Raw genomic sequence first — 72,089 nt, forward strand, 5'->3', positions numbered from 1 at the left:
TTTCTAGGTTCTCTGTCCTGTTTCACTGACCTATGTGTCTATTTGTGTGCTTGTACTATACTGTTCTGATTATTATAGCTTTGTAGTTTATCTTTAAGTCTGAAACTATGATACCTCCAACTTTGCTCTTTCTCAAGATTGCTTTGGCTATTCAGAAGTAATGTTGAACAAGAAAATCATTGGAGACATCACAATCCTGGACTTTAGCCTGTATTACAAAGCTGTAATCATCAAGACAGTATGGTATTGGCACAACAACAGGCACGTTGATCAATGGAATGGAATACAGAACCCAGTAATGGACCCACAAATAGATGGCCAACTAATCTTTGACAAAGCAAGAGAGAGTATACAATGGGAAAAACACAGTCTCTTTAGCAAACGGTGCTGGGAGAACTGGACAGCGACATGCAGAAGAATGAACCTGGACCACTTTCTTACACCATACAGAAAAATAAAGTGGATGAAGGACCCAAACATAAGACAGGAAGCCGTCAAAATCCTAGAGGAGAAAACAGGCAGCAACCTCTTTGACCTTGGCTCCAGCAACTTCTTACTTGACACATCTCTGAAGGCAAGGGAAATAAAAACAAAAATGAACCATTGAGACCTCATCAAGATAAAAAGCTTCTGCACAGCAGAAGAAACAATCAGACAGAATGGGAGAAGATATTTGCAAATGACATATCTGATAAAGGGTTAGTATCCAAAATCTATAAAGAACTTGCCAAACTCAACACCTGAAAAACAAATGATCCAGTGAAGAAATGAGCAGAAGACATGAATAGACACTTTTCCAAAGAAGACATCCAGATGGCAGATGGACACATGAAGAGATGCTCAACATAGCTCATCAGGGAAATAAAAATCAAAACCAAATGGAGATACCACCTCACACCTGTCAGAGTGGCTAAAATTAACAACCCAGGAAACAAAAGCTGTTAGTGAGGATGTGGAGAAAGGGGAAACCTCTTGCTCTGTTGGTGAGAATGCAAACTGGTGCAGCCACTCTGGAGAACAGTGTGGAGGTTCCTCAAAAAATGAAAAATAGAGCTACCCTATGACCCAGGAATAACACTACTAGGAATTTATCCAAAGGATACAGGAGTGCTGATTCAAAGGGATACATGCACCCCAATGTCTACAGCAGCGATATCCACAATAGTCATAGTATGGAAAGAGCCATCAACTGGTGAATGGATTAAGAAGATGTTGGGGCGCCTGGGTGGCGCAGTCGGTTAAGCGTCCGACTTCAGCCAGGTCACGATCTCGCGGTCCGGGAGTTCGAGCCCCGCGTCGGGCTCTGGGCTGATGGCTCAGAGCCTGGGAGCCTGTTTCCGATTCTGTGTCTCCCTCTCTCTCTGCCCCTCCCCAGTTCATGCTCTGTCTCTCTCTGTCCCAAAATAAATAAACGTTGAAAAAAAAAATTAAAAAAAAAAAAAAAAAGAAGATGTAATATACGTATACAATGGAATACTATTTGGTGATGAAAAAGAATGAAATCTTGCCATTTGCAACAATGTGGATGGAACTGGAGGGTAATATGCTAAACATTAAAAGTTTAGTCAGAGACAGATATCATATGATTTCACTCCTATGTGGAATTTGAGAAACTTAACAGATAATCATAGGGGAAAGGTAGGAAAAACAAGATAAAAACAGAGAGGGAGGCAAACCATAAGATTCTTTGAAATACAAGAACACCCTGAGGGTTGATGGGCGTGGGGAAAATGGATGATGGGCATTAAGGAGGGCACTTGTTAGGATGAGCACTGGGTGTTACATGTAAGTGATGAATCACTGGAATCTACTCCTGAAGCCAAGACTACACTGTATGTTAGCTAACTTGAAAAAAAAAAAAAGAAAAAGAAATGATTGCTTTGGCTATTTGGGATCTTTTGTGGTTCCATACAAATTTTAATATTTGTTCTAGTTCAGGGAAAAATACTATTGGTATTTTAATAGAGATTGCACTGAATCTGTAGATTGCTTTGGGTAGTATGGACATCTTAATGATATTATTCTTCCAATCCAGGAGCATGAGCATGATATGCCTTTCCATGTGTTTATGTTGTCTTCAATTTCTTTCATAAATGTCTTAAATTTCTCAGAGTATAGGTCTTTCAATTTCTTGGTTAATATTACTCCTAGGTGTTTATCCTTTTTGGTATAATTGTAAGTGTGGTCATTTTCTTAATTTCTCTTTTTGCTACTTCACTATTAGTGTTTGGAAACACAACAGATTTCTGGATGTTAATTTTGTATCCTGTGACAACTGAATTCAGTTATCAGTTCCAGTGTTTTCTTTGGTGGAGTCTTTAGGGTTTTCTGTATATAGTATCATATCATCTGGAAATAGTGACAGTTTTACCTCTTCTTTAGCAGAGGACTTTTATTTCTTTTTCTTATCTTATCGCTGTGGCTAGGACTTTCAGTAGTATGTTGAATAAAGTGGTGAGGGTGGATATCCTCGTCGTGTTCCTGATCTTAGAGGAAAAGCTCTCAGTTTTTCACCATTGAGTATGCTGTATGCTGTGAGTTTTTCATAAATGGTGTTTATTATGTGGAAGTATGTTCCCTCTAATCCCAGTTTTTTTCAGAATTTTTATCATAAATGAATGTTGTAGTTTGTCAAATGCTTTTTCTGCATCTGCTGAGATGATTATATGGTTTTTATCTTCCCTCTTGTTAATGTGATGTTCATGTTGATTGATTTGCACATATTGAATTACCTTTGCATCCCTGGGATAAATCCTACTTGATTGTGGTAAATGACTTTGTAAATGTATTATTGAATTCAGTTTGCTAATATTTTGTTGAGGATTTTTATGCCTGTGTTCATCAGAGATAGTGTCCTGTAGTTTTCTTGTAGTGTCTTTGTCTGATTATAGTATCAGGTAAATGCTGGTTTTGGTATGAGGCCAGGTAATGCTGGCCTCAGAATGAATTTGGAAGCTTTCTTCCTCTTCTATTTTTTGGAATAGTTTAAGAATAGGTATTAATTCTAATTTAACTTTATTTTTTATTTTTTAAAATTTACATCCAATTTAGTTAATATATAGTGAAGCAATGATTTCAGTAGATTCCTTAATGCCCCTTTACCCATTTAGCCCATACCCCCTCCCACAACCCCTCCAACAACTCTCAGTTTGTTCTCCATATTTATGAGTTTCTTTTGTTTTGTCCCCCTCCCTGTTTTTATATTATTTTTGTTTCCCCTTCCCTTATGTTCATCTGTTTTGTCTCTTAAAGTCCTCACATGAGTGAAGTCATATGATTTTTGTCCTTCTCTGACTAATTTCACTTAGCATAATACCCTCCAGTTCCATCCACGTAGTTGCAAATGGCAAGATTTCATTCTTTTTGATTGCCGAGTAATACTCCATTTGTGTGTGTGTGTGTGTGTGTGTGTGTGTGTGTGTGTGTGTGTGTGTATACCACATTTTCTTTATCCATTCATCCATCGATGGACATTTTGGCTCTTTCCATACTTTGGCTATTGTTGATAGTGCTGCTATAAACATGAGAGTGCATGTGTCCTTTTGAAACAGCACACCTTTACCCCTTGGACAAATGCCTAGTAGTGCAATTGCTGGGTCGTAGGGTAGTTCTATTTTTAACTTGTTGAGGAACCTCTATACTGTTTTCCAGAGTGGCTGCACCAGCTTGCATTCCCACCAGCAGTGCAAAAGAGATCCTTTTTCTCCACATTCTCACCAACATCTGTTGTTGCCTGACTTGTTAACGTTAGCCATTGGGACAGGTGTAAGGTGGTATCTCATTGTGGCTTTGATTTGTATTTCCCTGATAATGAGTGATGTTGAGCATTTTTTCATGTGTTGGTTGGCCATCTGGATGTCTTCTTTGGAGAAGTGTCTATTCATGTCTTTTGCCCATTTCTTCACTGGATTATTTGTTTTTTGGGTGTTGAGTTTGATAAGTTCTTTATAGATTTTGGATCCTAGCCCTTTATCTGATATGTCATTTGCAAATATCTTCTCCCATTCTGTTGGTTTTGCTGATTGTTTCTTTCGCTGTGCAGAAGCTTTTTATTTTGATGAGGTCCCAGTAGTTCACTTCTGCTTTTGAGACATGTTGAGTAAGAAATTGCTGTGGGCAAGATCAAAGAGGTTTTTGCCTGCTTTCTTCTCGAGGATTTTGATGGCTTCCTGTCTTACATTGAGGTCTTTCATCCACTTTGAGTTGATTTCAAGAATAGGTATTAATTCTTTTAAATGTTTGGTGTAATTCACTTGTAAAGCCATCTGGTCTTAAAATTTTTATTTCAATACTGAATCCATATCATTGTTAGTCATCAGTCTGTTCCAATATTTTATTTCTCCCTGATTTCACTTTTGGGAGATTGTATGTTTCTAGTAATTTAACCATCTTTTGTAGGTTGCTCAATTCATTGGCATATAGTTTTTCATAATAGTCTATAATTCTGGATATATCTGTGGCATCAATTGTTATTTCTCCCCTTCCATTTCTGATTTTAGTTATTTGAGTGCTCTCTTTTTCATGATGAATCTGACTAAAGTTTTATCAATTTGGTTATCTTCTCAGGAACCAGCTCTGCTTTCATTGATCTTTTCTATTGTTTTCTTAGTGTATATTTCATTTCTTTCCACTCTAATCTTTATTATTTCTTCCTTCTACTGGTTTTGAGCTTTGTTCTTTTTTTTCTGGTTTCTTTAGGTGTAGAGTTTGGTTGTTTGAGTTTTTTGCTTCTTGATATAGGCTTGTATTGCTATAAACTTCCCTCCTAGAGCTGCTTTTGCTGCAGCCCTAAGGTTTTGGACTGTGATGTTTTTATTTTAATTTGTCTACATGTATTTAAAACATTTTCTATTCGGTTTCTTTAGCCCATTGGTTGATTAGTAGCATATTGTTAAGCTTCCACGTGTTTGTGTTTTTTTTTTTTTTCTATGTTTTCCCTTGTAATTCTAGTTTCATACTGTTGTGGTAAAAAGATACTTAATATGACTTCAAACTTCTTAAAGTTATTGAGACTTGTTTTATGGCTAAAATGTGATTTATCTTGGACACTATTCCCTGTGCACTTGAAAAGAATATGTATTCTGCTATTTTGGGGTGGACTGTTCTATATATGCCTGTTAGGTCCATCAGGTCTAATGTATCATTCAAAGCCACTGTTTCCTTGTTGATTTTCTGTCTGGATGATTTATGGATTATATAAGTGGTGGTTTAAAGTCGTCCCCTACTATTATTGTGTTACTGTCAAGTTCTCCCTTTACATCTGTTAAAACTTGCTTTCTGTATTTAGGTGCTCTTATGTTGGATGCATAGATATTTACAGTTGTCATATCGTCTACTGGATTGATCCCTTATCAGTTTGTAATGCCCTTTTTTGTGTCTTGGTACAGTCTTTGTTTTAAAATCTCTTTTGTCCGGGACATCTGAGTAGCTCAGTCAGTTGAGTGCCCAACTCTTGATTTCAGCTCAGGTCATGATCTCAGGGTGGTGGAATTGAGCCCTGCTTCAGGCTCTGTGCCTGGAGCCTGTTAGGATTCTGTCTCTCTGCCCCTCTCCCCGACTCACACACACACGCACACACACACACACACACACACACACCCTCTCAAAATAAATAAAGTAATTAATGAATTAAAATAAAGTCTCTCTTGTCAGATACAAGTGCTGCTACCCTGGCTTTTTTTCCCCTCACTTCTGTTTGCATGGTATATCTTTTTTTTTTTTTTAATTTTTTTTTTCAACGTTTATTTATTTTTGGGACAGAGAGAGACAGAGCATGAACGGGGGAGGGGTAGAGAGAGAGGGAGACACAGAATCGGAAACAGGCTCCAGGCTCCGAGCCATCAGCCCAGAGCCTGACGCGGGGCTCGAACTCACGGATCGCGAGATAGTGACCTGGCTGAAGTCGGACGCTTAACCGACTGCGCCACCCAGGCGCCCCGCATGGTATATCTTTTTTGAAACCTTCACTTTCAGTCTGTATACATGTGTCTAGGTCTGAAGTGAGTCTTTTGTAGGCAGAATATAGATGGATCTCTTCTGTTTATTCGTTCAGTCACTCTGTGTCTTTTGATGAGAAGAGTTAGGCCATTTCATTTAAAGTAATTATTGATAGATGTGTACTTATTGCCATTTTGTTAATTTCTGGTTGCTTTTGTAGTTCTTCTCTGTTCCAGAATCTTGCCTTATCACTGACTTCTTTTCTGTCCTATTTCTGCTTCTCATCTTTTTCTTCCTCATAAACTATTAGAATGGTTACGCTTTTCATCAGTCTAAAACACTTAAATTTTCCTGACCCTGCATACCCCTCACCCAATCTATTAACATGTCAGAACTTGTTTCCATTCTCCATTCTCATTCATCGTAATCTGTTGCATTTGGCTTCTAGAAGCAACACCTGACTAAAACCACTCTCATAACGGTATTCAAAGGCTTGGTATTTCCAAAGTCAAATGCACATTTCAAGTCTCAGCTTACTAGATCACCCCATTGCATTTTCCATTTTTTTCTATTTAAATTGTACGTATTTCTTCCACTCTAGCCTTCATCTTGCTAAACCCTTAAGTGATAGCTCCTGTTTATTAAGTACTCCTTGTTTGAGCTAGTTGCTCACCCCATATTCTTTATAATTCTGAAAGGTAGGCATTATTAGCCTCATTTTACATAGAAAGCCGAGGCTTAGGAAGGTTAAGTGACTCGCTCAGAGTACCGGGAGTACCTGGAAGAGCCAGGTTTTGTACCATGGTGTGAACCCTTCCAAAGTCCACTTCCTTCTCTGCTCATGGAGCATAACTCAGGAACGAATTCTTCGAAAACGACCGCTCCCTGGGTCAGATGCCCCACTTTATGCCCCTATTATCTCCTACATGTGGTCTCCATCACTTCACAGAACGCCTTATATTCTAACTGAGCCATTGTGTCATCCTCTCTAACTGGAGGTTCCTTCATGTCTCATCCTTAATCTGGCTCAGTGCTGGCGTGTATGTATTCTAAATGATCCTTGATGACAGACAGCATATCTGTGTTTCACAATCCCGCAAATGTGAATAGGGTCCTATCCATGCTCGCATCGTTCATTCAGTTATTTGATACGGTATTTCTTGTTAAAAACTCAAAGGTGTTACAGTGACAGGTACTTTTCCAGTACCCATTAATAATTGAAGGCTATTCTGGCTGAATCTCCTTTCCTTGATCTCTCTGCTAGATATGACAGAATGTATTATATATCTGGCCAAGGATGGCGTATAGAATGACCGCTGGGGCACTGTTTTAGGGCAGACCACCACCAGGAAAGATGGTTCTTTAGAGAAATGGCACTGTTTCTCTACCCTCTTTTCTTGTTTTCCCTCCAAAGCATTCCCTTATGTATGTCTCTGAAGGATAAATTCCGGACTTGCGGCATATCAAGGATTTTCCACCGCTTGAGGAAATAGTCTACTTTCCTTTTTCATCCCCATTAAGCAGGAGTTAGAGCATCAAGGATTTAGGGTGGCCCTGTGGATTTTTGCCAAACTCTGTGATCTCTAAAAGCCTATGACCTCCCTCGTCTGGGACTCTAATGCTGTGAAGTGTTTTGGGAACCTGTAGGATGCAGCCCCTCACAGCAGGCAAGGTCAGATGGGTTGCATGAATGATTAGTTAATTCTTGTCCTTTCCTCTGTAGACACAGTCTTTTTGTTTTAGCATCTTCACTTCTGAGTAAGGATCCTGTGGGCTGGGACCTGAACAGAAGTGGCCAAATGGCCATCTCCATAAGCTTCTGGTCCAAACTGTGGGCAGTAATTCTTTCTTGGATTGGGATTGAAAATTTCAACGTTTTCTCTTCGCTGGCAGGGCATTTTTCCTCCATTCCAAACATTTATAAATGTGGTGCTGAATGTCCTATTTATTTTGGGACAGAGGCCAAAGTGGATCGTTTCTCCATCCATTATGCTAAGCATTGTATAATGGGGCAAATTGATAAAATAGCCATGGCCGGTGATGGGATTCCATTTTCAGAACACGACATACTCCTTGGACCAAAGGACTGTCTTCTTTGGAAGCCGGGCATACAGACAAGCCGTCACGAGTTTAGAAGCCTGGCCCCCTTTAGACCGCTCACAGGCTTTGTTGTGGTAACATTGCCAGACATATCAAGGTGCTGGATAGCAGAGAGCTTGCTCTCGAGCTAGCAGAGTCCTCTCAGACAACCCCTGCTCTTACCCCCTGGGTCACACTGTGTGGACCCGCTCGGAACAATTAGAGCTGCTCGTGTTGGCCTAGCCGCAAGCACATTTTCACGGAGTGCAAATGAAACAGACAGAATGCTTTCCTCGCAAATCCACCCACTGTTCATCAGGAGAAAAACACAGGGGAAGACTGGGAAATGCGGGCCAACTTCCTGTAAGTAGAACACACAGAATTACCACTGTGATGTTTGGGGAAATGGAGCAGAAGATGGGTCAGGGCCCTGCCTGGAGCCAGAAAGCCAGCTACGTGGTAGCAGAGAGCGTTCCAAGTTGTCTGAACGGCCCGGGACTGGGGGGACACAGTTTTTAAAGAAAGGTTTTTTTTTTTTTGTTTTTTTTTTTAAATTAAATTAAATTTCACTTTCTTTTTTTTTTAATTTTCTTTTTTCAACGTTTATTTATTTTTGGGACAGAGAGAGACAGAGCATGAACGGGGGAGGGGCAGAGAGAGAGGGAGACACAGAATCGGAAACAGGCTCCAGGCTCCGAGCCATCAGCCCAGAGCCCGACGCGGGGCTCGAACTCCCGGACCGAGAGATCGTGACCTGGCTGAAGTCGGACGCTTAACCGACTGCGCCACCCAGGCGCCCCATAAATTTCACTTTTTTAAGAGCACTTACGAGTTTATAGCCAGATTGAGTGGAAAGGGCAGAGATTTCTCATACACTCTCTGCCTCCACGCCTGCATAGCCTCCCCTATTTCCAGCAACCCCTACCAGTACATTTGTTACTGTGGATGAGCCTACATTGATTCCTCATAATCACCCTGCTTCTTTCTCATGAACTCTTTCAACAATTCTTTGGTGCCTTGGATTGTATGTATGTATGTATGTATGTATGTATGTATGTATGTATAGATTTGGAGAGGGAAAGTTAGGACCAGTCTTTCCCTCCTGTTTTAGTCTTGATGGATTTTTCTGTTGTTTTTATTCACAACTTAGCCTTCGGTAAAGTATCCTTGGCGGCCCAGTCTGTCCGCCTGAACGTCCGGATAACTTAAAGGCCCTGCTGATTCACTGAGCGTATCTAGAAGGCTTTGCTGCTATTTTCCGCACATTAGTCTTTGCTTCTCAAATAGATGGTGAGTTCTCCGAGGACAAGAACCATTTCTCAGTGTTGAGCTCACGTGCTCTCAGTAGAATACCTGTTGCTGTGCAGAAGTTTGTTTATTTGGGAAGACAAATGCCGGAGGCATCCTAACCTCAGGATGGTTCTAAAAGAATCTTATTGTTATGGTCATCCATTTTGTAATTACGCTGCTAAAATGACGGAGGGGCAGTCTGCTTTAGGGCACGACGATAGTGTAGTGTTCCAGGCTGTGCAATAGGGTGGAGGTAATGTCCCAGCGGTCCATCTGTGATCCAGATGGTGTGGAGGTGTTTGCAATAGACCTATGAAAAATGACCCTGTCAGATGTTGTTCGATGTTATGGAAATCTTATGAATCACACAGAACCAAGGTCATTCACTCCGGAGCAAGAGATATTCCAGGTGTATGGTCAAACAGAATTTGTAAAGGAAGATACAGCTAGGGTAAGCAGAAGACGTTGGTGGATCTTTTCAAAGATCACTCCTGATGGTGATTTTTGCCACACCTGCTCACAGGTCAAACAAGATTTCCAGAAATACAATTTCCAGGCATGTTTTACAGTTTTCTTTACCTTTTAAAATAATTTTAATTTTTTATGCAAAAATGATGTTAAAATGTATTCATTACAGTATTAAATATTTGGAATACCCCATGATTTTTGTTTATTTGCAGTATAGCCCTTTATTTTAATCGATATGAATTGATTATACTCAATACTTTCTTTAATTGATTTGTACTAAACAAAAGACTTTGCAAATTTTAATTCCAATTATACTTTTATCTCTTTCTCTCTCTCTCTCTTTTTTTTTTTTGCGCGCCATTGGCTTATGGGCTAAAGAGTCTTTCTGATTAGATGATGAGGCAATTGGTTACCTTAAGCGCGTTGTAGTTACTCCCGCCGTTTACCTGCGCTTCATCGAATTTCTTCGCTTTGACATTCAGAGCACTGGGCAGAAATCAGATCACGTCAAACACACGCCATAAAGAGTCTTTCTAAAGTGGTATGTTATTTTCATGTTAAGAAATCTAAACTTCAGAAATACCATTAACCTGGAAGCAGGCAGTTTCCTGACATGATGAGCAAATGCTCCACTATATTTTTATGTTTATCAGTAGATTTCAAAGTCCTCTTAAAAATCGTGGTGACTTGAGTTACCCTGTCTCTGTTATGTTTTACACTCTCAAGTTAATTAGGTAAATTTAAACCAGACAGGACGTGTTCTTGACACATTCTTCTCAGCCCTATGTCTAATTGCTGAGTTCTGCCAATGTGAATTCCTAAATAGCTCTCCTGTTTTCCCACCTCTCTTCTTTTCCATGGACCCAGGCTCAAACAAGTCCCTGGATGTTTTCCAGGGGCACTAACTGCAGCCTCTAACCTCCACATGAGTGAGCATTGGATTTACTTGCTACTTTGTTCTTTTGTTGTGTTTTTTATTTAAATTCAAGTTAGTTAACGTACCTGGTAGTCTTGGCTTCAGGAATAGAACCCAGTGACTCAGCTCTTACATAGGACATCCCGTGCTCATCCCAACAAGTGCCCTCCTTAATGCCAGTCACCCATTTAACCCATCCCCTCTCCCACCTCCCCTCCAGCAACCCTGTTTGTTCTCTGTATTTAAGAGTCTGTTACGGTTTTCTTCCCTCTCTGTTTTTATCTTATTTTTCCTTCCTGTCCCCTATATTCATCTGTTGGGTGTCTCAAATTCTACATATGAGTAAAATCATATGATATTTGTCTTCCTCTGACTCACTTATTTCGCTTAGCTTGAAACCCTCTAGTTCCCCCACCTTGCAAATGGCACAACTTTGTTCTTAATCGCTAGGAGAGTGCTGGCACTAGATGTTGAATGAAAATTTGAATGAATAAACGTATGGCACCTCTATGCGATTGGAATGATCAGAAGTTCTGAGTTAGTAAATTCTGGCGTGTGTGGTTCATTTAAACATGACAAACAATTTACACTAGGCAGTACCTGTCTACAGCCTAAGCAGTTCTCTAGGGATCATTTTATGTGCCTGAATCACCTACTTGATAGATTCACAGTACAACTCTCTTTGGTTATGATTATTGGGGGTTGTGTCTTCTGAAGCAAATTAAAGTATTGGCTTGAAATCACTACAGTGTCAAGGTTGTGGGTGTGTGATACTTTCTCCAAGAAGGGGAGAACGGTAATCGGTTATCTACTTTGAAAACCAGACAGTGAAGTAATGACATAAGAGCTGTATTATCTTTAATCCAGGAGAGAAGGTAATAATAAATCCAACATGGGTGTGCCAGGGTCATGAAAATAAATATATCCCGTAGGTCAGGTCAAGCGAAAGACGGAATCGAAGAGGTCTGTAGGGGTCATGAAATTTTGAGATCTCATTTGCCTCCTGCCCTTCTCAATCCTATCAAGTTAGCTTGAAGAGAATTTTCAAATGCAAAGAGCAGGCATCCTTCTCTCCTAGTGACAAATAAGTTTTTCTACTGTGTGTGTTCGTGATCCAAAGGAAGCCCCAGAGATGTTAGAAATAATGTGTCACTGTCACTGGTATTTTTAATGATCACTCTTTAAATAGCTTCCTATAAATTTTATCCTTTTTTTTCCTGTAGGTTTTTTTCCCTCGGGTTCCCTCACTGAAAGGAAATTTGAGACTGTGAAATGACACTTTGTTCTCATGGTTCTTCATAGGTGGAGCCCTGTTTAGTAGCACTTCCTGTGTCATTGCATATATGTTCCTTATCCTCATTGTATGGTCACTTAACGTTTTTCAGTGAGAAATGCATTTAAGGTTTTATTTCTCTTCTAATTAAATAAATCCTGGACCTCAGAGCCTACATTCATGGTGAGAATTTCTGTGCAGCATGAAGCTTGGGTCCAACCTCTCTGGGTCACTGTGGGTGAGTAGCACCTGTTAACCTTAATGAGAGCCAAGCATGTGTTGCAGGGGCCGATTGTCTTCACATTCAGTGTTCCAGGCTGACGGCAAGCAAGAGGGTCCCTGGAATCCTACTTCTGATGTGGAAATTGCCCAGACCTGGAAGTTTTAGAGTCTAGAATTGAAAACAGAGAAAAAAATAAATATGGTATTTGAGGGAAAGAAGGGATCTCTGTTCAGAAAAGTTTCATGGGAGGGGTGTCTGGGTGGTTCAGTTGGTTAAGCATCTGACTTCAGCTCAGGTCATGATCTTGTGGTCCGTGAATTTGAGACTTGCGTTGGGCTCTGTGCTGACAGCTCAGAGCCTGGAGTCTGCTTTAGATTCTGCATCTCCTTCTCTCTCTGCCTCTCTCGCATTTGCACTCTCTCTTTCTCTCTCTCTCTCTCTCAAAAGTAAGCAAACATTAATCCTTTTTTTAAAGAGAAAAGTTTCATAGGGTTGAAAGTCTTGGATCTTTTAAGAGAGGTTTGAGAAGCTAGGTTGAGTAAAAAGTATTTTCACAGTTTTGTCTACATAAGGAAGACTGAGAAAACTACTCATTTCAAAATAATAAACCATTTTTATTACTAAATAATATATTTCCGAAAGGATCATTCATGAATATCAAAACATATGCAAATATGCATTGTTTATAAGTCCCTTGATTTATAAGGGATTTCTGACTCCAACAACAAAGTCAGACTGAGGCCCCTAAGCAGAAAAAATATTTTTATACCCAACCCCAATACATATAAATTGAGATGAAATAAATGACAAAATAAGTGTAGGGAAGTCGATGAAGTTCTGACTTTCTTTTTTTTAACATTTACTTATTTTTGAGACAGAGAGAGACAGAGCATGAACGGGGAAGGGGCAGAGAGAGAGGGAGACACAGAATCGGAAGCAGGCTCCAGGCTCTGAGCCAACAGCCCAGAGCCCGACGCGGGGCTCGAACTCACGGACCGCGAGATCGTGACCTGGCTGAAGTCGGAAGCTTAACCGACTGAGCCACCCAGGTGCCCCAGTTCTGACTTTCTTAAAGTCAGAGAGAGCATGAGCATGAGTGGGAGAGGGACAGAGAGAGAGAGAGAGAGAGAGAGGGAGAGAGAGAATCCCAAGCAGGCTTCTCACGGTCAGCACCGAGTCTGGTGTGAGGCTCGAACCCACAAACCTGATCATGACTTGAGCTGAAATCAAGAGTCTGGATGCTCAACAGACTGAGCCACCCAGGTGTCCCTAAAGGGTTCTTATTTATTTATTTATTTATTTATTTATTTATTTATTTATTATTTTTTAATGTTTATTTTTGAGAGACAGAGCGTGAGTGGGGGAGGGGCAGAGAAAGAGAGGGAGACAGAGAATCTGAAACAGACTCCAGGCTCTGAGCTGTCAGCACAGAGCCCGATGCGGGGCTCCAACTCCGGACGGTGGGATCATGACCTGCACCAAAGTCAGAAGCTTAACTGACTGAGCTACTGAAGCACCCTAGGGTGTTCTTTTTGAATTGGAGAGATCAAATGAAATAGGAGGTCTGGAGGGCTATTGTACTACTTTGCCCCAAGCTTATAGACAGTCTGCGTGTTGGATAAATCTGTGCTAAGCAGAGTACCTGTAGGAGAAAGATACTTGTTTTCACAACAGGCACATGGGTGGAGTTTCTTGGTGGCAAAATGTCCTTGAGGGCTACGTCAAGATGAAGTACAGTGCTGCCACCTGGTGACCACATTCTGAAATTACATTAATATCTTCTAAGGCTCCTGCCATTCTGCTTCCTGCACCTTCTTCCTCATGTTAGGTGACATCATAGAAGTTTAGAGCTAGAGCAACGTCAGAACAAATCACATGCAGCTTCTCCAGCGTACAGACGGGAAACTGAAAGTTTAAGAAGTTAAAGTGACCCAGCTAGAAGGTGGCACTGTGTGTATGCTTAGTTGATGGTGACTTTTTTTTTTAAGTAGCCTTAAAGCCCAGCCCCGAGCCCAGCATGGGGCTTGAACTCAGGAACCTGAAGAGATGTTTCACTGACTGATCTGCCCATGCGCCCCACTCGATGGTGCATTTAGTGGTAAAAGTGAGCCCTGGAAGCCAGCCGAGCTGGCTTTAAATGGCAGTTCCGCAATTTTCTGGTTGTGAGGTTTTGGGAAAACTGTCAATCCTTGCTGAACCTCGGATTCCTCACATGTAAAATGAAAATTCTGTTAGAATATACTTCATGGGGTGATTGGAAAATGGAATGCATAATATATGTAATTTACCTGCTACATTATATGTATAATTTGCCAATATGATGGAGACATGACAAGCAGAGGACAGAATGCTGTCAGAATAAGTGTGATAATGGACTCAAGAGCGCCTTGAGAGCCTACAGAACTGTACAAATATAGGATGGTATGATTCACGGTCAGTTGAAATCGAATGATGTAGAATAGAACAATGACCATGTTTCCCCGTTTCCTTCTTTCCCTTTGGGAAGATACCAAGTTGCTCTTGATTCATTTCATGGCTTTATTCTACTCTCTCTCTTCTAGTTTCTCTAGAGCTGTGCTTTGCCGATTTTCTTGCAGAGTTTCAACCCTTTAGGGTAACTAGGGTGCTTTTCACTGTTGTCTAAACTGCAGTCCCTGAGTGTTTTGAATCCTGGAGTGCCAAGACAGAGTTAACTTGGTGATGTTGACCAAGCATAGCCTGACAACCTGCGTTAAGCTTCCTTTGCATTTTGTGAGCTTTAGCAAACATAGCCTGGAGAGGGAGAGGTCAAATATGATGGCAAGTCTAATCTAACAATCTGAGCTTGACATGTAATGAGTTTTCCCTTTGTTTGTTTGTGGGTTTTTTGTTTTTTTTGTTTTTTGTTTTTTGTCTCACTGTTCAAAGACTGGCCAGGCAAGTGATCAAGTACCTAATGTATTTGATCCCTTTTCTCCTTGTCAGGGCACCATGGAATATATCAGAATTGTTCGTTTTTTTTTTTTTTTTTTTTTTTTTTAAGTACAAAAAACTCTTGCGTTCCTTTTTGTGGTTACTTATAATGCCAGGAAATGAAAGCTGTTTCACTCTATAATGAATATCTGTAAAATTTGTAGAGGAATGCAGTGCGCATGCCTGATTGTATCCAATGATGTTTGTTGAGCAGTGGTTACATGTTAGACACAGGCTAGGTGTATTATATATTCTACCTGGGGTGGATATGGCCGGTGATGTGGCTGGTAACGGCTATACTGAGTCTGCTTGAAATGGAAAGAGTGTCTTAGTTTGTGTTTCCACAGAAGCAGACCCTGAGATAAGGTTTTGATTGCAGATCATTTATTTGGGATGTGATCTCAGGAAACAGCATAGGGAGAGTAGATAATTTAGATAGGAGAAGGAAGCTGATAAAGGGTGTATAAACAATTACATTTCTACTGTGGGCAAAGAGAGCTTAATTCTGCTGGGGAACTCTGGGAAACAGAACGTGTGCCTTAGAATGGTCTCACCACCCATCAGTCCCAGTTCCATACTGGCTACTCATGGAACCAAGGCCTGCTGATTTTTTTTTTTTTTTTTTTTTTGCTCTCAGGCAGAGACTGCAGGAATTGGGAACTTGAAGTTGGAGCAGCACGCATGGAAATGGTAAGTGCCTAGGGGATACGATCGGGGTTGCAAAAACGGGCTACAAAGAGAGAGAATACCAGAGCCATATCCTTTGGGAAGGATTCTCCGACCTTCTCCATCTAGAAATCCAAGTTTGGTGGGAGCAGGGTAAATAATTCAATACAAAGATTCTGGCAAATAATGAAATAGAAGCCAATATTTCTTTATTTGGCATCTTTACCCGAGTCTCGTAAGCAGCTCTGATATGTCACCTGGATGATGTCCTTGTGCAGATCAGTGTTAGAGGTGAAGAGGTTCTGATAGCCTGGAACCTAGGAGCTCTGAAGCTTGAGCCACCGCTCCTGGAGGAAGATGGGCAAAGGGAATGTTTAGGCAACGTTCATGTTTCGTATATGAAGCTTTTGCCCCCCCCCCCCCCCCCCCCATAACCTCTCCTGATGGTACAGGAAGGACCACGTGGAGAGGAAGACATACAGATGAGAGACTAACCCATGGTTGTCACTGAAACCAAGCCATGAGCCTTCAAGACCCTCTCCCTAATACCAAATCATGGATTTTATACCTCTGACAGTGAGGAAGAATGGCTGAGGCGAACAAGTGAGGCAAGTACCTCATACCCAATGCCTAGGGCTAAGCCAAGGTAACAGAGACTAACTGATTCAGACTCTGGAGACAGTCTTGTTCTAATCCTGGCTCAGCACTAATTATCATTGCAATATTGAACTCTTGGTGACTTGGTTTCCTCATCATGTACCTGCCTCATGGGCTGAGGATTAGAGGAGGTAGATATTTTTAGTCAAGCCTCTAAGCTTGTAATGGAAGCCATTATTATGTCAGCTGTCCATACTCAACGGGCCCCAGAGCGATCTTACTCTATCTAAATAAGGGAAAGAGAAAGCAATTTAAAGAGGGATATCTAGAGTTAGAGGAAATTTCTAGGTCCATGATTTATCAGTCTTCTTGATCCTACACATTCTCTGGGGACACTGAGAGAGGAAAGGAGGCGGAGGGAGGGAAAGGGAAAAGGAAGGGGAAGAGAGAGGTTTGAATCCCAGCTATAAGTTGGAATATACCAAGAAAAATCCCATTCTAATTTTTTAGGGGGCAGCGTTAAGCGCGCATGTATGTGGCATTGTAGAGGAGTTTTAAAAATTTTAAAATTTTCAACCCCACCTTTTAAACTGTGAGCATCCTTTGGTATATACCGAGATCAAATTTCAATCTCTATTAGATAAACACAGAAAACTGAGACATTAGGTATCTTCACATGGTTCAGTGTATGTATGTATTTGTACACATATGCTTGGTCCTACCTAATTCTCATCCTCCACCCCACCTTCGTAGGTAACCACTTTTAAGAATCTCTTATATATACTTCCAGAGTTTCTTTATGCAAATGAGAACAAGTATGCATATATTTAAAATTTTTTTCTCTGAAGAGACATTCAAAATGGATAATGATAATCATGATAAGTAACATCTTATTATGTTTTAATTAGATATTAAGTATCTTTCCTATATGCATCAGACCCATTTCACAGGTAAAGAAATTGAGTACAGAGAATTAAATAACTCTCCCAAGGTCATAGAACACATAAATTAGGGAGACAAAATTAAAAAAAAACTTTTTTTTTAACATTTATTTATTTTTGAGACAGAGAGAGACAGAGCATGAACGGGGGAGGGTCAGAGAGAGAGGGAGACACAGAATCCGAAACAGGCTCCAGGCTCTGAGCTGTCAGCCCAGAGCCCGACGCGGGGCTTGAACTCACGGACCGTGAGATCATGACCTGAGCCGAAGTCGGACTGAGCCACCCAGGCGCCCCTAGGGAGACAAAATTTGATCCTGGTTAGTGCCCAGAATCTGGACCCCAGCCGTTATATGATACCACCTCTTAGAAAGTAATTAAAATTCACAGAAGGGCAAATGGTACAAACTTCTAGTTATAAAATAAGTCATGGGGATGTAATTGTACAGTATGATGACTATAGTTAATACTACAACATTGCATATTTGAAAGTTGCTAAGAGAGTAATCTTAAAGTCCTCATTACAAGGAAAAAAATTTTGCAACTGTATGGTGATGGATAGTAACCAGACTTACTCTGGTAATCATTTACAATGTATACAAATATTGAATCATTATGTTGTACACCTGAAACTGATATGTTACATGTCATCACACCTCAATAGAAAAATAATATTCATAGACTTTTACTATTATCTTCAAATAGGCAGTCTTTTTAGTAGTTTTCTGCCCAGAAGCTATTCCTTTACAGCCCAAACTGTTAGGACTATAAGTCATCGTTCCCAGTGTCTTAGAAAAGAAGTAAAATCCCTGGACAGAGGGATGTGCTCCAGACTACATGGCCTTTACTCCCAAAGCCTGGTCCAGACTTTGAGGGAATTAGCTAGACTAGAGAGTGAACTCTGCGTGAGACCAGAGGTACCCAGGGGCTGTGTTCTGCATGTGGAGAAAGAGCTTACAGTTCTGTTATCTTGTGCAGAATAAAAGCCAAATTCCTCCACCAAATCTAATACCTTTACCTTCCTGTTGCACATCAGCACGGTGCTAAGCATCGCATTTTTATTCTCACAGGCTACCGTAGCGGAGTTCTTATGGAACCACCTAAACATTCCCACCTTTCTATTTAAGGTTCAGAAGTACCTTAAATATGGTTTTGTGCATTATGGTTTTGTGGTAGACGGGGCTTTTTTGGTTTTTGTTTTTTGGTTTTCTTTTTTGCAGGCTGATTGTGCAGAACCTTAGACCTCACGGTCTTGAAGCCAAAAATGATAGACACAACTGAGAACTCCAAAACAAGCGTCTGTAAACCATTAGCTGGGTTGGGTCAATCCTCCAAAGTTCATGAATATCAGACTTGCTTCTGCCCTCCTGAAGTATACAGGAGACTGGCTTCCTGGTCTCTGTTAGCTGTAGAGCTGAGGAACATAAACTGACTCTGGAGAGGTTTATTCTTTTTTTTTTTTTTATATATGAAATTTATTGACAGATTGGTTTCCATACAACACCCAGTGCTCATCCCAAAAGGTGCCCTCCTCAATACCCATCACCCACCCTCCCCACCCTCCCACCCCCCATCAACCCTCAGTTTGTTCTCAGTTTTTAACAGTCTCTTATGCTTTGGCTCTGGAGAGGTTTATTCTTGAAAGGCTTCTCATAACTGTCTCAGTCTTAAGTTTTTCAGTGGGTTAAGTGGGTGAGGACCCATATTCACTGTTTCCATTTCTGCCCTTCCCTATCATCCTTATATCCACTTTTGGCGGCTCTCCTCAGCTAATTAGATTTCCTCTCCCTTTTATTCTTCAGAAACATTTCATAGCAAACATCTTGCACTTCTAACTTTTTCCTTTTTTTCCCCTTTTACCACCTTCACTTTCTAGGTCCACCTATAACTGAGATCTATGGTATTTGTCTCTCTCTAACTTATTTCTTTACCATAAAGCCTTCAATGTCCATCCATGTTGCCACAAATGGTAAGATTTTCTTCTTGTAATGCTCAGTGATATTCCTCCCTCCTTCCTCTTTCTGGAACTACACACACACACACACACACCATCTTCTTTATCCATTCATCCATTGATGGACACTTAGGTTGCTTCCATGCCTCAGTTAAAGCCCATAAGGCTGCAGTGAACATAGGGCACATAGATCTTATTGAGTTAGGGTTTTTATTTTCCTTCTGATAAATACCCAGAGTAGAATTATTGGATCATATGGTAGTTGTATTTTTAATTTTTTCCCCCTATCTTCTCACTTCTTTTTTTTTTTTATTTTAAATTTATTTATTTAAATTCAAGTTAGTTAACATACGGTGTAGTCTTGGTTTCCGGAGTAGAATCCAGTGATTCATCACTTACATATAACACCCATTGCTCATCCCAACAAGTGCCCTCCCTAATGCCCATCACCTATGTAGCCCATCCCCCCACCCACCTCCCCTCCAGCAACCCTCAGTTTGTTCTCTGTGTTTAAGACTCCCTTATGGTTTACCTCCTTCTATGTTTTTATTTTTCCTTCCCTTCCCCTATGTTCATTTGTTTTGTATCTTAAATTCCACATGTGAGTGAAATCATATATTTGCCTTTCTCTGACTTACTTAGCTTAGCATAATATACTCTGGTTCCATCCACATTGTTGCAAGTGGCAAGATTGCATTCTTTCTGATCACCAAATAATATTCCATTGTGTATATGCTGCATCTTCTTTATCCATTCATCAGTTGATGAACATTTGGGCTCTTTCCATAATTTGGCTATTGTTGATAGCACTGTTTTAATCATTGGGATGCACATGACCCTTCGAAGCAGCATTTTTGTATCCTTTGGATACATACCTAGGAGTGCAATTGCTGGATCATAGGGTAGTTTTATTTTTAATTTTTTTGAGGAACCTCCATACTGTTTTCGAGGGTGGCTGCACCAGTTTGCATTCCCATCAACAGTGCAAGAGTTAGACTTTTCCTGCATTCTTGCCAACATGTTTCCTGAGTTGTTCATGTTAGCCATTCTGACAGGTGTAAGGTGGTATCTCATTGTGGTTTTGATTTGTATTTCCCTGATGCTGAGTTATGTTGAGCATTTTTTCCTGTGTCTGTTTGCCATCTGGATGTCTTCTTTGGCAAAGTGTCTGTTCATGTCTTCTGCTCATTTCTTCACTGGATTATTTGTTTTTTGGGAGTTGAGTTTGATACGTTCTTTATAGATTTTGGATACTAACCCTTCATCTGATGTTATTTGCAAATATCTTCTCTCATTCCATTGGTTGCCTTTTAGTTTTGTTGATTTGTTTCCTTCACTGTGAGAAGTTTTTTTATCTTAAAAAATTTTTTTTAATTAGAGAATGAGCAGAGGAGAGGGGCAGAGGGAGAGAGACAGAGAATCTTAAGTAGGCTCCATGCTTAGCGTGGAGTCTGACATGGGGCTTGATCCTATGACTGAGGGATCATGACCGGAGCTGAAATCGAGTCTGATGCTCAACTGACTGAGCCACCCAGGCACCCAAAACCTTTTTATCTTGGTGAGGAGTTCATTTTTGCTTTTGTTTCCCTTGCCTTTGGAAACATGTCTAGAAAGCAGTTGCTCTGGCTGAGGTCAAAGACTTTGCTGCCTGTTTTCTCCTCTAGGACTTTGATGGTTTCCTGTCTCACATTTAGGTCTTTCATCCACTTGTGATTTTGTGTATGGTATAAGAAAGTGGCCCAGTTTCATCCTTCTACATGTTGCTGTCTGGTTTCCCCAGTATTTGCTGAAGAGACCGTCTCTTTTCATTGGATATTATCTCCTGCTTTGTCGAAGATTAGGTAGCCATACACTTATGGGTCCACTTATGGCTACCATTAGGTAGCCATACACTTATGGGTCTCCCTGGTCTGTTCCATTGATCTGAGTGCCTGTTTTTGTGCCAGTACCATACTGTCTTGATGATTACCGCTTGGTAATACAGCTTGAAGTCCAGAACTGTGATGCCTCCAGCTTTGGTTTGCTTATTCAAGAATGCTTTGACTATTCAGAGTCTTTTGTGGTTCCATACAAATTTTAGAAATGTGTGTTCTAGATCTGTGAAGAATGCTGGTGTTCTTTTCATAGGGATTGCATTGAATATGTAGATTGCTTTGGGTAGTATTGACTTTTTAACAGTAGTTTTCAATATTTGTAACAATATTTGTTCTTCCAATCCACGAGCATGGAATGTTTTCCCATTTTTTGTGTTTTCTTCAACTTCTTTCATAAACTTTCTATGGTTTTCAGTGTATAGATCTTTTACCTCTTTGGTTAGGTTAATTCCTAGATATTGTATGGTTTTGGATGCAATTGTAAATGTGATCATTTCCTTCATTTCTTTTTCTGCTGCTTCATTATTGTTGTGTAGTAATGCAACCGATTTCTGTACATTGATTTTATATCCTGCGACTTTGCTGAATTCATATATCAGTTCTAGCATTTTTTTTTTTGGTGGAGTCTTTTGGGTTTTCCATGTAGAGTATCATGTTATCTGTGAAGAGTAAAAGTTTGAGTTCCTTCTTGCTGATTTGGATGCCTTTTATTTCTTTCTTAAAAAAAATTTTTTTTATGCTTATTCATTTTTGAAAGAGAGAGACAGAGCACAAGCAGGGGTGAGGGGAGAGAGGGGTACACAGAATCTGAAGCAGGCTCCAGGCTCTGAGCTGTCAGCACAGAGCCCAATGCCGGGATCGAACCCACGAACTGTGAGATCATGACCTGAGCCGAAGTCGGACGCTTAACTGACTGAGCCACTCAGGCGCCCCTGTTGGGAGATTTTTGATAACTGATTCATTTTCTTTGCCGGTTATGGGTGTGTTCAAATTTTCTATTTCTTCCTCCTTCAGTTCTAGTAGTTTTTATGTTTCTAGGAATTTGTCCATTTCTTTCAGATTGCCCAGTTTGTTGGCATCTGATTTTTCATTGTGTTCTTTTATAATTGTTTATATTTATGTGGTGTTGGTTGTGAATCTTTCCTCTTTCATTCATGATTTTATCTATTTGGGTCCTATCTCTTTTCTTTTTGATAAGTGTGGCCAGGGGTTTATCAATTTTGTTCATTCTTTCAAAGAACCAGGTCTTAGTTTTGTTGATATATTCTGCTTTTTTGTTTGTTTGTTTCTATATCATTTATTTCTGCTCTAATCTTTATTATCACCCTCTTTTGGCTTTAGGATTTATTTACTTCTCCTTTTATCGTTCCTTTAGGTGTCAGGTTAGACTGTGTATTTGGGACCTTGCTTGCTTCTTGAGATAGTGCTGAATTGTAATACTTTCCTCTTAGGTCTGCCTTTGCTGCATCCCAAAGGATTTGGATTGTTGTGTTTTCATTTTCATTTGGTTTCCATGTATTTTTAAATTTCTTCTTTAATTCCTGGTTAACCCATTCATTCTTTAGTAGAGTGTTCTTTAACCTCCATGTATTGGACGGCTTTCCACATTTTTTCTTGTGGTTGGCTTCAAGTTTCATAGTGTTGTGATCTGAAAATATGTATGGTATGATCTTGATCTTTTTGTACCTGTTGAGGGCTGCTTTGTGACTGAGAATGTGATCTGTTCTGGAGAATGTTTCATGTGCACTCGAGAAGGAGGAGTATTCTGTTTTAGGGTGAAATGTTCTGAATATATGTTAAGTTCATCTGGTTCAGTGTGTGATTCAAAGCCATTGTTTCCTTGTTGATTTTCTGCTTGGATGATCTTTCCCTTGTTGTAAGTGGAGTATTCAAGTCCCCTATTGCTATTGTATTATTATAAGTGAGTTTCTTATGCTTGTGATTGATTGATTTATATGTTTGGGTGCACTCATATTGGGGACATAAATATTTACACTTGTTAGATCTTCTTGATGGCTAGACCCCTTAATCATGATACCTGGCCCTTCTTCATCTCTTGTTACAGTCTTTGTTTTAAAATCGAGTTTGTCTGATATAAGTATGGCAGTTCTGGTTTTCTTTCAACATCCATTAGTACGACAGATAGTTCTCCAACCCCTCACTTTTGAATCTGCAAGTGTCTTTAGGTCTAAAATGTGTCTCTTGTGGGCAGCAGATAGATGGATCTTGTTTTTGAAAATCTATTCTGATACCCTATGTCTTTTGATTGGACCATTTAGTCCAATTTGGAGTGATTATTGAAAGATATGAATTTAGTGCCATTGTGTTGCTTGTAGAGTTGGTGTTTCTGGTGATGTTCTCTGGTCCCTCGTAGTTTTTGTTGCTTTGGTGGATTTTGTTGTTGTTTTTGGTCTCTCTCCACTCAAGAGTTCCTCTTGAAATTTATTTCAGGGCTGGTTTATTGGTCATGAACTCTAGTTTTTGTTTGGGAAACTCTTTATCTCAACTTCTATTCTGAATGACAACCTTGCTGGATAAAGAATTCTTGCTGTATATTTTCCCCATCAGCATATTGAATATTTCCTGCCACTCCCTTCTTGCCTGCCAAATTTCAGTGGGAAGATCTGCTGCTAACCTTATGTGTCTACCCTTGTAGGTTAAGGACTTTTTGTCCCTAGCTGCTTTCAGAATTCTCTTTATCTTTGTATTTTGTAAGTGCCACTATGATATTTGCAGTGTTGACCTGGTTTTGATGATTCTGAGGGGAGTTCTCTGTGCCTCCTGGACTTGAATGCCTGTTTCCTTCCCCAGTTTAGGCAAGTTCTCAGTGATACTTTGTTTAAATAAACCTTCTGTCCCCTTTTCCCACTCTTCTTCTTCTGAGACTCCTATGGTATGGGTAATGTTCCATTTTATAGAATCACTATGTTCCGTAAGTCTCTGCTTGTGATCTAACAGTTTCCTTTCCCTCTTCTTTTCACCTTTATTGTTTTCCATAATTGTGTCTTCTATATCACCTATTGTCTCTTCTTCTTCAGTCCTCATTGTGAGTGTATCCAGTCAGTTTTGCATGTCAGTTATAACATTTTTTATTTCCGCGTAACTAGTTTTTAGGTCTTTGATCTCCGCAGCAATGGTTTCTCTGGCCTCTTCTATGCTCTTTTCAAGCCCAACTCATAGCATTATGACTGTTGTTCTAAATTCTTGTTCAGATACATTGTTTAGATCTGTTTTGAGCAAGTTCCTGGCTGTGATTGCTTCTTGACCTTTTGTTTGGGGAGAATTCTTCCATCTTGTCATTTTTGGCTAAGTTGCTGTCTTTGGCATGTTTTAGAAGCTTGTTATATTTCTTGTACCTGAGAATATTACTATATTAAAAAGGGGTAATACACCTTCCAGGGCCTGGCACTTTAGGAAGTGTTTCTGGTATATGCTGTGTGCACTCTGCTGTTGTATTTTGGCTGTTTTTCGTCACTGATGAGTCCTCTGCAGAGCTCCTCCTTGTTTGCAGTGGGTAGTATTTGGACCTTTAATTAGCTTAGGTATGGTTAGATTTGTTCGTTAAAATAAGCCTGGAAAAGCGGGGGGGGGGGGGGGGGAAGGGGGGGAACCAAACCCAGATCTCAAAAAAAGAAAAGGAAAGGGAACAAAAAACCAAAACAGATCATCAAAACACTATAAGACTGATTCCCACCAATAAAAAAGGAAAAAAAAAAGAAGAAAGAAAAAGAAAAGAATAAAGAAGCCTGATCCCCCCCCCCCAAAAAAAAGAGAAAAGAAAATTAAAACAAACAAACAAAGACTATGAGCCCGATGCCGAAAGAAAAAAAAATCGAAAGAGAAAGAGAAAAAAGTGAGCCCGGTCCTATTTCCACCAGAGCTGTCTTTTTGAAGCACTTAGTTTTCGGTATACGTGATGTATGCAGGGTGCTGGCTGTGCGGGTCTCCTGGAGGAGAGGCCCGCTGCATTGCCTCAGAGTCAGTCTTGCTCCAGTAAGTAGGCAGTTGCCAGGCATGGGGGTGGGGAGGGTGCCGTTTGGCGTAAGCATGTCCCGCCACCACTGGATTGGTGTTGGGGGGAAAACGGTGCCATCCCAATCTCACATCCCCCACTGTTCAGGCAGCCCTCACAGAATAGCAAGGACAGTCAGCTCACCCACAGTCCCACCCCGGAGCGGTGCATGGGATCTATAGTGTAGCACCTCTAAAAGCAGCAAAGCTTATATTCCCTCTGTCCCCTGCTGATGAAAGGCCTTTTGCTGGCGATCGCCGGGTCTTTTGTCCTTGGAGGGGCAGTATGCCCTCTTCCAAAAGTACTCCATGTGGGGAAATATTCTCTCCCAATGTTCCCCAGAGATCTCTACATCATGCTCTGAACTCCAGGGCCAGCTCCCTCCTCCCCAGGAGGACATGCCACAGCTCTGCTGTGGAGAAAGTCATGCACTTCCCAAACCTCAGAGTTTGAGTTCCAAATGCTGTATGAAAACAACAACAAGAATGAAAGTACTGCGGCAGTCAGTACTTCTTGCTTTCCAGTCCATAGTCCAGATAAATTTTCCTTTTATGCAAACCCGATGCTGTACTCTCGGAACCCCTCTCTCTTTCTCTCCTTTTTGTCTCCCCAGTGAAAGAGTTCCCTCCCCTCCAAGGTACTGCCATTTTTCTCCTTCCCAATTCACTTCCATATACCTTGCACTTGCCACGCTGTCTCCCTCCAACAGTGGAGATACTTCTGCCGGTCCACAGATCAATTTCCTGGTTGTTCCAAGTAATCTTACCTCAATACACTGTGTTTGAGGGACTAGAAAAGCCCAGGGTCCCCCCACTTTCTCTGCCAGTTTAACTCCTCAAGCTATATTTTTAATGTTTTTGAGAAACCTCCATACTATTTTCCATAGGGGTTGCACCAATTTACATTCCTACCAACAGAGTGCAAAGGTTCCCTTTTCTCCACATCCTTGTCACTCTTGCTATTTCTTGTCTTTTTGATAGAAGCCATTCTAACAGGTGTAAGGTGATATCCTATTATAGTTTTCATTAACATCTCCCTGAGGATTAGTGATGTTGAGTATATTTTCATGTGTCTGTTGGCCATCTGGATGTCTTCTTTGGAAAAATGTTTTTTCACATCCTCTGCCCATTTTTAAATTGGGTTGTTGGGGGATTTTTTGCTGTTATAGGAGTTCTTTATATATCTATAATTAATCTTTTATCAGATATATGGTTTGCATATATTTTCTCCTACTTGGTAGGTTGCCTTTTCATTTTGTGTTGATGATTTCCTTTGCTTTGCAGAAGCTTTTTAGTTTTATCTAGCCCGAGTAATTTATTTTTGCTTTTGTTGCCTTTGTTTTTGGTGTCAGTCCAAAAAAATCATGACCAAAATTGATGTCAACAAGCATACTTTGTTTTTTTCTAGGAATTTTAAGATTTAAAGTCTTACATTCAAGTCTTTACTCCATTTTGAGTTAATTTTTATGTATGGTGTAAGAAAGTGGTCAAGTTTCATTCTTTTGTGTGTGGCTGTCCACTTTTTCAAGCACCATTTATTGAAAAGGCTGTCTTGTTCATTGTATATTCTTGGCTCCTTTGTCATAAATTAATTGACCCTATATGCATTGGTCTATTTCCAGTCTATTTTGTTCTATTGATCTATGTGTCTGTTTTTATGCCAACACCATATTGTTTGGATTACTGTAGCTTTGTGATGTGGTTTAATGCATTTCTTACCTTTTTTAAAATGGTTATTTATTTTTGAGAGAGCGTGTGCATGTGAATGGTGGAGGGCAGAGAGAGAGGGAGAGAGGATCCAAAGTGGGCTCTGCACTGCCAGCAGATAGCCCCATGTGGGGCTCAAACTCACGAACCATGAGATCATGCCTGAGCCTAAGTCAGATGCTTAACCAGTTGAGCCACCCAGGTGCCCTGCATTTCTTATCTTTTAATGGCATACCATTATATCTGTCATTCAACTCATCTCTTTCACTACTTTTACCATCACAAGACCTGTAGATTATATTGTTCAAGTAATTTTCAAATTTTATTTCTCCCCATCTGTTATGGTTGAATTGTATTATCTCCATTTTCAGATGTTGAAGTCCTAACCTGAAGTACCATAGAATGCGACCTTATTTGGAAACAGGTTTTTAAAAGAGGCAATCAAGTTGAGATGAGATCCTTAGGGTGAGTCCTAATTCAATAGGACTGTCTTCTTATAAAAAGGAGGAAATTTAGGAAGTCATGTCTGAAGGATGGTGGAATTTGAGACCTAAGTCCACATTCCCCCATGGATACATGGACTCAACAGCAAAATATGAACAAAATTGCTTTTGTTTGAACTCCAGAAACCAGTCAAGATCTTTCAGCATCCCAAGTGAATACAAAGCCAAGAAGAGTCACATGATAATGGGCAGGAAATTTACTTACTTTTAGCCTGGCCAAATTCCTCTCCCAGTAGAGCGTGGCACTATTGGGAGAAAACTCTCAACACCTGACTTCTTCCTTGAGAGGGGAAGAAAAGAATTGAATATGTGTCCAACACTCTGGCTTTGTAGGGGGCTGTCCAAAGGGCAGGTTTCCATATTGCCTGACTCAGAGAACTGATGGATACTGTGGTGTATATTAGATGCCAGGTTGGGGGCCGCTGAAGACAAATAGAAGCACTGGGGCTTGTTACAGAACTAGAGAGACTGAAGCACAGCAATCAGGCAGCAGAGAGAGCAAGAGATTATGGATTCCTGAGAAGAAATAGGGGCAAACCCAAAGACACATCCCTCAAAGGATTTGACAAATGCCTGGAATCTCTAGCTAAGTTGATTGATGAAGGTCTTCCCCTGTATGAAATGAGTTTGTAAAGATTGGGAGATGGGGCTTTTTTTTTTTTATCATACACATCTCAACAATAGATCACAAGCCATATAAACAAAGAGGGAAACATGGCCCAATCAAAGGAACAAAAGAAATTTCTAGAAACAGATCCTAATAAAGCTGATGTCTATGAATGGTCTAATGAAGAATTCAAAATAACCATCTTAAAGATGTTCACTTACAGAGAACAGAGACAACTAAAAAAAAAAAAAAGAATGCGTGAACAAGGTGAGAATATGAGCAAAGAGGCAGCAATTATAAAAAAGACCAAACAAATTCTAGAACTGAAGAACAGAATTTCTGAATTGAGACATCCATTAAAGGGGGTTCAATAGTAGACTTGATGAAGGAGAAGAAAGAACCACTGAAGTTGAAGATAAGACCTTTGAAAGTATTAAGTCAGAAAAAAAAGGAAAGTGTGGAGACTCTAAGGGACTTCTGGAAGACCACCAAAAAGACAAAAATATATGAATTATGGGGTCGTAGGAGGAGGAGGCAGAGACAGAAAGCCTATTTAAAGAAATAATGGCCCAAATGCCTCAAACTTGAGGGAAGAAAGAGCTCAGGAAGCTTAGTAGACTCCAATGAGAATTAAATCCAAAGAGACCCATACTGAAGACATTATAATCAGACTGTCAAAAGTCACATCAGAGAGGATCTTGAAAGCTGAAAGATAAAAGTCCACTTTTTACAGATTTCTCATCAGAATCCTTGCAGGCCAGAAGGGAACAGGATGATATATCCAAAGTGCTGAAAGAAAAACACTGCCAACCCAAAATGTTGTATTTGGCAAAACTTTCCTTCAAAAAATGAAGGAAAATTTAAAACTTTCCCAGATAAACAAAAGCTGAGTGAATTTAGTACCACTACCCTTGCCCTATAAGAAATACCAAAGGGAGTCCTTCCAGTTGAAACAAAAGGATGGTAAACAGCTACATAAAACCATATGAAAATATATTGATCTCTGATAAAAGTAAATATGTAGACAAATACAGAATCCTGTAGTTTTGTGATGGTGTATAAATCACTTTTAATTCTGATACAGAATTTAAAAGCTAAGCAAGTACAATATAAACCTATATAAATGAATACACGATATAAAAAGATATGAATTGTGACATCAATAACATAAGGTGGGATTTGCAGAGATCTAAGAGTAGATATTTTTATGTAATTGAAGTTGTTATCAGTTTAAAATAGATTGTTATAATTTTAATACATTTTATGCAATACACCTGATAACCACAAAGAAAATATGTGTAGGAGATCCACAAAAGAAAATGAGAAAGGAATAAAACCATCATTACAGAAAAGAAACAAAATACAAAATGAGATAGTAAGAAAGGAAATGAGGGTCAAAATAGCTACAAGGTCCACAGAAAACAATGAACAAACTAGGAATAGTCATTCTTTCCCTGTCAGTTATTACTTTAAGTGTAAACAGATTAAACACTCCCCAAAAAACCCAGCATGGCTTAATGAATAATAAATAAGACCAACTATATGCTTTTTACAGGGGGCCAGCTTTAGGTTGAAGAATACACATAGTCTGAAAATGAAAGAATAGAAATTTGCAATTCCATGCAAATGCTGATAAAAAGTGGGGTTGGCCATATTTATATTTGACAAAATAGATGAAGTCAAAAATTGTCATAAGAGACAAAGAACATTCCATAATTATAAAAGGGTCAGTTCACCAGAAAAATTATAAAGCATAATGAAAATTATAATATAAATTTAAATATAAAGTTACACAACTGACAAACACTACAACTCATTAATATATGAAGCAAACGGTGACAGAATTGAAGGGAGAAATAGACAGAAACGCAATAATAGTAGGAGACTATAATATCCCACTTTTAAAAATGGATAAAACAGCCAGACAGAAGATCAGTAAGGTAACAGAGGATATGACTAAGATTATAGACTGATTGGAACTAACAGATATATACAGAACCTAAGAACAGCAGAACTAACAGATACATACAGAACCTAAGAACATTCTGCTGTTCTTTTCAAGTGCACATTCTCTTTTCAAGTGCACATGGAACATTGTCCACGATAGACCACAAATCAGGCCACAAAACAAATCTTGACATATTTAAGAAGATTAAAATCATACAAAATATCTTTTCTGACTACAGTGGAATGAAACTAGAAGTTAATAACAGGAGAAACATGAAATTTTTTACCAATGAGAAATGGTAAATGAGAAAAATGAGGAAAAATTCTCATTTACCATGAGAAAAATGAGAAAAATTTTTACCAATAGGTGGTAAAAAACACACTCTTAACCAAAGGGTCTAAGAAGAAATCATAAGGGAAATTAGAAAATATCTTGAGACAAATGAAAATGATGAAAACACTACATACTAGAACTTACAGGATGCAGCAAATACAACACTAAGAGAAAAGATTATTGTGGTACATACTGATATTAAAAAAGAAGAAATACTAAAATCAACTAACTTTATGCTTCAAAGAACTAGACAACAAAGGACAAATGAAACCCAAAGTTAGCAGATGGAAGGAAATAATAAAGATGAGATGAGAAATAAACAATGTAGAGAGTAGAGATAAAGTAAGATAAATAGAACTGGATTTTTGAAAAGATTAATTTAAATTCACAAATCCTTAGGTTAAGAATAAAAGAGAAATGGCTCAATAATTAAAATGGACTCTTAACTACAGAGAACAGGCTGAGGGTTGCTGGAGGGGAGGTGGGTGGAGAGATGGGTTAAATGGGTGACAGGCACTTAAGGCACTTGAGGGCACTTGTTGGGATGAGCACCAGGTGCTGTATGTAAGTGATGAATCACTAAATTTATACCTGAAACTAATATTGCACTGTATGTTAACTAACCAGAATTTAATTAAAAACTTGAAACAAACATAACCAGAAATGAAAAGGGGACATTACATCTGATGTTCCAGAAAAAAAAAAAAAGAATTATAAGAGAATACTTTGAACAATCATATACCAACAAACGGGATGATCTAAGAAACTGATAAATTCCTAAAACATGCAACGTACCAAAAATGAATCATGAAGAAATAATGATAATACAACAGTAGACCTCTAACTAGTAAGGAGGTTGAATCAGAATGAAAAACCTCCCAGAACCAACAACAACAAGCTCAGGACTAGATGGCTTCACTGGAAAAGTGTACCAAACATTCAAAGAATCAACATCAGTCTTCCTCAAACTCTTCCAAACTCTTCCTCAAACTCTTCCTCAAACTTTCCTCTCAGAGGAAATACTTTCAAATTTATTTTATGAGTCTCTATATTACCCTGATATGAAAGCCAGAGAAAGACTCTACCAGGGAACTATAGACCAATATCCTTGATGAATATTGATGCAAAAAATCCTCAAGAAATACTGGCAAACCAAATTCAACATCATATGAAAAGATTATACAAATGGTCAAGTGGAATTTATTCTTGGAATGCAAGTATGATTCAACATGTGAAGATCGATGTATGTAATCAACCAATTACAAAATCAATTACTGTAAAACACCACATTAAAAGAGTTGAGGACTAAAACCACATGATCATCTCAACTGATGTGGGAAAAGTATTAGAATTTAATATCCTTTCGTGATAAACACATTCAACAAAGTAGAAATAGTATGAAAGTACTTCAACACACAGAAGACCATATATGAAAAGTCTATAGCTACCATACTCAATGGTAAAAGACTGAAAGCTTTGCCTCAAAATCAAAAACAAGGCAAGGTCTCCCCTCTTTTATTAGCAACCTTGGTTGCTTCTAGTACTAGAAGCTGGGGTGCTTGGGTGACTCAGTTGGTTAAGCATTCAGCTCTTGGTTTTAACTCAGGTCATGATCTCATGGCTTGTGGGTTCAAGCCCCACACTGGGCTCTGTGCTGATAGTGCAGAGTCTGCTTGGAATTCTTCACCCCCCCCCCGACCCTCCCCCACTTGCATTCTGTTTCTCTCACAAAATAAATAAATAAACTTAACAAAACAAAAACATAGTACTGGAAGCCAAACTAGAGCAGTCAGGCAAGAAAAAGAAATAAAAGTTATCAAGTTGGAAAGGAGGAAGTAAAATGGTCTCTGTTTACAGATGATATGATCTTATATGTAAAAAACTCGAGTTGATAAAACATATTAGAACTAATAAATTCAGAAAAGGTTCCAGGTACAAAATCAACAAATAAAAATTAGTTGTATTTCTACACACTAACAATGAACAGTCCAAAAAGGAAATTAAGAAAAGCCATTTACTATAGCAGCAAAAGGAATTAAATAGGAATAAGCTTAACCAAGAATGAGAAGGACTTATACACTTGAAAACTTCGAAACATTGCTGAAAGAAATTAGATGCCAATAAATGGAAAGACATCTCATGTTTATGGATGGGGATGACATAATATTGGTAAAATGTCCATACAACCCAAAACAAATCTACAGATTCAAAGCAAACTTCCAATGGCATTTTTGCAGGAATAGAGGAAACACATATGGAATCTTGAGGAACTCTGAGTAGCCAAAACAAGCTTGAAGAAGAACAAATATGGAAGTCTCCTACTCACTGATTTCAAAACCTATTACAAAGCTACAGTATTCAAAACAGTGTGATATTGGCATAAAGCTAAACATATAGAACAATAGAACAGAATACACAGCCCAGAAATAAACCCTTGTGTGCATGGTCAAATGATCTTCAACAGGTTGCTAAGACCACACAATGCGGAAGGGACAATATTATCAACAGATGACACAGGGAAAGCTGGATAGCTATATGCAAAAACATGAAGTTGAACCCTTAACTTTACACCATATAAAAAATTAACTAAAAATGGATTAAAGACCTAAATGTGAGAGTAAAACTATAAAACTCCTAGAAGAAAAAATTGGGGACAATCTTCATGACATTAGATTTGGCGATGATTTCTTAGATATATCACTGAAAAGCACAAGAAACAAAAGCAAAAATTGACAAAATGGACTAGTCAAGGTTTAAAACTGCACATCTAAGGAGATAGCCAACAGAATGAGAAGTCAACCTATAGAATGGGAGAAAATATTTGCAAGCCATATATTTGGTAAGGAGTTGATATTCACAATATGTAAAGATCTCCCTCAAAACTAAAAAAATTAACACAATTAAAAATGGGTAGAGGACTTGGATAGACATTTTTCCAAAGAAGATATAAAATGTAGGTGGGTTCTAGAAATTGGAACATACAATGGACAGATTCCTCTTCCAAAGCCTCCAGAAGATTTTTAGAGCTGATGAAACTGAGTTTAAAATTTGTGACCACTAGAACTGTAAGATAATTTGCGTTGCCTAGGCCCCCAAGTATGTGATAATTTGTTATAGCAGCAATAGAAAACTAATATGTCTCTATAATGATCTTTCAGCTTTTCTTTAATTTTTGCTTTCCTCAAATTAATCTTCCCCATGATTAGTTTTTCTAAAACACTAATAAGACCGTATAACTCTCATGACCTTATGATGAATTGAACCATTGATCATTCACCTTTTGCAGACAAGGCCAGAATCAGTTTAAGTGATCATTGTGTATCTTTATCCCCATTAGACTATGACTTCCTTTGCATCTCAGGAACTTACCCACAAAAGGCTAACAAAATTTCTTTCATATAACTGAAACACTCACACATATGTGTATATGCATATACACATATATGCTTGTATTTGTGTGTATATATGTGCATATATATGTGTATATATGTGCATATGTGTGTATATACAGAAATAGTCAACATATATATAGTGTCTCCCACATTCTCTCCCTCTCTCTTGATAGATAAATAGCTAGTTATAGATACGAATTTAATAGCCACTGAATGGCTATTTCTTGGCTTATGCACTCCAGTAGAGGTAATGTGATTCTTCTATGGAGGAAGTAAAAGAGTGAATAAACTTTACATGTGCCAGAGAGCTCTGCTTATGATCCTCCTGGCCTTAGGTTGGAAAGGAAAAAACTTAATTAACCGTACATAAATTAAGAGTGTGTATTGGCAGAACTAGGTGGAAAATAAAAATTTTTTACTCAAGAGGAGAATATGTCTTTTGATTTTGTCATATATTAGGCTTAGTATTTGAAGAACTATTTTAGAAAGAAATTTAATTAAAGTCAACATCCATTTTAACACCTTTATAAGCAGACTTTATGGCAGAAGAAAAGATCTTTAGTGATAAATACTCTCAAAACAAGCTAAATCCTGTTTAACAACCTAATCTCTGAGGAAGAAGTTACCTGAAAACAGCCATTAGGAAAACTACTTAAGACAAAGGATGCTGAGTTTGTCCTCCCAGAGGCCCTGAAATCTTTCTAAAGGTGCGGAGGATAACCAGCATATGCACAGCCTTAGCGGGCCTTTGCCGGCAGCCTATGATTTCAGTTAGGTGCTCTTAGCATCAGAAACCATAGGTCGTTAACTTGTATGACTTCTGGAATACGCATAAAAAATACTTAGTTTTTTTAGAACTTATGCATTCTGACTCTACTGAAAGTATCCAACCTGTGCATATGTCTTTACCCAGTGCAATACAATCTCTAACAGGTAACCCCAGCCTTTCTTTCGTCTCTATTTTCTTCATTCTCCAATTTCTTTTTTCCTACTAAAAAAGGAACTAAATCCATAACAAAACTCTCTTGCCTTTCCCCAGTGAAACCACTGAAATTTTTCCACAAATGCCAGTGTAATCTCAGCTGCATCCAATTTTGGGACATTTTATGTGCTTGTTAAAACGGAAGTATAATTAGCATACAGTGTTATAGTTTCAGGTGTATAATACAATAATTCAATTCTGTACATAACTCAGTGCTCATCAAGATAAGTGTACTCTTGATCCCCATATCTATTTCATCCATCCTCCATCCCATCTCCCCTCTGGCAACCACTAGTTTGTATTTAAGAGTCTATTTTTTTTTTGTTTGTCTCTTTTTTTCTTTGCTCACTTGTTTTGTTTCTTAAATTCCATATAGGAGTGAAATCATATGGTATTTGTCTTTCTCTGACTCATTTCACTTAGCATAAAACCCTCTAGGTCATCCATGCTGTTGCAAATGGCAATAATTCATTCTTTTTATATGGCTGAGTAATAGTCCATTGTGTACACACACACACACACACACACACACACACACGCACACACACGTATATATCACATATCCTTTTACCTTTCATCTGTGGATAGACACTTGGGTTGCTGTCATATCTTGGCTCTTATGAATAATGCTGTAATAAACATAAGAGTACATATATGTTTTTGAATTGGAGTTTTCATTTTCTTTGGATAAATACCCAGCAGTGGAAACACTGGATCACTCAGTAATTCTATTTTTAATTTTTTTAGAAACCTCCACACTGTTTTCCACAGCACCTGTCCCAGTCTGCATTCCCATCAACAGTGCATGAGTGTCCTTTTCCTCCACATCCTCATCAACACTTATTTCTTGCGTTTTTCATTTTAGCCATTCTGACAGGTATAAGGTGACATCTCATTGTGGTTTTGATTTGTATTTCTCTGATGATTGGTAGTGTTGAATATTTTTTTTATGAATCTGTTGGCCATCTATATGTCTTCACTGGAAAAATTTCAGTTCAGGTTCCCTGCCCATATTTTTAATTGAGTTATTATTATTATTATTAATATTAATATTATTATTATTATTATGGTATTGAGTTGTGTAGGTTCTTTATATATTTTGGATATTAACGCTTATAATATATCATTTTCAAATGTCTTATCCCAATCACTAGGTTGCCATTTGGTTTGTCACTGTAAAAAGCTTTTTATTGTGGTGTAGTCCCAATAGTTTAATTTTACTTTTGTTTCCCTTACCTGAGAAGACATATCTAGAAAAATATTTCTTTAAAAAATTTTTTTTAACATTTATTTATTTTTGAGAGACAGAGTATGAACAGAGGAGGGGCAGAGAGAGAGGGAGACGGGGAGATACAGAATCTGAAGCTTCCTGGATTGTTGATTTTAGCCATTTTGACAGGTGTGATGTGATATCTCATTGTGGTTTTGATTTACCTTTCCCTCATGATAGCGATATTGAGCATCTTTTCGTGTGTCTGTTGGCCTTCTGAATGTCTTTGGAAAAATGTCTCTTCATGTCTTCTGCCCAGTTTTTAATTGTAGTATTCATTTTTGAGGTGTTGAGTTTTATAAGTTATATATTTTGCATACCAGTCCTTTATCAGATAAATCATTTGCAAATATCTTCTTCTTTGTTTTATACTAGAAATTTTATAATTTGAAATGTCACATTTAGGTCTTTAATCCAACTGGAGTGTAGTTTTGTGTGTGGTGTAAGAAAGTGGTCCAGTTTCATTCTTTCGCATGTGGCCGTCCAGTTTTCACAACACTATTTGTTGAAGAGACTGTTATTCATTGTTTATTCTTACCTCTTTGTTCTAGATTAATTGACCATATATCTGTGAGTCTGTTTCTGGGCTCTCATTCATCTATGTGTCTCCTTTTTTTGTTAGTACATACTGTTTTGATTAATACAGCTTTCTAGTATATCTTGAAATTTGGGATTGTGATACCTCCAACTTTGTTCTTTTTCTCAAGATTGCTTTGGCTATTTAGTGTCTTTGTGGTTCCTGTAGAATTATTTGTTCTTGTTCTGTGAAAGATGTTGGTATTTTGATAGGGATGGTATTGAATCTGTAGATTGCTTTGGGTATTATGGACATTTTAACAATACCAAATCTTCCAATCCATGAACATAGAATATCTTCCCATTTGGGTCATCTTCAATTTCTTTCATCAATGTTTTACATTTTCAGAATACAGCTCTTTTATCTTCTTGGTTAAGTTTATCCCTAGGTATTTTATTTTATTTGGTGCAATTGTAAATTAGATTTTTTTTTTAAATTTCTCTTTGTGCTACTTCATCATTAGTGTATAGAGATGCAATGGATTACTTTATATTGATTTTGTATCCTGTGGGTTCACTGAATTCATTTGTCAGTTCTAGTAGTTTTTTGGTGGAGTCTTTAGTATTTTCTATACACATCTGCAAATAGTGACAATTTTACTTCTTCCTTACCAATATGGATGCCTTTTATTTCTTTTTGTTTTCTGGTAGCTGTGGGTTGGACTTACCGTAGTATGTTGAATAAAAGTGGTGAAAGTGGAAATCCTTCTCTTGTTCCTGTTCTTAGAGGAAAAGCTCTGTTTTTCACCATGAAGTATGATGTTAGTTATGGGTTTTCATATAAGGCCTTTATTATATTGAGGTACACCCTCTATACCTAACTTGCTTAGATTTTTTTTTTTATCGTGAATGGATGTTTTTCTTTAGGAAATTATGTTTCTGCATCTGTTGAGATTATCATAAATGGTTTTTGTCCTTTCTCTTGATAATGTGATGCATCATGTTGATCGATTTACAAATATTGAGCAACACTTACGTCCCTGGAATAAATCCAACTTAATTGTGGTGAATGATTTTTTAATGTATTGTTGGATTTTGTTTGCTAATATATCGTTGAGTATTTTTGTATCTACCTTCGTCAGAAATACCGGCCTATAGTTTTCCTTTTTTGCAATGTCTTTATCATTATCTGTTTTGGTATCAAGTAATGCTGGCCTCATAGAATGAATTTGAAAGATTTCCTTCCTCTTTTTTTGAATGGGTTGAGAAGAATAAGTACTGTTCTTTATTTTTTTTACATTTTTTTTAACATTTATTTATTTTTGAGACAGAGAGAGAGCATGAACAGGGGAGGGGCGGAGAGAGAGGGAGACACAGAATCTGAAACAGGCTCCAGGCTCTGAGCCATCAGCACAGAGCCCAACGCGGGGCTCGAACTCACGGACCGTGAGATCATGACCTGAGCGGAAGTCGGACGCTTAACCGATCAAGCCACCCAGGCGCCCCTGTTCTTTAAATGTTTAGTAGAACTTCATTCGTGAAGCCATCTGGTCCTTGGGCTTTTATTTTTTTAAAGAATTTTTGATTAATGATTGTATTTCATTGCTAATCATCAGTCTGCTCAAATTCCTGTTTTTCCTGCTTCAGTTTTAGAAGGTGATATGTTTCTAAGAATGTATTCATTTCTTCTAATTTGTCCAATTTGTTGGCATCTAATTTTTCATAGTATTCTCTTATAATCATTTATATGTCCATGGTGTTGGTTATTTCTCTTCATATCTGCTTTTATTTATTTGAGTCCTCTCTTTCTCTTTTTAATGCATGTGGCTAAAGGTAACCAATTTAACTGATGTTTTCAAAGAACCTAGTTCTGGTTTCATTAATTTCTTCAATGGTTTTTTTGTCTCTATTTTATTTATTTCTGCTCTGATCTTTATTATTTCCTTTCTTATATTGGTTTTGGGCTTTGTAAGTTCTTTTTCTAGTTACTTTAAGTTTAGATTGTATATTTGACATTTTTCTTGATTCTTGAGGTAGACGTGTATTGCTATACACTTCCCTTTGAGACCTGCTTTTGCTGCTTCCCAAAGATTTTGGACTATGGTATTTTCATTTTAATTTGTCTCCATGTATTTTACAATTTTCTACTTGATTTCTTTGTTGGCCCATTGGTTGATTGGTATGTTGTTTAGTTTCCATATGTTTGCGTTTTTTCCCCATTTCTATCTTGTAATTCTCGTCTCATACTGTTGTGGTTATAAAAGATAATTGATATGATTTCAGTCTTCTTAAATTTATTGAGACTTGTTTTGTGGCCTAACATGTGATGTCTTCTGGAAAATGTACCATGTGTGTTTGAAAGAATGTAGGTTCTTTTTTTCTTTTTTTTGGATGGAATTTTAGGAATATATCTGTTAGGTCTATCTGGTCTAATGTATCATTCAAAGCCACTATTTCTTTGTTGATTTTCTGTCTGGATCATCTATCCGTTGATGTAAGTTGTGTGTTAAAGTCTCCTACTGTCATTGTATTATTGTCAATTTCTTCTTTGCCTGTTATATTTTCTTTCTTTATTGTATTACTATCAATTTCTTCTTTTATGTCTGCTAATATTTTCCTTATGTATCTGGCGGTCCTACGTTGGGTGCATGGATCTTTACATTTGTCATATCATCTTGTTAGATTGATCTTTTATTATATAATTCCCTTCTTTGTGTCTTGGTACAGTCTTTGTTTTAAAGTGTCTTTTGGGGGCGCCTGGGTGGCTCAGTCGGTTGAGCGTCCAACTTCAGTTCAGGTCATGATCTCCCGGTCCGTGAGCTCGAGCCCCACGTCAGCTCTGTGCTGACCGCTCAGAGCCTGGAGCCTGTTTCAGATTCTGTGTCTCCCTCTCTCTCTGACCCTCCCCCGTTCATGCTCTGTCTCTCTCGGTCTCAAAAATAAATAAACGTTAAAAAAAAAAAGTGTCTTTTGTCAGATAGAAGTGTTGCTACACTGGCTTTTTTTTTTTTTTGCTTCTGTTTGCATGGTATATCTTTTTCCTTCCCTTCGTTTTCAGTCTGTGTGTGTCTTTAGGTCTGAGGTGAGTCTCTTATAGCCAGCATATAGATGGGTCTTTTCTTTTTATCCATTCAGTCAGCATGTTTTTTGATTGGAAATTTAGACCATTTACACATTTGCATTTAAAGTAATTATTGATAGGTATGTACATTTGCCATTTTCTTCACTGTGTTGTAGGTGTTTTTTGGTCATTCCTTTCTTCTCTTTTTTCCTCTGTGGTTTGATGACTTTCTTAATGTTATGCTTGGACTTCTTTCTCTATTTTTTGTATGTCTATTATATGTATTTTTAAGTTTATTTATTTTTGAGAAAGAGCACGAGTGGGGGAGGGGCAGAGAGAGAAGGAGAAAGAGAATCCCAAGAAGGCTCCACACAGTTAGCACAGAGCCTGATGCAGGACTCGAACTCACAAACTGTGAGATCATGACCTAAGCCGAAACCAAGAGTTGGACACTTAACTAACTGAGCCACCCAGGTGCCCCTATTACAGTTTTTTTTTAAACTGAAGAATAATTAATGCACAGTGTTATAGTTTCAAGTGTACTATATAATGAGTCAACAATTCTATACATTTCTCAGTGCTCATCAGGATAAGTATATTCTTGGGGATACCTAGTATGGGGTCTGATTCTTTCCCTTCTTTTTTTTTTTTTTCAACGTTTTTTATTTATTTTTGGGACAGAGAGAGACAGAGCATGAACCGGGGAGGGGCAGAGAGAGAGGGAGACACAGAATCGGAAACAGGCTCCAGGCTCTGAGCCATCAGCCCAGAGCCTGACGCGGGGCTCGAACTCACGGAGCGCGAGATCGTGACCTGGCTGAAGTCGGACGCTTAACCGACTGCGCCACCCAGGCGCCCCTGATTCTTTCCCTTCTTAATGCTCGTGGTTTACCTTTCATCTGTAGTTAGATTCCTTGGGAGTTTGGTTCCCAACTGCAGCTCTGCCCTTCCTACCCTTTTTAATGTGGTCTCATTTGGACAATTAACTGTGGAAAGTCTGTCCTGCCAGTGTTCAGTTTGTTTTCAATCTTGCACTGATATGGCTATTATCTCAGTGTGTCTGTGGGATGAGGTGACTTTAGGATCCTCCTACTCCACTATCTTACAAGAAGCCCCAATTTGGGGACATTTTAAGTCAATTGCCTTATCCTTCTATTTTGTGAACAAACACACCACTTTTTAATCATGGCTTCAAACAATTATGCTTTTCTGAGCCATGACTGGTCAATGACTCAAGTTGTTTGCATAACTTCTACAAACTGTGCATTGATGGAAAGATACATAGCTGGAAATTTACTGAATTTAGCCCTCCGTGCTCTCTCCAACTTCCTCCCTCTTTCACATACATGGTACTCAACCACATCTCCCTCATTCCACTAAATCACTTATGAAGACTCCTCAGCTTCCATGGAGACCACAAAGTGAGATATTCACCATCCCTTTTCGTGATGTCTGGCATGGCTAAGACTTTCTTAATTCCCAGGGATAAAAGGCACTCTTCTTAAAACTTGCAAGTTTTTCATGTTCAAAGAAGTGGCCAAAGCTTTAATGTATGATTTTTTTTTTTTTCACAATCACAAGCTTGGCTAAGCAGAAATGGAAATTTATTTTCTTGTAACTAAACTTGGCTCATGAGTCCTTATTTCTATTTAGGGAAAGCTTAACCTTGAAATTTAGATAATTCACCCGTTAAAAAAATTTAGAGTTCTGTTTCTTTTGGGCACACAGTCAAATGTATTGCACCCCTGCTCACCATGTCTATCTTTCCACTGGGATTAGCTTATGCACCACCTTGTGGTTGGAGATGTGTGTGTGGCTCATGGTGGCACTGATGACAACATTGGATGCTGGCATTGTCTCAGGAATGGCTGTGATTCTGGAGAACTCTGTGGCTCCCCCTACTGACTTTGCAATTACTTCAGCTCTCTCTCTAGCTGAAACTCAGCTGCATCTGCCATTTGGTCTAGATCTTGGGTTTCCAAGGCCTTTACCATGGGTCCTCTCACACAGCTTCACAGCTGGGTCTTGACTGGATCTCATTTCTCACTTTTCGTGAGCATGTGAGCACGTTTTGGTTCCGGTCTTATTAAGATATAACTAAATATAGCACTGTATAAGTTTAAGGTGTATAGCATAATAACTTGACATACATATATATTGTCCAATAATTACCATAACAAATTAACACTCATCAACTCATGTAGGTAAAAAAATATTTTCCTCATAATGAGAACTTTTAGGGTCTACTCTCATAGCAATGTTCAAATATACTATAAAGCAATGGTAACTATAATCATCACATTACACATTACATCCCCAATAGTTATTTATCTTCTAAATGGGTGTGTTCCTTTTGACCACCTTCACTCAGTTCCCTCATCACCTATACCCTGCCTCTGACAACCACAAGTCTAATCTCTTTTCCTATGAGTTTTTTTTTTAATTTTTTTTTCAACGTTTATTTATTTTTGGGACAGAGAGAGGCAGAGCATGAATGGGGGAGGGGCAGAGAGAGAGGGAGACACAGAATCGGAAACAGGCTCCAGGCTCTGAGCCATCAGCCCAGAGCCTGACGCGGGGCTCGAACTCACGGATCGCGAGATCGTGACCTGGCTGAACTCGGACGCTTAACCGACTGCGCCACCCAGGCGCCCCTCCTATGAGTTTTTATTTTAAAGAGTCTACATATAAAGGAGACCATATAGTATTTGTCTTTCTCTGTGTGATTTATTTCACTTAGCATAAGGCCCTCAAGGTCCGTCAGTGTTGCCACAAACGGCAATATTTCTTTATTTTTCATGGCTGTATAATATTCCAACACACACACACACACACACACACACACACACACACACAGATATGTGGGAACTTTCTAGAATTCACTCATTCCCCAAGGGAGTCAAGAGAAGTTGGGAGGGATTGAAGGTAGGAACCTAAGCCTTTCCTCTGCCCAGAACTACCCTGCTGAGATTTAAGTCCTACCGCCTTGTTAGGAGGTTCCCTGGCAGCCCCTTCATTCCAGAGCTTCTCATACCTTCAGAATCCCAAATCTCTGGAGGCCTAAACAGAGGAAAGCCTGAGACAGCAAGTGTGGGTGGGCCCAACCCTCATTTCTAATTTGCTTTGCTCCCCTCCTGAGCCTAGAAGACTTGTGCCTGAGCTCTGGGTGGTGTTCTTCCTTAGTGAGTTTTCTTTCTTAGTGAACCGTATGTCTTCAGTTCTCCATGTTTTGTTCTTGACTGAAAGCAAAAGCAAGTGTGTAGAATTCCAAACACTTTTTTTTCAAAATGCCTGGCTCTTTCAAATCCTCCCGTTCTTTCAGACTATTGCTTTCTCCACACAGTTAAAGGGTCCATTCAGAAATTGCGTATCCTGTTGTGGCTGGCTTAACTCTCCCCTGTGGCTATAAATGCCACCAATTCACAGCGAGTAGGGGCTTAGGAAATATGAAAAACGCAGAAAAGAAGCACCTGGTTATTATCTCAAGGTATTTTCCTAATACGAGCACATTCACACCGCCAGACACCAACTGGTGGTAACAGCTGGTCACTTGTGGCTTTTCTTGGCCAATACATGTTCATGAATGTATGATTGCCAACTACAGTTGTTTAGTTTTGAGGTACTCTGCAGATGTATTATCTTATGTCCGGTAATACCACTGCAATGTCAGTGTTGCATGGCCTGGGAGGAATGATGCTTATGATTAAGATGGAAACTAGAGAAATGATTGTTCAAAAATATAAATACAGTGCAGAAATGATGATTTTTTTTTTTTTTTACCCCTGAGAGTAGATCCATGGTTTCTGGGGCCTGAAATTTATTTAAAAAATTGTGAAGTTATCTTTCCGAAAGATAATACCAAGTTACAGATATTAAATATTGGAAAGTGAGTGGTAAGAGCATTCCCAGCAACCACTCTAAAACTGAAACAGTCAGAAATAACTACACTCACAGGTTATCATGAGCCACTTAAATATAACCCAGTACGCCCTACAAAACTGTGTGCTCTACTCACCTTCACCTTGAAGCCCCAACATCCTCTTGGCTACACTAGTGTTACCCTATGTGAAGGTGGCTGGGATGAGTAGAGGTGGAAAGATACATAAGTGTTCACGGACTATGGCTAAAATATTTTATTTTGCAAATTGTATGAAAGTATCCAACATTGTCTGGGTCCCTCTCAGGACAGTGAGGGGGTAGGTGCAAATGGAAGCGTCCTAGTTTCATGGTAAATTCACCTCTGATTGCCTATGTATGTGGGATAATCAGTTGACACTAAGGATGATTCTCAGGGACAAAGAGCAAATCAGGCAAGAGATGAAAAGTATGTACTTACATAATCAACAGTAAAGCAAGAAATGAGGAAAGGTGATTGGCCAAACAAATTACTTTTGCAAGCTTGGATAGACTCACCCAGAGTATCATTGCTAATGTCGGATGCTTTTTTGCCCAATGTTAACTCAAGGCAAGGCTAGGAGTATATTTCAGAATGTTAAGCATGCCAAAAGAACCGTCGATGTTTTTGTCACAAACTTGGAAACCATAAATGGTTTTGCTGGTTTAAAACACTTCTATTATGCTTCCAGTGAATGGTGAGTGGGTGTATCAGTCAGGGTGCTTCAGTAGGGCTTGAGAAATGCTCCTCGAGCGAAGTCTGGCAGCCCGTCTATTTTTGTAAGTCACGTTTTATTGGCACGCATCCATGCTCATTCATTTACATATTGTCTGTGGCTGCTTTGGGGCTACGGTGGCAGAGCGGAGTAATTGTAGCAAAGCCCGTAAGGCTGGCAAAGCCTAAAATAGTTACTATCTGGCCCCCTACAGGAAACATACTCGGGTTTCAGAAGGAAACAAAAGGCACACTCCGGCTTAATGACAATTATCCAGTGATGGAATGATTTCTGTGGGCATAGACAGGCCCAAGAGAACCAAGAAGGATAGCGTGATGCCAAAGACTAATGACTGTTGTGTGCAGTTACCACTCCTAGTACTGAAGGGCCTGGGGAGGAAATGACATTGCCAGAATGGAGGAGCTGCAGCCATGGAAGGACCATTCGCTCTGCCAGAACTGAGATGGGGCAGGAAAGGGGACAAGGGAATACGCAACTTGATTTCTTCACCCCTTGTTATAGGCTAAATTGTGTTCCCCGGTGTTCATACGTTGAAGGCCTAACCCCAGCCCTTCAGAATGTGACCGTATTTGGAGATAGGGACTTCAAAGAGGTAACAGAGATAAAATGGGGCTGTTAGGATGGGCCCTAATCCAATATGACTGGTGTCCTTATAAAAAGAGATTAGGCCACGGACGCCTGGGTGGCTCAGTCAGTTGAGCGTCTGACTTCGGCTCAGGTCATGATCTCACAGTTTGTGGGTTCGAGTCCTGCAGCGGGCTCTGTGCTGACAGCTCAGAGCCTGGAGCCTGCTTTGGAGTCCATGTCTCCCTCTTTCTCTGCCCCTCCCCTGCTGCCTCTCCCTCTCTGTCTCTCTCTCTCTCAAAAATAAATAAACATTAAAAAAAATTAAAAGAGATTAGGCCACAGACACACACACAGGGAATACCTGGTGTGGACACAAGAGAAGAAAGCCATACGTAGGCAAAGGAGAGAAACCTCATAAGGAACCAACTTGCCAACACATTAATCTGTGACTTCTAGCCTTCAGAATTTTTAGAAATTAAATTTCTCTTGTTTAAGCCCCTCAGTCTGTGGTCCTTTGTTAGAGCAGCCCCAGGAGACCAACATACCTCTCATCTCCTGAAAATGTTTCCCCCTATGATGGGCTCAACCCAACAGGAAGCCAGAGGACAGAGAGCCCAGAGACTCTGAATAGATGTCTTCTGGCTAGAGAGAGAGAGAGAGAGAGAGAGAGACAGAGAGAGATGATATGGATGAGAAGTGGTAGGGTGGGAGGAAGGGAGGCAAGCAGAACTACCAGGATGAAGGGTGAATGCAGAAAATATAGCTGAAGAAGAAAAAAAGTGTCTGCAGAATATAAACTCACAAGGAAAATGAGAATATGCCTTGTTTTAAAACTTTAAAGGACTGATTCGAATTCTTATTTAGTGGAAATATATCTAGAGACTGCAAAATTCAATTTCTCATAAAATGCGTGAACCTAAAAATAGTCTTTTGGAATCTCATCTGTTGGTGGGCAAAGAGTTCTGGCATTTGACTTGCAATTAAGATAAGTTATCTCCTACTTAATTATAGGTCTATAGTTTGAGCACTTAGGTTTGGACTTTTCCAGAACATTTATTAAGTGCTTATGAAAAAGTATGGAGCTAAGTGCTCTGTAGGATAGAATGCTTCATATAAAATGTTTTATGGACCTCAGTGCCTCTGCCAGGAATAGCATCTGAGCAGATCAAGAACCTGCATTTGACTGGGACAACCGGACCCAGAAATTGCATTTGACTGGGACAACTGGTAAAGGCATTGTGCATTTGGCAGAATTTAAGGTGTATCTTGTTTTTTACATGAAGGGAAAAAGTCTTTGGGGTCCTTAGGTGGATGGCTGACCCCAGTGTAATTGCTATCTCTGTGCACAAGATGGCAGGCATGACCAGGAAGAGCCTACAGGAATTACCACTAGATGTCAGTCTCCAGGTTTGGCCAACTGTGAGTCTCTAGAGGAGTTAGTGGGGGGTGGCTGGAAGACTGAGATTCCATAACAGCACTTCATATGAGTAGTCAGAAAGATCAGCTCAGAGGACAAAGAAGTAGCTGAAAGGCTGTCATGTGGAGGGGAGGAAAGAGATAACCAAATTTAAGTAATAAATCTGGAGAGGGAAGATAAGGTTGTTTTAGTATGGAAGTAAGGAATTGAGGACAAGCCCCAGGGAGAGGAGGAAGGTAAGAGGAATCAGCACACTAGGTAAAAAGGGGAAAGGTTGAAAGATAAGCCAGGCAGCACAGTCTAGAAGAGGTAGGACAAAGGAGAGGAGTATGTCAGGGGCAGCTAGAGAAGTGGGGTCTGCTGTTCACAGTGCTAATCCTGAGCTCCTGTCCATGTTCCTTGGTGTTTCCAGGAAAGATGACTGCTAGGATGGATTCTGCCTTACTGGATCTTGAAGGAGGAGCAGGGGACAGAGGAGGCAGCATGAACCAAGTTCACAGATAGTTCAGGGAGTGGCAGTACTTTTGATGAGCTAGAGCAACGCTTTGAGGAAAGGGGCGAGGAGAGGAGACTGCACAACTGGGGTGTGCCAGGTCCAGGAGAATCCCCGAATGCTCGAGCAAGTAGTGTAGACTACTGGGTGGAAGAGAAAGGAGGCAATCATTAAAGAGTTTTTAAATTAAAAAAATGATATTTTCTGGTGTTTTGGAAAAACCAATTTGAGGCTGAATACAAAATTGACTTGAAAGACAGTGATCTGAGACAGTGAGAGTGGTTACAAAGCTAGGAGTGTAATTTATTTATTTATTTATTTATTTATTTATTTATTTATTTATTTATTTATTTAATATATGAAATCTATTGTCCAATTGGTTTCCATACAACACCCAGTGTTCATCCCAACAGGTGCCCTCCTCAATACCCATCACCCACCCTCCCCTGCCTCCCACCCCCCATCAGCCCTCAGTTTGTTCTCAGTTTTTAAGAGTCTCTTATGCTTTGGTCTCTCCCACTCTAACCTCTTTTTTTTTTTTTTTTTTTTTTGCTAGGAGTGTAATTTAGAGGTAAAGAATTAAGAGTTCATCATGGTAATGATATTTGAAAGGAAGGGGAAATGTTGAAGAGATTGAAGGCTTATGTGTAACAGCATAAAAACTTTTTAAGTGTTTTTATACTGATTCTTGGTAGAATTGTTAAAAATACATCTATATAATACAATAATGTAATATATATAATAATTAGATTTCATAAATTTAGAGCAAGAGTTAAAGAAATGCTAACACCTAGACATATTGAGACAGTTTGCTTTCTTTTTCTTTCCTTTTTTTTTTTTAAGAGCAAGTGTGAGCGGGGGAGGGGCAGAGGGAGAGGGAGAGAGAGAATCTTAAGCAGGCTCCATGCCTAGCGTGGAGCTTGACACAGGGCATGACAATGAGATCATGACCTGATCTGAAATTAAGAGTCAGACACTTGACTGACTGAGCCAGCCAGGCACCCTGATATTTTTCTTTCACTTAACCATCTCACCCAAATGTTTTACTTGATAACCTACCCTTCAGGAGTATCCACATGGTCTTGGATAGCTTCAGGGTTTCAAGGCCATTTAGGAAAGTTTGCATCATCAGAATTCCCCCAGACATCCTACATATCTGTGTGTACTTGTCTGTACTTGTCCCTTATACAAATAGATATAGAACAGTCCTATCTCGACTCGGGCATGACCCACCCCTGCCAGCTGCTGCCCTCTGTCCCCATGCTACTTTAAAAAATGCTAAAATGAAAGCTTTAGGCAGAACCTTGCTTCTATTCTCCCCAAGTCTCAAGCTCTACTGCCATAGTTGATAGAAACTTTTGAAATCTGGTTTTAAACTATATCTATTACTTTTTTACACGTTCTGCCAAGTCCCTCTTGCAATAGAAAAGTCTTTGATTTCTTTGGACATATAGAGATGCAGGAAATCCATGGACCCAGGAATTCCACTGTTTGTTGTCATTTTATTTCCATTATCTTCAGAATTTTACATTTAAACTTAACTGAAATAAAGAGAATGTGAATTTAGCTCCATGGAGTGAATCAACATACCAACATCGTGCGGCAAAATTAATATCTTTCCTAATCAGAAGCACATGCATCATGTTTCTCTCTTTTGCGTAATTACCAATATTGATCAGGGGTGGTGCAGGCTAGCCACAGTCATTTTTAGGGTTATAAAAGGTCACCGTGACATAAATGCATTTAAAATATGCGGGATATCAAATATCTATCACACCTCTGAGATAATCTAGTCCAGCTCCTTACAAATGCTCTGGCTTAGTCAAGGCTGCACATCTATTGGGTGGGAGACTTGGGTGTGGTAGCAATCTGGGTTTGACATCGATCTGGACATAATGCACATGAACCAAAAGAGGACTGGTCATTGATGGTGGGCATAAAGAATAAGAACATAGGTGTTTTGACATGTGGGCTAGGGAATTAAAAAAAAAATTAATAGATTATATTAGTAGCTAAATGTTTATTACTTCATCTATAAAAGTAGTTTCAATACAGGGGGTGCCTGGGTGGCTCAGTCAGTTGAGCTTCCAACTCTTCATTTTGGCTCAGGTCATGATCCTGGGGTTGTAGGATCGAGCCCCCTGCTGGTGCTTCACACTGAACGTGGAGCCTGCCTAAGATTCTCTCTCTCTCTCTCTCTCTCTCTCTCTCTCTCTTCCTCCCTCCCTCCCTCCATCCCTGTCTCCCACTTACTCTCTCTAAAAAATAAAATAAAATAAAATAAATAAAATGTAGTTTCAATATAAAACAATAAAGTTAAGGCTACATTGGGCTGTTTCTGACTCAGTATTGGCAATTGCTCAGTAGTTTGGTTTGGCCTTTTTCAGAATTAAATTATGAATACATAGACTAGCCCCTGTAGAACCAGGGGTGCCCTGCCTGTCATTATCTATCCATCAGTGCCTGGGAATGCAGCTATACCATTCACACATTTTTCAGGTTACAGACAAGGTTACAGACATAATCCAATTGATAAATACCAAAAAGGAGCACGGCTAATATTTCCCGCATTATGTATTTGAAAAGAACTCATTTGGATACACCCAATACAGTTGTTAAAATACATCTTAAGAAACATATTCTTACCGATGTATGTATAAGGATCGATTGTTTTGTCTCCGGCCCCAATTACAACAAAATTGAGAAACTGTAATTTAACCATTAAGAAGCATAGTCTTGGCTGTTAGTATCAGTTCCACACAGAATGTGATGCTGAAAATCCAGTTTTCTTTTAAACCATATTTGTAAGTATACAATGTTGCAAATTTTAATATGCTTAGAGGAAAAATATAAAGAAGTAGAAATGATTTTGCTTAGATTCCCTGACCTTCTTCGAAGTTGAAAATACACAACAATACAGTCCTACCCTCTAGCCATTGAAGGCCAATTTTTCATGTACTTTCTTGTTTACTTGGTCATACTGTAGCCCTCAGTTTTAAGACATATACCTGGGTAGGATTTTGAAATACCCATTGCGGAATGTGTTGGGGTTTAAAATTAGGATGAAAACTGATTTTTTTTTTAATCAGGGGTATATCTTCCTTCTCGAAATTGAGTTCCATTTTCATGCTTTGAAGTCTCTGTTTCATCTTTATTGTCTTCTGCTTCCCTTTGAGGTTTTTGCTTGTTAGCTCTTAAAATTTCTGCCACATCCTTGCTACTCTATTAGCATATGTGTATTTGTACTAGCCCCCTTTCCACTGAGCTGTGGGCTGCAATTCATTCTGACCTTTCTCGTCTCCAAAGCTTTTCATACCTTGCTTGATATTCATTGCCAGGGATTATGTTTGCAGTTTTTTTTCCCCTTTAGGAAAAAGGATCCCTTCATATCTAACTAATTACAGGCAAAATATAGGTACTGATAAGTCATGATGGGTCTGTTTCAAAGTCAACAAAATAAAAGTAACTAAAAAACGTAGCTAGAGACCGAATTTTGGATTAGCTCAAGAGAGTGCTGTTTTGTCATGACAGTTACTCTCTGCAACCCTTCTTTAACTTCGCTGACACTGAACTTTCCTTCCGGGATGTGTGTAGTAGAGAAGGAACAGGATGTTGTCCCTGTAGTGTTGCCAGTGAAAGATATGAAGAGCCATGATGTTCAGTTTCATAAAACTGGACACTTCTCATTTATTTTTGTAATGCGAATTGATTACCATGAGGATTTTTCAACGGTACCTAAAAGAAAAACAAAGATGAAATCTTGGGAAAGCATACTATTAATTCAGCTGCAGGAAAGTTGAGAAGCAAACATTCCCAAGACAATAATATTTTAGGCTCAGGATGCATTTGATACTAATTTTGTGATAATTCCCATAAGGTGCAGCTGAAATACTTGTGCGTCATCAGTTTGCTTAAGCAAACCGGTTCATGGCTGACAAAGGCTCAGGGTTGTTTACTAGCAGGTCATTTATTGATGACTGACAAGTACCAATCATAGAGGACTATTTGTTCACAGGGGGAAATTCCTCCAGATCTCTACTGGCAACATTTGGCTAGTTGAGATCCAGTTGTCATGTGTATTTATAAACAGTAGTTGCTATTCCTGGAAAACCTTTTATTTACTCATTTATTATTTCATTAAAACAAATATTTGACTTTTAGTGTGTTCCTTATTAAGCAAAATTTCGTAAAGGTTACTGAGTTTAGGAATATTTCGTCAAGAAGAATACGTTAGTTGTAGGGTATTAGAACTCAGGTTACCGGGGGTTTTCTACCGAATGCACTCTTAGTTGGGTGCATGTTACACAAGTCACCTAATTAGCCTCCGCTGCAGTTTACTTATAAAATGAGGATATTATCTACCTGCTTGGCATCATAAACTTTTGACAAGGATAAAGGGGAATTTGTGTAAAAAAAAAAAGTTTCACTAAATTGTAAAATGTTATGTAAGCGTAAAGTCATTGGCATTGGCTTCCGGCAGCTAAGTTGGATGGTATAATGATGTGCTTTTCTTCTACTTTCTATGATTTTAACTTTATTTTTAGAACATTAAAAAATTGCATTGGCCAGCAAAATTGTCCATTTCGTGTTTCCAAAATAGCACCTGAAAATCTCTCTCACGCCCAAATTGACTGTAGTGATAAAGTGGGGCTCCATGAGGCTCCCAGAACTTTCCTGTTGTAGACATTTATACCTTGTGGTTAGAATTGGGGCAAATGACTTCCCTGGCCTGTTTGGAATTCTGGCAGACCTCAAGTTTCATGCTTTGTGTTCCAAGCCCAGGATGAATTTACTCTTCAATATTTGACCTTTGGCAAAAGACCGAGAAGCGATATATTTAGTCTTCAAAAAGGCTTTAGTTTATTGCTACTTACTGACCTTTGTTGTTGTCAGATGAATACATTTAAAAAAATTTGTATTCATATTTATTTTATGTTATGATATAATATGACCAACAATATTTTTTTTTAATTTTTTTTTTCAACGTTTATTTACTTTTGGGACAGAGAGAGACAGAGCATGAACGGGAGAGGGGCAGAGAGAGAGGGAGACACAGAATCGGAAACAGGCTCCAGGCTTTGAGCCATCAGCCCAGAGCCTGATGCGGGGCTGGAACTCACGGACCGCGAGATCGTGACCTGGCTGAAGACGGACGCTTAACCGACTGCGCCACCCAGGCGCCCCAACCAACAATATTTTTTAAGTGGAATAGATTTCCATTATGTCCTCGATGAGAGATAAAGCTAATGTCTTAGTGTAGGCTTTTCCTACTTTCCTGAGGGAAAATGATATCTGTGGCTACATTCACAGGAGCCATGGATTTGTCTACAGAATAATTAAATTCATGGCATTTGCATATTTCTTTTAGTGAATGGAGTGAATGGACAAAGAAAAGGACTGTCCTTTTTACCCCACCCTTATTTGGATGTTTCAGAGATTGCAGGATTTATACAGCTGGAATAATACTGAGTCTACAGGGAATATCTGTGCTTTCCCCCTCAGGAGTACTTTTGGGAGTAAGGGATGGGGGACTAGAGTATTGTAGTAATGAGGGTTCTCCAGAGTAACAGAACCAGTAGGGTGTGCGTGTGTGTGTGTGTGTGTGTGTGTAAATAAATCTTTTATTTATATATATTTATATATTTTAAATTTCTTTTAAGGAATTGGCTCACACGATTGTGGATGTGCAATTTCAAAATGTGCAAGGCAGATCAGCAGGCTGGAGCCCCAGAAAGAGCTGATATTGCTAAATAGAAGTCCAAAGAATATCTCCTAGCAGAATTCCTTTTTACTGGGGGATGTCAGTCTTTGTTCTGTTCACGTCTTCATCTAATTAGATGAGGTTCACCCACATTGTGGAAGGCAATTTGCTTACTCAAAATCCATGGACGAAAATCCTAATTTTACTCAAAAAACATCTTTACAGAAACATGTGGAAAAATATTTGACCACGTTGACACATACATCATAGACATAATACTGAAAGAGTTATGTGTCATCCCTGAGACTTTTAATCCGGTTGCTTCCATAAGAAGAAAGTTGTATCTCTGATAACTACTCTGAGGTAGGTTTTGGCAGAACAGAGGCAAGATTAACAACAAGAAAGTAGGGTCTGTGAGTATGCTTGTCTTCTGACTGTGCAGCTAAGATGAGACACACGCAGGATGTGGGCGTAGCTGACCACCCAGCCTGACCCTGAGCCAAGTGCATGACTACCTTCAGGTCTGGGATCAAGAGACATCGCTCCAATGTGCTGAGGCGAAATGTCTTTTCTTTCTTTTTTTGTTTGGTTGTTTCTGTTTTTTTTTTTTTTTAATATGAAATTTATTGTCAAATTTGTTTCCATACAACACCCAGTGCTCATCCCAACAGGTGCCTTCCTCAATAACCATCACCCACGCTCCCCCCCCCACCCCCCATCAACCCTCAGATTGTTCTCAGTTTTTAAAAGTCTCTTATGCTTTGGCTCCCTCCCTCTCTAACTTTTTTTTTCCTTCCCCTCCCCCATGGTCTTCTGTTAAGTTTCTCAGGATCCACATAAGAGTGAAAACATATGGTATCTGTCTTTCTCTGTATGACTAATTTCACTTAGCATAACACTCTCCAGTTCCACCCACGTTGCTACAAAGGGCCAGATTTCATTCTTTCTCATTGCCAAGTAGTATTCCATTGTATATATAAACCAAATCTTCTTTATCCATTTGTCAGTTGATGGACATTTAGGCTCTCTCCATAGTTTGGCCCTTGTGGAAAGTGCTGCTATAAACATTGGGGTACGAGTGCCCCTATGCATCAGTACTCCTGTATCCCTTGGGTAAATTCCTAGCAGTGCTATTGCTGGGTCATAGGGTAGTTCTATTTTTAATTTTTTGAGGAACCTCCACACTCTTTTTCAGAGCGGCTGCACCAGTTTGCATTCCCACCAACAGTACCAGAGGGTTCCCGTTTCTCCACATTGTCTCCAGCATCTATAGTCTCCTGATTTGTTCACTTTAGCCACTCTGACTGAGGTGAAATTTCAAATAACTGAGTAATAGGACCAATTTTTAAATCATTAATTTTCTCCCTCACATTTTACTGAAGGAAGTAAATGGATTTTTGTGGCTTGGTTAGTTTGTCTTTTAGGGCATTGCTTCTCCTTTAATTGACTACTAACTTAGAGCTAGTCATTTAGCAGTTATACCGAGTTTCCTTACAATCTAATTGTCCTCACTCAAACACCCAGAAATGTTCTGGGTTAGGTGTTGCATGGACTATTGACAACCAGAAATGTTTAAATAGATCCATAAGGAGCTGAAAGCCAGCACTTAATTCAGCTGTTAGGCTGCTCGTTGTCCAAAACAGTGTTTTCCTGCAATACTTTTCACTTTGTCAAACTGTGGATGAAAACTTCACCCTTTTTTCCACTTGGAGCGTGCTTAGTTTGGAGAGTCTGTGTGGGGATGTGCACAAGGATTCATCAGAGGAACTACTGAGCATATTGCCTTTAGGTAAAGTCTCATGAATATCTGTTAATCTCTGTTCTCTTAGCGCTCGTCAAGTCTCCAACTTGACTTTGAGTCCTCATTTGCCACATTATATGGTGGTGACATTGATGGATCATCCCAAACTTATGACTGACAGGAGATTCAGACTATTCAATAAAATGTCGCATTTTAATAGCAAAAAGTTTGTCAGAACACAGGATACTGACTTCTAAACTTCAGACCTACAGGGGTTTATTGAGGGCTGAGAATCGCAGATCTTCCAAAGCTTTCACATTTATTACTTGGATATTATTATGATTGGTAGGTACAGTTCTACCTGTCTTCTGTACCAGGTCATGTTTCAAATATTGGTTTCTTGAACATCACAAATAGAGCAATGATAAAGATTTGCCACAATATGACATTGGGATCATATTCAAAGACGGGAGCTCAGGAGGGACATTGGAAAAGCCATAGTATATGTGACTCACATGACACCAAAAAATGGTATTAGAATGTATGTAATTTATTTCAAAAAACTTCAGAGGTGGTGTGATAGATACGAGTGCATTAATTTTAACTGATGACTCCAGTAATGCAGCATTTTATTAGAAAGGCCACACTCTAGAGGTGACTACTACAAGTGCTCTTTTCTCTACATCAACACTGGAGCCTTTTCTTCATCATATAATAATTCCAGAAATAAATTTTTATTGTTGAAATAAGTGACTTGTTAATTAGCATAATGGGTGTTAAAAGTAGGCTTCCTTGCTATTCTCGATCATGTGGCTTTGCTAAATGATTATGATGATACTCCTCACCCCTTGCATTATCTGGGAACAAGAAAACAGTAAGCCTTCATCTAAGTGTCTCTCCTTATATGGACCTGAGTCCAGATGCTGGAAGGAATCTGGTGGCCAGATACTAAGTATGAGGCCAACAGAACATTTTGTGTAGAATATGTAGCACCTGCCTTGAGTGAACCTGTGTGGCTGGATCCCCTAACGTAATATTCATTGAACTTAAAAAATATCTATGAACGTGTTGGCTTATAAATATTTATTTAATAAGTGTTGACATATGTGTTCCAAGGCTTTCTTTCATTAAAACCTAGTAGCAAAATGGTGGACCCACCATGGCTGGTCACCAGGCTGACCCACACTGGCCTTTAATACTTGGGGGGCAATTGTTATATATTAGACCTACCCAAGACATTTGTCCAAGATGGGCCTCACTTACCATCACGTGAAGGGATAATAACCAGTAACCTGTAAACCTCTGGGCTCTCTGGGCTTGCCATCAAATCATTACCTTTTTATTTGCAAATTTGTCATGTTCTTTGAGCCTATTTTATGTTGAGTGATTTTGGATTGTATCCTGGACATTTTCGATATTATGCTCTAAAACCCTGAGTCCTATTAAAATCCTCTGAAAAATGTTGACTTCCTGTTGTCTTATAGAGGCAATCAAACCAGTTAGGATCAGTCTACCCTCCTGTGGGTTACAGCTCCAATGTCAGTTTAGTTTCCAAGTCTTTGCTGTGACTATGTGGTCAACCAAGGGGGATCTGGGCTTGGCTGAGTGTTTTCAATTTATTTTTAAATTTATTTTTATTTTTTAACCTTGTTGAAGAATAATTGACAGATATAATTATATATATTTAAAGTGTACAATGTGATGATTTGAGGTACATATACACTGTGGAACGATTACCAAGATCAAGGTAAGCCATTGGTGATCCTGAGGCAGGGACTCCAAGGACTTTGTTCTTAGAGAATCCAATGGGATCATATCCTCAAGGGCAACATTCCTAAGGTAGGGGTCAAAAGTGTCCTTATTATTTTTTTTAATCTTTATTTATTTTTGAGAGACAGAGAGTCAGAGTGCGAGTGGGGGAGGAACAGAGGGAGAGGGAGACAGAATCCAAAGCAGACTCCAGGCCCCGAGCTGTCAGCACAGAGCCTGACGTGGGGCTTGAATTCATGAACCACAAATTTATGACCTGAGGTGAAATGGGATGCTCAACTGACTAAGCCACCCAGGTGCCCCCCCCCCAAAAGTGTCCTTAGAAGTGCTTAATTAAGTACTTCAGAGCTCAGACAGACATATGTTTGAGAAAGTGATGAAGTAGAATTAAATCTAACACAGGTAGTTCTGCCCCAACCATCTGTGGGGCCATCTACCATATGAGTTATAAACTGAGCTAACAATCTTTATTTATTTTTATATATTTTTTAATGTTTTATTTTGTTTTTGAGAGAGAGAGAGAGAGACAGACAGACAGACAGACAGTACGAGAACAAGTTGGGGAGGGGCAGACAGAGAGGGGGACACAGAATCCAAAGCAGGCTCCAGGCTCTGAGCTGTCAGCACAGAGCCCTATGCGGGGCTCGAACTCATGAACCGCGAGATCATGACCTGAGCCCAAGTAGTAGAGGTTCTCTTTGGACATGGATCCCTTGGCCTTTGAGACTCTTTGTGCTGGGGAAGAAGCACAGATGGAGAAGAACCAGAGCAGGGTTTTCTAGAGTGAGGCTGTTTTCGTTAGCTCAGGCTGCCATAATACAACACCATAGGACTGAGTGGCTTAAAAAACAGAAATTGATTTCTCACAGTTCTGAAGGTTGGAAGTCCAAAGTCAGAGTGCCAGCACAGCTGGTTGTTGGTGAGAGCACTCTTCCTGGCTGGCAGACTGCAACCTTCTCACTGTGTGCTCCCTTGACTTCTTTGTGCACATGCCTGTGGAGACAGAGTTCAAGCTTTTTGGTGTCTCTTCTTACAAGGGCACTAATTCCATCAGACCGGAGTCCCCTTCTCAGGACCTTATCTAATCTCGATTACCTCCCAAAGACTCCCATCTCCAAATATCATCACGCTGGGGGTTAGAGCTTTAGTATCTGACTTTTGGGGAGACACATTCAGTGCACTGTAAGGGGCCCCTTTTTGCTCATGTCTAAAGGTGATAATGAATACATAGGAGGGATGTGATGAGAAGCAGCCTTTTGAAATTCATTACTGTCTCACTATTGGAAAGATATAGAAGATGCTGTATAGTGTTCTCTTTATGAGAATTGATGGGAGCAATTTCTTTTTGGTCTTATTTCTGGGAATAATAGTTCTTCTAGGCAATTGGCTTATTTGCATTGCATGAGTACTGTGACTCTCATATGTGTCCTGCTTTCCACCTTCTGGTTGGCTGTGAGAAAATTCAATCAGGAGAAAATCCAGATCAGGAGAATACCCCTAGAAAGTACACAGGACCTCAGGTGACATATTTAGATTATAGATTTCTCTCCTGGCTTCAGTAGAGTTGACCACTGAACAACACAGGAATTAGGGGTACAAAACCCCTGCACAGTTGGAAATCCATGTACAACTTTTAACTCAAATAGCATACTGTTGCCTGGAAGCCTTACTGATGACATAAACAATCAATTAACACATATTTTACATAAACAGTCAATTATCACATATTTTGTATACATATTATATACTGTATTCTTACAACAAAGTAAGATAAAGAAAATACTCAAGTCATAAGGAAGAGAAAATTCATGACACTACTGTACTGTATCAAAAAAATCCATGTAGAACCGGAACCATGCAGTTCAAACCTGTGTTAATCAAGGGTTATACGGGTGTGTGTATGTATAACTATATAAAAATATATTACTTATATATATATATAGTATATATATGCTGCGTAGTATATATATACTATTGTATATATTATAATAATATAGTATATATTACTAAATATACTAGTAGTATATATATACTATATATATACTATTGTATATATTATAGTAATATAGTATATATTACTAAATATACTAATAGTATATATATACTATATATACTATTGTATGTATTATAATAATATAGTATACATTACTAAATATACTAATAGTATATATATACTATATATAGTATATATTATAGTAATATAGTATATATTAGTAAATATACTAATAGTATATATATACTATATATATACTATTGTATATATTATAGTAATATAGTATATATTACTAAACATACTAATAGTATATATATATACATACACACACACACACACACACACACACTAAATATATTACTTTCTGCACTAATCACCTATTTTCTTTTTTTCTGGGACCCCAAAGACATGAAGGCTCTACATTTTGATATTCTATTCTAGATCCACAAAGCTCTGTTGATTCTTTCCCATTTTTCTCTCTACCAACCCAAGGGTTTCTTTTGGTTGGTCTCCCTGCCATCTCCATTCCACTCTTGACCCCATTTAGCAAATGTTTCATTTCAAGTACTGTATTTTTTAGTTTAAAATTTTCCATTTGCTTCTTTTCTACAGTTCTCATTTCCCTGTGAGAACATCTTTCATTCAAGACAGTTTACCTCATGGAGTGTAGTTACAGCATCTGCTTTAATGCTTTGTCTGGTAATTATAACATCTGGGCTAGCTGGGGTTGCCATCAACGAATTGCCTTTTTACTTGCGAATTTGTCATGTTTCCTTTAGCCTTTATATGTTGAGTGATTTTGGATTGTATCCCAGACATTTTCACCATTATGTTCTAAAACTCTTAGTCCTAACATAATCCTCTGAAAAATGTTGAATTTTTGTTGTCGTTTTAGTAGGTAATCAAACCAGTTAGGGTCAGACTATATGTTCTGTCTACTCTTCTGTGGATGGCATTTCCCATGTCAGCTCAGTTTTCCAAGTCTTTGCTATGAATGCTTGGTCCCCTATGGGGGTGGTTTGTTGGTTTGTTTAAATTTATTTTTATTTTTAAATTTTATTGAGGAATAATGGAAAAGTATAATTGGGTATTCATATAGTGCACAATATGATGATTTGATATACATATACATAGTGGAGCAGTTACCAAGATCAAGATAACTGGCACATCTATCACCTCATATAGTTAACTTTATATGTGTGCACAATCTCAGAATAGTTCTCAGTAACTTTCCAGTAAACGATACCATAGTATTAACTATAGTCTCTATGCTGTATGTTAGATCCTCAAACTTATTCTTCTTATAGCTGAAAATTTGTGCCCTTTGACCTACATCACCACCACTCTACCCTTCCCCAGCCCCTGACAGCTACCATTCTAAAAGTGACACTTTTTTTTTTAGATTCCACATGTAAGTGGTACCATATGGTATTTCTCCTTCTGTAACTGACTTATTTTGCTTAGCACACTGTCCTCAAGTTCCATCCATCCTGTCACAAATGGCAGGTTGTCCTTTTTTTATGGCTGGAAGATATTCCACTGCGTGTGTGTGTGTGTGTGTGTGTGTGTGCGCGCGCGCGTGCGCGTGACCTTTGCTTTATTCATTCATCTATCAAAGGACATGTATGTTATCTCCCTATCTTAGCTGTTGTGAATAATGCAGTAAACATGGGTGTGCAGATATCTCTTTGAGAAACTGATTTCAATCCCTTTCGATATAAGCCCAGATGCAGTTTATATCGTAGTTCTATTTTAAAAAGTCTTTGTTGGGCGCCTGGGTGGCGCAGTCGGTTAAGCGTCCGACTTCAGCCAGGTCACGATCTCGCGGTCCGTGAGTTCGAGCCCCGCGTCGGGCTCTGGGCTGATGATGGCCCAGAGCCTGGAGCCTGCTTCCGATTCTGTGTCTCCCTCTCTCTCTGCCCCTCCCCCGTTCATGCTCTGTCTCTCTCTGTCCCAAAAATAAATAAACGTTGAAAAAAAAATTAAAAAAATTAAAAAAAAATAAGTCTTTGTTATGTTACTTTGGGTCTTTTTCACATGTGCATCTCTGGCGTGAGTCTAGTAACTGCCATTTTATGCGCTTGGGAATGTGCCTTTCCGCTTCCCTTCTGTCTGGGACTACTCCCACACTCTCGTTTCCAGTGATCCCTTCTTCAGTTCCCTGGCTAAGACGTCAGGGTTCCCCTGAGCTTAGGCTGCCCACACTGCTGTGTAACTGGAGTCACTCTTGATACAAAGTGGCAGGAGGAAAGCAATTTCCCTTGCAATACTCTTTTGATCACCTTGTCTCCTTTGTCTATTTTCCGGGCCAGAAAGATGGGCTGAAAGTTCAGCAACTGCCTCTGCTGGGCAGTTTCATGAGTGAGGTCACCCTCTGTTCAAAGCTGGGAAGAGAGAGAAGAGAAAGCCCACAAAAAGATGACTTCTTCAAGTGTGAGCCTTTTCTCCAATTATTCTTCTCTTGGTTACTTTCCCGAAGCGGCCTGTTGCTTTTTCCTCTTTGTCCAGAAGTTTTAGCTGTAATCAGTGGGGTTAGTGGGCTTACTCCACCCTGTCTGGTGTCTGATGTCACCAGTAGAATGCTGAACTTGGTCATTATTGAGAATATCAGGCGATCCGATTAATATCTTGATTACTGGCACCAAGAAGCTCATTTAGAGAAATACATTATCAATAAAACGCAGAGACAGATTTGAGAACTGAGTAAAATTTGCTTGCACGTCTCCAATAGAAACGAATATAGAACTGACTCCCAGACTAAAGGATGGATACACTGGGTTTAAAGGCAAAATCCACAAAGGTATTTGTTCTCTTTGGTGAGAAATCAGTTGGTTTTTAAATTTTTAACTGAAGTTTAGGTGACTATAATATTGTATTAGTTTTGGGTGTGCAATACAGTGATTCAACACTATACAATACATTATATGACAATACATTACAAAGTGATCACTATGATATGATGGTGACAGTTACCATCTGTCTCCATAAAGTTATTACATATCATTAACTATATTCCCTATACAGATTGTATCCCTGTCTTTCTTAGTTTATAACGGGAAGTTTGTACGTTTTAATCCCCTTCCCCTATTTTGTCCATCTTCCCTCCCCTTTTCCTGGGAAGACACCACGCTGTTCTCTAAAGTTTGTTTCTACTGTGTTTGTTCATTTGTTTTGTTTTTTAGTCTTCATATACGTGAAATCATACAGTATTTGCCTTTTTCTGTCTGGCTTATTTCACTTAGCCTAATTCCTTTAAGTCCATCCATGTTTTCGTTATTTTTTATGGCTCAGGAATATTCCATTGAGTATATATGTCCCACATCTTTCTTTATGTATTTGTCAATCAATAGATACTTAGGTTGCTTCCATATCTTGTCTATTGTAATTAATGGTGCAATGAACATAAGAGTGCATATATATTTTCAGATTAGTGTTTGCTTTTTCTTTTTTTTCATGTTTATTTGTGAGGGAGGGAGGGAGAGAGAGAGAGCGAGCAAGCTAGAGTGGGGAAGGGGGAAAGAGAGACATACACACACACACACACACACACACACACACAGAATCTGAAGCAGGTTCCAGGCTCTGAGCTGTCAGCACAGAGTCCAATGTGAGTCTCAAACCCACGGATCACGAGATCATGACCTGAACTAAGGTCAGACGACTAACCAGCTGAGCCACGCAGGAGCCCCTTCAGATTAAGTGTTTTCATTTCCTTCAGATAATACCCAGAAATGGAATTGCTAGATCATATGATAGTTCTATATTTAATTTTTCGAGGAACCTCTGTACTGTTTTGCGTAATGGCTGCACCATTTTGTATTCCCACCAATAGTGCACGAGATTTCCCTTTTCCTTGCATCCTCACCAATGTTCATTATTTCTTTTCCTTTTGATAGCCATTCTAACAGGTGTGAGGTGGTATCTCACTGTGTTTTTAATTTGCATTTTCCTGATGATTAGGGATGTTGAGCATCTTTTCATGTGTTTCTAGGTCTTCTTTGGAGAAATGTCTATTCAGGTCCTCTGCCTATGTTTTAAAATTGGATTGTTTGTTTTTTTGATATTGAGTCATGTGGGTTCCTTATATATTCTGTATATTAACCCCTTATTGGAAATATCATTTGCAAATGTCTTCTCCTTTTTCATAGGCTGTCTTTTTGTTTTATTGATGGTTTCCTTTGCTGTATAAAAGCTTTTTAGTTTGATGTAGTCTCATTTGTTTATTTTTGCTTTTGTTGACGAGACAGGTTAAAAAAAAATTAGTGCTCAGACTGATGCACCAAGAGCTTATTGCTTTTGTTTTCTTCTACGAGTTGTGTTATTTCCAGTCTTACAGTTAAGTCTTGAATCTATTTGGGTTTATTTTTGTATATAGTGTATGACAGTGGTCTAGTTTTAATCTTTTGCATGTAGTTGTTTAGTTTTTCCAACACCATTATTGAAGAGGCAGTCTTTCCCCCATTATGTATTCTTCCCTCCTTTGTCATAGATTAATCAACTGTATGAGTGTGGGTTTCTTTTTGGTCTCTTTATTCTGTTCCATTGATCTATGTAATTAATATAGCTTTGTAGTACAGTTTAAAACCAGAAAACATGATACTTGTTACTTTGTTCTTCTTTTTCAAGATTGCTTTGGCTTTTCAGGGTCTTTTCTGGTTCCAGACAAATGTGAGGATTGTTTGATCTATGTGAAAAATTCTGTTGGAATTTTGATAGAGATTGCACTGAATCTGTAGATTGCTTTGGGTAGTATGGGCATGTTTAACAATATTCTTCCAATCCACTAGTATAAAATGTGGTTCCATTTATTTGTGTTGTCTTCAATTTCTTTCAGTGAATTGGTCTTTTACGTCCTTGGTAAAATTTATCTCTAGGTATTTTCCTTTGATGCAGTTGTAAATGGGATTGTTTTCTTAATTTCTCTTTCTGAATTTGTTATTAGTATGTAGTAATGCAACAGATTATATATATATATATATATATATATACACACATATATATATATATACACACACACACACATATATATATATATATATATATATATATATATATATATATATATATTTATCTTGTATCCTGTAAGTTTACTGAATACATTTATTTTAACAATTTTTGGTGAAATCTTTAGGATTTTTTTATATGTAATATGCCATCTTCAAATAATTCCAGTTTACTTCTTTTTTTTTCCCATTTGCATATTTTTTTCCTGCCCAATTGCTAGGTCTTCTAATACTGTGTTTAATACAGATAGAGAGAGTGAGCATCTTTGCCTTGTTTCTGATCTTAGAGGAAAAGCTTTAGCTTTTCACCATTGGGTATGATGTTCAATGTGGGTTTCTCATATATGGCCTTTATTATGTTGTAGAATTCTTACTCTTTACCCATGTTGTTGAGAGTTTTGTTTTTATCATAATTAGATGCTGAATTTTGTTAAAATGATTTTTCTGCACCTATGGAGATAGTCATGTGATATTTGTCCTTCATTTTGTTAATGTGTATCACAATTGATTTGTGGATATTACACGATCCTTTCATCCCTGAAATCAATTCCACTTGGTCATGATGTATGATTCTTTTAATGTATTGCTGAATTTGGTTAGCTAATATTTTGTTGAGGATTTTTGCATCTGTGTTAATCAGGGATATTGGCCTGTAATTTTCTTTTCTTGTGGTTTCCTTGCCTGGTTTTGGTATCAGGTAATGTCAGCCTATTAAAACGAGTTTGGGGGGTGGGGTCACCTTGGTGGCTCAGTCAGTTGAGCATCTGACTTTGGCTCATGATCTCTCCATTCCTGAATACAAGCCCCACATCGGGATCTCAGCTGTCAGCATGAAGCCTGCTTCAGATCCTCTGTCCCCACCTCTTACTGCCCTGTACCCCACTTGCACTGTCTCACAAAAATAAATATTAAAAAAAAGTTTGGAAATGTTCCTGCCCCTACTATTTTGGAAGAGTTTGAAAAGATTTTGTATTAATTTTTCTTTAAATGTTTGGTAGAATTCACTAGTGAAGCTGTCTGGTCCTGGACTTTTGTTTGTTGGAACATTTTTGATTATTGATTCAATCTTTTTCCTAATAATTGCTCAGTTTAAGTTTTCTATTTCTATCTCGAAATCTATCCATATCTTCCGGGTTGTCAGTTTGTTGGCATATAGTTGCTCATAGTAGATTCTTATGATTTTTTGTATTCCTGTTTTATCAGTTGTAACCTCTTTCATTTCCGATTTTATTTATTTGAATCCTTCCTTTTTTCTCGGTGAGTCTAGCTAAGCATTTGTCACTTTTGTTTATCTTTTCAAAGAACCAGATACTAGTTTCATTGACTTTTTCAATTGTATGTTTAGTCTCAATTTCAGTTACTTCTGCTGTAATCTTTGTTATTACTTATACTAACTTTGGGCTTGGTTCTTTCTTTTTTTTGTAAATAGTTCCTTGAAATGTTAAGTTTTGTTGTTTATGTGAGATTTTTCTTGTATTTTGAGGTAAGCATTTGTCACTATGAATTTCCCTCTTACAACTACTTTCATTGAATCCTTAAGTTTTATTATGTTATATTTCCATTTTTATTTGTCTCAAGGTGTTTTTTGGTTTCTATTTTGATTCTTCTTTAACTCATTGGATGTTTGGTAGCATGTTGTTTAATGTCCACATATTGGCAAATTTTCTATCTGTCTTTTGGGATGGACTTCTGGTTTCATACCAGTGTGGTTTGAAAACATGCTTGATATGATTTCTATCTTTTAAAATTTATGAGCATTTGTTTTGTCGTATAGTATATGATCTGCACTGGAGAATGTTCCATGTGCACTTGAGAAAAATATGTATTCTGTTGCTTTTATTATGGAATGACCCATATATATCTGTAAATTTCATTTGGTGTATTGTGCAATTTAAGGATTATTGGTTTTCTATTTGGATGATCTATCTATTAATGAAAGCAGAATACTAAAATATCCTATTATTAATGAATTGTTGTCTGTTTCTCCCTTTAGGTCTGTTAAAATTCACTTTACATATGTAGATGATCCTATGTTGGATGCATAAATATTTACAAATGATATGTTCTCTTGCTGGATTGATCCTTTTATCATTATGTAATCCATTCTTTGTCTCATGACAGTCTTTGTTTTAAAATCTATTTTGTCTAAACTAAGTATAGCTACCTTAGCTTTCTTTTGGTATCCATTTGCCTAGAATATGTTTTTCCATTCCTTCACTTTCAGTTTTTGTATATCCTTACGACCGAAGTGAGCCTCTTGTAGGCACCAGATAGCCGGGTTTTGTTTTTTCCTGTTGTTGTTATTTTTATTTTTTAATCTATCCAGTCACTTTATGTCTTTTGATTGGAGACTTTAGTCTATTTACGTTTAAGGTTATTGATAGGTATGTACTTCTTGCCATTTTGTTAATTGTGCTCTAGCCTTTTTGTAGTTCCTCTGTTCCTTCATTCTTCTCTTGTTCTCTTCCTTTGTGATTTGATGATTTTTTTTTTAATGGTGTGCTTAGCTTTCTTTATCTTTTGAGGATCTACTATAGGTGTTTGCTTTGTGGTTACCATGATGCTTACATACGAAGACTTGTAACTGTTTATTTAAGTGATAGCGACTGAAGTTTAGTGGTGACAAATTCCTTCAGTTTTTGTTTGTTTGGGAAGACCTTTATCTCTCCTTCTATTCTAAATGACAGACTTGCTGGATAAAGGATTCTTGGCTGCATATTTTTGCTGTCTAGCACCCTGAAAATCTCGTGCCAATTCTTTCTGGCCTGCCAAATTTCAAAAGAGAGATCAGTCACGAGTCTTATAGGTCTCCCTTTATATGTGAGGGCACGTTTACCCCTTGCTGCTTTCAGAATTTTCTCTTTATCCTTGTATTTTGCCAGTTTCACTATGATATGTCGTGCAGAAGATCGATTCAAGTTACGTCTGAAGGGAGTTCTCTGTGCCTCTTGGATTTCAATGCCTTTTTCCTTCCCCAGTTCAGGGAAGTTCTCAGCTATTATTTCTTCAAGTACCCCTTCAGCACCTTTCCCTCTCTCTTCCTCCTCTGGGATACCAATTATGCGTATATTATTTCTTTTTAGTGTATCACTTAGTTCTCTAATTTTCCCCTCATACTCCTGGATTTTTTTATCTCTCTTTTTCTCAGCTTCCTCTTTTTCCATAACTTTATCTTCTAGTTCACCTATTCTCTCCTCTGCCTCTTCCATCCGAGCCGTGGTGGTTTGCATTTTGTTTTCCATTTCCTTTAAAGCGTTTTTCAGCTCCTCGTGACTGTTCCTTAGTCCCCTGATGTCTATAGCAAGAGATTCTCTGCTGTCCTGTATGCTGTTTTCCAGCCCAGCGATTAATTTTATGACTATTATTCTAAATTCACTTTCTGTTATATTATTTAAATCCTTTTTGATCAGCTCATTAGCTGTTGTTATTTCCTGGAGATTCTTCTGAGGGGAATTCTTCCGCTTGGTCATTTTGGATAGTCCCTGGTGTGGTGAGGGCCTGCAGGGCACTTCCCCTGTGCTGTGGTGTATAACTGGAGTTGGTGGGCGGGGCCGCAGTCCGACCTGATGTCTGCCCCCAGCCCACCGCTGGGGCCACAGTCAGACTGGTGTGTGCCTTCTCTTCCCCTCTCCTAGGGGCGGGATTCACTGTGGGGTGGCGTGGCCCGTCTGGGCTACTTGCACACTGCCAGGCTTGTGATGCTGGGGATCTGGCGTATTAGCTGGGGTGGGAAGGCAAGGTGGACGGCGGCAGGGGGGGCAGGCTTAGCTCGCTTCTCCTTAGGTGATCCACTTCAGGAGGGGCCCTGTGGCAGCCGGAGGGAGTCAGATCGCTGCCGGAGGTTTGGCTCCGCAGAAGCACAGAGTTGGGTGTTCGCGCGGAGCGAGCAATTTCCCTGGCCGGAGCCGGTTCCCTTTGGGATTTTGGCTGGGGGATGGGCGGGGGAGATGGCGCTGGCGAGCGCCTTTGTTCCCCGCCAAACTGAGCTCTGTCGTCCGGGGGCTCCGCAGCTCACCCTCCCTTTGTCCTCCAGCCTTCCCGCTTTCCGAGCAGAGCTGTTAACTTATGACCTCCCAGAGGCTAAGTCGCGCTTGCTGTCGGAACACAGTCCGTCAGGCCCCTCCGCTTTTGCAAGCCGGACTCGGGGGCTCTGCTTGGCCGGCGAGCCGCCCCTCCGCCCCGGCTCCCTCCCGCCAGTCCGTGGAGCGCGCACCGCCTCGCCGCCCTTCCTACCCTCTTCCGTGGGCCTCTCGTCTGCACTTGGGTCCGGTGACTCTGTTCTGCTAATCCTCTGGCGGTTTTCTGGGTTATTTAGGCAGGTGTAGGTGGAATCTAAGTGATCAGCAGGACGCGCGGTGAGCCCAGCGTCCTCCTACGCCGCCATCTTTTCTGTGACCGATAGCGACTGAAGTTTAAATGCATTCTGAAACTCTACATTTTTAATCTATTCACTCAACACATGCTTTTAGTGTGACATTTTACATATTTTATCTTGTGTATCCCTTACCTAATGATTGTAGTTATTTTTACACCTATTGTCTTATATCCTTTATGCTAGCTTTGTGCGATTAATCCATCGCCTTTGCAACATTGGGTTATCTTACATTGTACTACACAGCAGTCATTTACTACTGTAAGCGAATTTTATACTTTCACCTGCTTTCCTGTTAGTAATTAGCACTTTCTACTTAAAGCCTAAGAAGTCCTTTAACTTTTCTTGAAAGGCCAGTTAAGTGGTAATGAAATAGTTTAGCATTTGTTGTCTGGAAAATTCTATGTCTCTTCTTCATTTCTAAGTGACAACTTTTCTGGATAGAGTGTTCTGGCAGGTCTCCCCACCCCCCGAGCCCAGGACTTTTAATATATCATGCCATTCTCTGTTGGCTGCAGTTTCTGCTGCAAAATCTTTTGATGGCCTTATGGGGTTTCCCCTATACATAAGAAGTTGCTTTTTTCTTGCTACTTTTAAGATTCTCTCTTTAACTTTTGACATTTAATTATAATGTGCCTTGTGTGGGTAGTTTTGGGTTCATCTTATTTGGAACTCTCTGGTTTTCCGGGACCTGGAGGGCTGTTTTCTTCCCCAGCTTAAGAGAGTTTTCAGCCCTTATTTCTTCAAATAAGTATTCTGTCATTTTCTCTCTCTCTTCTCCTTCTGGGACCCCTATAGTATGGATGCTATCTTGGAGCTCACTGATTTTTTTCTTCTGATGAGTACAGTCTGCTGTTCTAGTGTATTTTTCGGCTCAGCGATTGTATTCTCCAGCTTCATGACTCCTGTTTGGCACTTTCTTATATATTTCTCTCTCTTTAAGTTATCACTGTGTCCATTTGTTCTTCTCTTGCAATCAGTGAGCAACTTCACGACCATTATTTTGAGCTCTTAATCGAGTAAGTCACTCTTGCCCGTTTCATTCAATATGTTTTTCCTGACGTTTCATCTTGTTCTTTCACTTGGAACACATTCCTCTGTTTCTTCATTTTCCTTGAGTCGGTGTCGGTTTCTGCGCATTAGATAAAATAACCACCTCTTCCAGTCTTGCAGGAGTGGCTTTGTGTTGGAGATGGATCTTGTTCAAACCTGCCCTTGCTCTTGGTTGACCGTCATACCTTTGTGATTCTCCAAGCAGCCTATTTTATTTTCAGTGACTGTCACTAGTTATCCTATGACCTGCCAGTGTCCAAGAGGGAGAATCTCAGCCAGCACCTTAGACTCAGGCTGGTTAGAATGCAGGTGTGCAGGCGGCAGCTTTTATGGTGTGCAAATATACTACATTCCTATGGCACTATAAGTGTCAGTCACTGGCCACCGGAGCCAAGCAATCTAAAGGCGAGCCCCGGGTGGCAGTCACAAAACTTGAGGTGCCAGATGAGTGTATAAGTTCCTTTCCAGGAGATACTAGTGATCTGGAGCAAGGCAGAGGGAGAGCACAAAGATGACGTATACCAGACTCTGTCCTCAGACCTCACCTGCATAGGCTCCTAGCTGTGGGTCAAATCTGAAGCCTGCTTCTGGGACCAAAGCTCCAGGAGAAGCAATGGGCCTCTTGCACGGAAAGGCTGGGGGTGTGCTTCAGTCTGCCATCTGTGCAGGGCCATGAGGATGACAGCCAGCCAGGAACTGTCTCTTCATTTGTTACAGTTCCAGGGGACCCAGGAACCGAGCTGTACTGGCCACCAGAGCTAGGCAATCCAAGGGCATCCCTGGGTGCAGCCACAAAACCCAGGGCACCAGGCACGCTTCCGTACCCTCAGGGGACATCTGTGAGCCTCCAGATGGGTGCAAAACCAGATGCCTGGCCCTGTGGCTGAAGCCTCAGCATGAGCACCAGGCCTGTTTCTCAGACCAACCGGGTATGGGTTTCAGTCTCCTGTCTGTGCAGTGCCTTGGGGATGCCATCCTGCCAAGAGCTGTCTCACTGTTACAGCCCCGGGAGACGCAGGGACACAAGCACCCCTCCCATCCCAGCCAGGTGATCAGGGGCAACACTTGAGCAGCAAGTGAAAAATGCCAGTGAAAAAATGGGAGCATTCGACATAGAAACTGGGGCACCAAACAAATGTGAAAGTCTCCTCCAGCAGATACTGGCTCTCTGGAGTGCAACAAAGGAAGAGTGTGTGCCCTCCAAGGTCTCGGGAAAAGATTAAAGTAGGTCCTTAAATATATGTTTAATTAGAAGCTTGCCCTTCAGGCCACAGCTATGAAGATAAGCTAAGAGGCCTCTTCTGCAGAAAGATGAGCCCTAGGATTATTGCCTCTTGCTCTGCCCTGGAGGTAGTAACCATTTAAGAACTCTGTGTCCGTTGGTTCCCATCCTGTAGCACACGCCAGCCTAAGCCCCAGTGGCTACCAGAGTCAGGCAACTTCCAGATTTTGTGGCAGCTGCAAAGATCGGGGTGCCGGAAGCAGGTACAAGCTCTTTTCAAGGAGCTACTAGTGAGCTGAAGCAAGGCCGATGGAGAACCGAAAATAAAGATGGTGCCCACAAGCCCCGCCCCTGGAGAATATCCAAGCATGCCCCTAGGTGTGTGTTAAATTAGCTGCGTGCTTTCAGGCAATGCTTAATATTTATTATTTTATATTTATTATTTTATTTTTTTGACAAAGTTTATTTATTTTTGAGACAGAGAGAGAGAGAGAGAGAGAGAAGGTGTGAGCAGCGGAGAGGAGAAAAGAGAGGGAGACGCAGAATCCAAAGTAGGCTCCAGGCTCTGAGCTGTCAGCACAGAGCCCAGCGTGGGGCTCGAACTGAGGAACCGCGAGGTCATGACCTGAGCTGAAGTCAGATGCACAACCTACTGAGCCACCCAGGTGCTCCCAGGCCGAAGCTTTAAATAAATGATAAACAAATCAAACAAATAAGCCTCCTTCGCATAAAGTTTGGGTGCCTCTATTTTATTTTTGGGTGCCTCTCAATCAGCTGCCTCTGTTCTGGTCCCCAGGGTGAGCGAGTCCAAGTGTGTTAGCCCTCAAAGAGCCATTTTTCAGTTGGCTACAGCCTTGTGGCCTCATCAACATGAACCCCAGTGGTTTTTAAAACTAGATGTTTTGGGGGCTCATCTTTCAGGTGTAGGTCTTAAAAGTTGGGGTGCCTGATGTGAGATTCAAACTCTTTGCTCCTTAGGAAGAAACTCTGGGTTTTGAGTTCCCTTGTGCCATGACAGGGGTGCCGTTTATAGGGATTATGTCTCAGCCTCACCCACCCCCTTCAATGTTTTGGATTTTTTTCTCTCTCATTTGCCTGGTGGGTAGGAGTTGCTCCGGTGGTATTCCCTTCCGGCCCCGTCCCACCACCCGCTAAGGAGGATTTTCCATGTGTAAAATGTGAAAACATTCGGAAAAACCAACCGCTGTAGATTCAGTATGTCCATGGGAGGAGCTCAGCCCATGATCTTCTTAAGTTGCCATCTAGAACTGGAGTTCAGGGGCGCCTGGGTGGCGCAGTCGGTTAAGCGTCCGACTTCAGCCAGGTCACAATCTCGCGGTCTGGGAGTTCGAGCCCCGCGTCAGGCTCTGGGCTGATGGCCCGGAGCCTGGAGCCTGTTTCCGATTCTGTGTCTCCCTCTCTCTCTGCCCCTCCCCCGTTCATGCTCTGTCTCTCTCTGTCCCAAAAATAAATAAACGTTGAAAAAAAAAAAAGATTTTAGAACTGGAGTTCATATTTCTGTTGTTTAATGCATCCACTCTCTGGTATTCTTGTAATAGCAACCCAAACTGAGTAAGACTTCCAGTGTTCTTGGCTGTGGTTACTTTATCGCTTTACTTCACGTTACTGCCCGAGGCAGTCCGCCTCCCCACAAAGGGTTTGGCAGGTGCCGTGGGATGGACATCATTTCTCTTTGTGTGATCCTTTTCCTCCTAAGATAGCCTTGATAAATAACAGGCCAAGGTCACATAAGCTGCAGAGGCATTTTCTTTCCACAATTCCTTTTATTCAGCTCTTCTCAGCCCAGTAAGTATGGCAGATGGCTGCGTTGGAAACCAGTTCTTACAGGACTTTTCAAGAGATGCTCGTCAGCACTACTAATTCACAGAACCAGAACTCAAAGCCCGTTCTCTCTAACTCCAGAGCTGATTGCTCTTCACCTGTATACTCATGTGCTTTAGGTATGGCAGAGTGTAGAGATATTGTGACTTCCCAGCGTTACGTAATTATCGAGGGGTAGAGGTGACAAGAAATGCAGGTTTTGAAATCTTGGCCCAGTGTGCTATTTTATTTTTTTAATAATCATATAAACTCTTGATTGTTTTATTAAGAACATACTTTACTCGGGGCGCCTGGGTGGCTCAGTCGGTTGAGCATCCGAATTCGGCTCAGGACATGATCTCGCGGTCTGTGAGTTCGAGCCCTGCATCAGGCTCTGTGCTGATGGCTCAGAGCCTGGAGCCTGCTTCATATTCTGCGTCTCCCTCTCTCTCTGACCCTCCCCCGCTCATGCTCTGTCTCTGTCTCTGTCTCTCTCTCTCTCTGTCAAAAATAAATAAAACATTTAAAAAAATTAAAAAAAAAGAACATACTTTACTCAAGATTAAGAAGGGTTGTAGCGTGCCTGGGGGGCTCAGTCGGTTAAGTGTCTGACTTCGGCTCAGGTCGTGATCTCACAGTTCGTGCGTGGGTTCGAGTCTCACATCGGCCTGTGTGCTAACAGCTCAGAGGCTGGAGCCTGCTTCCGATTCTCTGCCTCCCTCTCTCTCTGCGCCTCCCCAACTCGTGCGTTGTCTCTCTCTGTCTCTCAAAAATGAGTAAATGTTACAAAAAGAAAAGAGGACGGGTT

This window comes from Lynx rufus, unplaced genomic scaffold, assembly GCF_022079265.1.
Source record: "Lynx rufus isolate CCGP_SWC_20201006 ecotype Redwood Valley unplaced genomic scaffold, mLynRuf1.p SCAF_29, whole genome shotgun sequence".
In the NCBI taxonomy this organism is placed as follows: domain Eukaryota; kingdom Metazoa; phylum Chordata; class Mammalia; order Carnivora; family Felidae; genus Lynx; species Lynx rufus.